At 39.9% G+C, this 60,948-nt stretch overlaps 1 protein-coding gene across 1 annotated transcript; it reads left to right on the top strand.

Annotated features, from left to right (window-relative positions):
- Nucleotides 1-4,837: 4,837 nt before the first annotated feature.
- RAP2A (RAP2A, member of RAS oncogene family) lies at nt 4,838-39,677 on the top strand. The gene is made up of 2 exons (XM_035003157.1): nt 4,838-5,223; nt 35,783-39,677. Exons 1-2 carry the CDS (start codon nt 4,910-4,912, stop codon nt 36,018-36,020), a joined length of 552 nt encoding a protein of 183 aa, XP_034859048.1. The 5' UTR covers nt 4,838-4,909; the 3' UTR covers nt 36,021-39,677.
- The last annotated feature ends 21,271 nt before the right edge of the window (nt 39,678-60,948 follow it).

Genomic DNA, 60,948 nt, shown 5'->3' with positions numbered 1-60,948 from the left:
GCCATCTGAAGCTCGCTGGTTTGCAACCTCAGCCATAAGGCATCACAGCCCAAAGATGGTGGCCACATTCTCTTATTTCAATGTGCAAAGCAGGAAGCAAGGGGAATGGCACCAAAACAATGGGGATATCTACTCCTTCTTGTCAGACTCCAGGGAATCCCCCAGTCCGCGTGGCTTCTTCCAGTTCCAATAATGAGAACTGAGTCATGTGCCTACTGTTGGACTAACTGGGCAAAGACGAGAGGACTGCCATTAATGATCAATCCTGATTCATCCCTATATTTTTCACCTAGAAGAAAGGTGGGCTGCTTTCTTCTGCTAGGAATGCAGCAACACTGTGTTTACTCTTCAGCCGTGTTAAACAAACCATACTGGAGCTCTATTTTCCTCTGAACATTCAAGCTTTTAAGTTTCCTTAGGCTTTTTTCTTTTTATTTCCTGTATCTTAATCATTAAGCCTTTTCCTTCAATAACATTTACTTTTTTGACCAGAAGGTTTCTTTCGTTGACTTGTTTACATACTCACTTCATTTCTGCATTTTTTTCTTTTCAAAAGTGCTGAGACATATTGCATTTTCAAAAAAGAAACAAGTATATTCTGTCCCTTCCTTTCCACTGTTTATATATACTTCCATTTCTCAACTATATTAGGAGCCTCAGAGGCCAAGAAAATGTCTTCTGCTCTAAATGTACTTGACTTGCCCTTCCCCTTTATGGCTAATCACACACATGCAGGCTTTTTTTTTTTTTTTTAAGATTTTATTTATTTATTTGACAGAGAGAGAGGGAATACAAGCAGGGGGAGTGGGAGGGAGAGAAGCAGGCTTCCCGCAGAGCAGGGAGCCCGATGCGGGGCTCAATCCCAGGACTCTGGGCTCACGACCTGAGCCGAAGGCAGACGCTTAATGACTGAGCCACCCAGGCGCCCCCACATGTAGGCTTTAATAGGAAGCAATAGGAATCAGGGTTTCATAGACAAGTAGCACTGCTAATATTACAGACATCCTCTTCTAACTAGTTTATATTAAGTTCTTCACATACTTGCCTTTTGCTCTAGTCAGAAAGTCCCCAAACACAGTGTATTTCCCACTTCATCCCACCTTTTCCAACATCTTTCACAGAAGCAAAGGAGCTGGGTTTCCATAGTAACAAAAGTGTGACAGTTGAGGGTATCTGGGTATAGATGAGATAACTCTCAGATTTAGTGGGGAGAGGAGAAATGAAGTGTTTTTCTTTTTTTTTTTTTCTTCCAGTAATACCCTTCTGAAGCTAAAGAAACCCTAAAGTATCAGTGCACAGTGTTAAGTTTTCACTATCATACAAATTTATAGCTCTTAGAGAAAATTCAATTTCATTTTATCTCATTTTTATTTTGTCTTTCCCACAAACAAATGGAGACATAAGTTTTTATTTCTAAAATCACTCTCAGAATAGATAGTTCATGCTGGCATAAAAATGAACATGATTAAGGAATCAGGAGACAGACACCCATCTCCCAACCAAATCTTCAAAATTCTCTACACGTTCTGACATCCTTTCTTATGGAAGCTAATCCTTCAACCAGTATTTCACATAAAGGCTCAAATTAGGTAAGTATCATCATATAATACAGAAGACGAAAGAAAATATGACCTGCTTATCATGTTTCTTTTGCTTATTAGTGGTTAAAAATCTACCCTTATGGCAACATTGAGAATGAACATTGAGAATGAATATCAAATGAATATGAATTCATTGAGAATGAATATCAAATAGCAAGATGAGAAATATAAATGAGGTGCAACTACCCTAAGGGCGGCCGTCTGTATACTTCTCCTTATCAAGAAAAGTCAGCAGTAATGAAAGGTCAGAGAAAACAGCCTGGAAAATGTCAAAAAGCTCCCCTATTCTTTATTATGCTAAGTGGTGTGACTAGGGAGCCCACTCACTATTTTTTGTGTGACAACTTCTATCAGATGCACTGCAATCCAGAGCTTCTCAACTTCTGGGGACCTAGGAAATGAAAGTTGCTTAAGGTTACATTGTGGATTCACAATCCCAATGCAAATTTCCAAAAAAACCCAAACAAAACAAAACAAAAAGCAAAAACAAAAAGCCACTGGACCTTTATTTGCTTCCAAAATAAATGATTTTTCTGCTCCATTGCAATGCAACGTACTACACAGATTGTAATGATCTATACAAAGAGAGAAAGTTTGATTCTTCTCAAAAAGCCTAGGAATTTTATCACCATGATGCACTATTTGGATCTTAAAGAGACAGTCTGTCTTTCTTCTGAAAAGAAGTGTGACTGTTACAAAGCTAAAGTAACCTCAAATCAGCATACAAGTTTCACACAAAATATGAGACTTGTAAAAAGCTAGGTGAACACTGCACTCATCTACAACATCTTCTTGAAATATCCCTGCCAAAAAAGTTCAGATGTGATTTCTTTTAATTTTAATTCACTTTTTCACATTACTAATCTAGAATCAGATATCAGATCCTCTATGGTTTCCATGATCTTAAAAGATTCTTCTGATTCGAATTTTTTTGCAATCTGCCTTCACTGCTGATTCCAGAGGCTCAGATATTACCTCTCATACTTTGACAACATTTAATCAAGAAATGAAGACTGAGTTATATTTATTACACATTTTGACATGACACTTGCCCTCAATTATTTTAAGCAAAAACTTGGTATGTGCTATACTATAGCAAGATAATGCAAATATAAATTCTCCATTCTAATATAATGGACTAACAGAGCAATAGAACACTGCTGAATCCAAGTACACCTTTGTAGTAGTTTGACAATTGACAGAAAAGATGGTAAAGGAACACCTGGTTTTTCCAGGAACTCAGACCAACATCCTCTCTACATGATGACCTTGTGGGGAAAGAGAAAGGGCGAAGAGGTATGCCATGATCAAACGTTAGAACTGCAGAAACTTATTATTCCCAAGAAATGTGATTTAGTAACAGATGAGTGTAGACTAGTCTGAGAAGGACAGAGTTTAAGTAAGGTAAATCCAATAACCAGTTATTACAAAATATAATCCAGGAATACTTGGAAATACAACTTCTAAATTTGACGTTGCGGGTATGAAAGTGCAACTAACATATGCTACAGAGACCGAACGGTAAGTTTAAAAAACTAAGTAGTTAAAAAAAAAAAATGTTTCAGGAGGCACGCATGGAAGACCCGTGCCAACTGCTGCAGTATGTCTCCTTAAGTACCGGAAAATTTCTCACCCTAAAGACAAAAGTCCCTGTTTTCTCGATTCATCCCACGATTCAGCCCACATTCCCTCAGCACCATTTCCATGCCCATCATTTAGGCAGCATGCCAAGGAGACGACGTTAAACGCAGAATTCATCACTCTCGCCCGCAAAACACCTTGCTCCTTGCCAGCATAGGGCACAGCGACCGACCCCTCCCGGACCCCACCAGCCTCCCTGTCTCCATACCACCGGCCCTAGGTGGCAAGGGAATCGCGAGTCCTGGTTGGCTCACATCGAACCTCCGTCATTCGCCAGCTCACCTACGATTGGTTGGCAGAGGTGCGCAGGAGCAAACGCCCAGCCTGGCCAGGCAAAGGGAGGTGAGTTGGTTGATCCTGCGACTAGAGTTTCCCCCATTGGCTGACGGGTGGGTGTCACGTGGCATGAAGTGGCTCTCGATTGGCCGAGAAAGATACCATGGGGTACAGAAACGTGATCTGGTTGGTTGGACTGAATCCCAGCTTCCTACTAGGTGCCCCAGCTAGCTGTTGCTATGAGGTGTCCCTGGGCCTTCTGTTGCGGGTGGGAGCTCCGTTCTCCCGGTTTTCCAAGCGCCCGTAGCTGAGAGGGCGTGGGAAGAGCTCGACACCAGGCCGGCGCTGGAGCAGGGCGGGGCTGGGGGCGTTGGGCGGGACCCCCAGCAACGTCACCGGGCGTGCGCCTGGCTTCCGCGGACTCGCCTTCGCCACCTCGGGCAGTGGGCAGAAGGGGCCCTGCAACCCCTCCCTCAGCGTTCTGAGTCTTAAAAGAAAGCTTCGCTCCGTTGTATTTATGTTCGTTCCCTCAAAAAGGCTTCTCGTTACGTTGATGCAGGATAAAAACCCAAACTCTCAGTACTGAGAGACTGGGTGGTGTCAAGCAAAATCCCTCACCAACACCTCCTTTTGAGCCTTGCCCGTTTCTTCTTTTCACTCTCCGCCTCACGTTAAAGCCTGCAGATTGCTCCGGCCCCGCTAACATCTTGTCTCCCCCAAACGCCGAGCGTGGGATTCTCCAGTTGACCAGGTTCCCGGCTCAGGCAAGCGAACTGCGCATGCTCAGGACGCAGGCCCTGGGGTTCGCCGGGGCGTGCGGGGTAGGGTGGTGTTGGGCGGCAGAGGAGGTTGTTTATCTAACCGCGAGCGGAGGCTTCCGCACGGCGCAGTCTCCCGGGAGCGCGCGCGGCCGGTCGCCTAGGCGACGGGGAGCAGGGGCGGGGCTGCGCCGCGGAGCCCCGCCTCGTGTCGCCGAGCCCCGCCCCCGGCAGCGCTGCGGCTCCCGCTCGGGCGCGCGCTCCGGCCGCCGAGGAAGCTGCGGTGGCGGCGGCGGCAGCGGGCGGGGAGCTGGGCGTGGAGGCGCGAGGGGCGGGGCGGGCGGGTGGCACTGCGGGCCCGCGGCTTGGGCGGCTCCGGTGGCTCCGGCGGCTCTCGCTGGCTGCTCGTGCTCAGTGCCTGCCGGCGCCCGCGGGCCGCGTTGCCGCCCGGCTCGGCCCATGCCCAGGGCTGCTGCTCCCTCCGCCGGCGCCCGGGGGGTCGCGGCGGCCGTGAGGTGGGGGCGGCCGCGGGAGGCGGCGGGGCCGGCCGCCGGCGCAGGGTCCGGGGGCGCAGCGCGGCGGCCGTAGGTCTATGTCGCGGGCGGCGGCGGCGGCGGCGGCCGCGGAGGGACGATGCGCGAGTACAAAGTGGTGGTGCTGGGCTCGGGCGGGGTCGGCAAATCCGCCCTGACCGTGCAGTTCGTGACCGGCACCTTCATCGAGAAATACGACCCCACCATCGAGGACTTCTACCGCAAAGAGATCGAGGTGGACTCGTCGCCGTCGGTGCTGGAGATCCTGGACACGGCGGGCACCGAGCAGTTCGCGTCCATGCGGGACCTGTACATCAAGAACGGCCAGGGCTTCATCCTCGTCTACAGCCTCGTCAACCAGCAGAGCTTCCAGGACATCAAGCCCATGCGGGACCAGATCATCCGAGTGAAGCGGTGAGGGGGCCGGGGGGAGCGGGCAGGGGGCTTCGCGGTGCTGCCGGCAGCCGACGTCCCGGGGCCAGAACTCCCCCGTGCTCTGGGTGGCCGTGGACAGGGGGAGCTGTCTGCGGAGATGGCTCTGGGGGTCTCATGCTCTATAATAATTTTTTTTTTTTTTTGCCAGCATCACCACCACCATCATCTTGAATCTCAAATTTGAGTGCTTTGTTTCACAACTCAAATTTGGCATCCCGTGAACCTACAGCACAGCTCTTTGTCTCTTGGATATTATTAGTAGCACTTGTGCAGAACCCCAAAGGAAACAAAGTTTAAAACTTGCAGTGGGAGAAAGGGTTGGGTAGGTTTGTGTTGGGAAAGAGGGGAGCTCTGCAGGCATAGTGGAGACATTTTCAGATTGAACAACAACAAAAAAATCTACCTTGGCAATATTTGACAGCAAAATTGCTCACACATATATGGTAAAAATGTCAAGTCCAGAGGAAAGACACCTTTCTCCTCTCTTAAAAGATTGAGTGGTGCCAAGGCGTTTTACAAAAATGAACTGTGCAATTAAGACGAAACTTTAAAGGCATTAAATTATTTGAAGACGTCCTAACAGTTCAGTGAGGTTGAGAGAGTTATTAGCATATAGGAGCCCAGATATGCCATTTACGTTAAAGAATGCGGCTTAACTTTTTTTTTAATCCAACTGCCTTATCCCCTCAAAAAAAAAAAAAAGAAAGAAAGAAAGAAAGGGAAAAAAGCATTCCTGGAAACAAAACTGAAGTTTCTTCAAAGGTGTAACTCAAGTATTAGCTAATTTAAAGTTAATGCAAACAAGCTCTTTCCTGATATAAACTCTTTTTTTTTTTACAGTGTGCATTTTGAAAATATGGCTTGTAGCTTAAATGGCTTAAAATACTTGTTTTCTCTTAAATATGAGTATATATTTTCCTATAATTTCAAGCATCAAAAATGTAATAATATCTCAGTTCAAAGTTTTAGCAAATTTTTCTAATTACTGGTTGCACATTATTGTTCTGTGTGATTCTTATTAGTTAATAATTGTTAATAATTTTGATATAGTGTAATTTTTTTTCTACCTAACTCTAGCTTTAGCCCTAAATTTGAAGACATTTACTGAAAGATAGTTGTAAGTGAACTGTAGACACAATCACGTTGTAAGTCAGAGTCACTTATTTTGAAAGAGCAAAGACCAAGTCATGTGTACTCAGTAGGTACTCAAAAATTCATTACAAGAGGTGGATTTTTAAATCAACATATGATCAAAGGGGATGCCCTGTCCCCATCCCCCTTTAACTCATTGCGCATACACTTTAATAGCTCAAACAAAATTTTGTATATTATTTCTTGCTAAAACTCAAACTAGAATAAAATGAATATTTTCATGGTCTCTGTTGCCGTTCTAAGATCTGTAAATCTGATAGTTTTTTACTTCTCCAGTCTCATTTTCTTAAAGTTAATTGCTGTAGATAACAAACGAGTAGTTTTGGTGCTAAATTTAATAAGTGTATACTTAAGGGGCTACATTGCAGTGACTGAAATCCTTAATTAGTACGCCACCCCCCATACTACTAAAAAAAAAATACAGAACAGGGCAGTCTAATACATTGTCACGTGTCAATCTTAAGCCATATACATACATCAGATAATAAAGTGAATGCCCCATCTGCTCCAAACTTCACATTTAAGTGTAGACATATAATTCAAACATTGATAAAAGGGCAAACTTCTTGACAGAAGCCTAGGGGTCAGAATATGGCAAAATATCCTCAGATAGTTTAGTCCACATGATTTTGTAGTTTCTTATGATTTAGTGGAGATTACTAATAGTGGGCTAATCTAAACCTGGTATGGTGAAACTATTTATTTGTCTGCACCACAACCAAGGTGCAAAAAAAAAAAGTAAAATTCTACTTGCCTAGGTGTCATTTTACTCACTAGTCTCAGTTCTTGATGTAAAAAAACCATGGGTCAGCTGACGTCAAGTTCATAAACTCTTTTCACTGGAATTCATCCATCATATCCGTAAGGACCCCTTGGGCCCTTCTGTGTTCTGACATTCTATACCTCACCCTAATTTTATCATCTGGCCTCCCAGCCTATAACATATTATAAATAACTTACATAGAAAGAGAGGATCTGTGTATATTATGTATATTAGAAGATAATAGATAATGCCTATATGATGCTAAAGTAAGCATTAAATGTGCTAGTAATTTAACTCCTCCCACTTGAGAATAAAACATGATTTTCGGGGCACCTGGGTGGCTCAGTCGTTAAGTGTCTGCCTTCGGCTCAGGTCATGATCCCAGGGTCCTGGGATCGAGCCCCGCATCGGGCTCCCTGCTCAGCGGGAAGCCTGCTTCTCTCTCTCTCACTCCCCCTGCCTGTGTTCCCTCTCTCGCTGTGTCTCTCTCTGTCAAATAAATAAATAAAATCTTTAAAACAAAACAAAACAAAAAAACATGATTTTCAAATAAGTAAATTTTCTGTTCTTTTTGGGAATCAGTTTTTAAATTAAGCAGTTGCTATAGGAAGTATTCAGTAATTATTCCCTCCTCTCTGCCCACTAGCTGCTTTACATATTACAACAGTTGTTTGGGGGTATTTAATATCACCATAATGCCAGTGACAAAAGTGAAGTGCAGAGAGATTCGGTATTTTACCCAAGACCAGTCACTGATGGAAGGATTTAAACCAAGATCTGTTACAATCCATGTACTCTTCTTCTATACCAGGCTGGCTTTGAACTTGTTATTTACTGGCAAATTCAATACCCAGCTTTTGGTCTGGGGTGGCATTGTTCCATACAAGTATAATGTGAGCCACATATGTAATTTAAAAATTTCTAGTAGCTTATTTTTTTAAATTATAGCAGATAAAGTTAATAAGACATTTTTTAATGTACTATTTGCCAATTTAATGTGTAACCAATATTCAAAAATTGAGATATCTTACTTTCCTTTTTATTCTAAATTTTCCAAAATCTGGTGTGTAATTTACACTCACAGCACATTTTAATTCAGATATATTTCAGGTGCTCAGAAGTCACGTGTGGCTGCAGGCTACCATATTGGGCAGTACAGGTCTAAGGTGTATATATTGCAGGGAAGCAGTAAGCCTCAGTTTCCTTATCTGTGAATGAGATGCACCCTTCAAAGTCTTTATTAGGATTAAATGAGATAATTTATTTTAAGGTGTCCAACACAATACCTTGAACACAGAAATTGCTCCAAAATTCCAGCTATTCTTTTATTAATAACCTTGTCACCCTATCTTCTTTAAATTTTATCCTTGATATAAATGTAATTTTAGAGGAAATAAAGTTGTGACTGCCTTTTGAAATTCATCGCCTGATGTAGACAAGATGAGAATAAAAAGCAACTGGGATTAAAACAACCCTTGGAAAAATTTTGCTCATATATTCTCAAAATATTTTCCCTTATTAAAGGCCTTATGGGAAAGGGGAGGAGACTGAAGATTTAACTTCAAGAATAGCACCAATTCATGGCCAGGGACAGTGAAATGGAGCTTTTTATTGGATTGTTCTTGTATGGAATGTTGTGCTCTTAGAAAATGTAGAACAAGCCCATACTCCCTCAAGTGTTTACAGGTGCAGAGGCATTCATCTACTTACACTACCTCCTGTCCAAGCCAAGTGGCCCAACTAAAAAGGCTGTATTTGTTAATTCACATACTTTCCTTTTTCAGCTTGACTTCAGATGAGAACACACACTCAAGGAAGTGTGATAGGGATATAGAATATGTTTCAGTTGAAATAAAACTAGAATTTTTTCTGATTTCATAATTGCTTCTCCCATTCCTCCCCGGGTAGGCCATGATCCTGACTTAAAGTGTCTTGGAACATGCCGTTCAAGGCCTGTTGTTCTCAGAATAAAGCCCAGAAATCTTCTACATGACCTTCCGAGGCGCAGCATGCTCCTGCCCGTGTCTGCCTTTCCGGCCTCACCTTTTCAATCTCCTCGTCCCTTAGGTTCCAGCACCCACACCTGCTTTTAGTTCCTTGAAAGTACCTGTCTGGGCTTTCCTTGTACATGTAGCATTTACCTTTTGCAGTTAATTCCTACTCATTTTCACCCCTACTTAAAAGATTTCCTCCTCAGGGAAGCCTTCTTTCCCTTCCCAAGCTGAGTTAACTCCTTCCTGTGTTCCCACACTGGATGAAATGTCATGCCTCACGCCTTCCCTGAATCATGCATACCTCAGACCTCTCTGCTACCCTGAACTTCCCTCTTCTTGTAGCACTCACCGAAGTTGAACTATTTGTGTGATGATAGACGTGCAGTCGGTCTTTCTCATTAAACTCTAGTCCTGTGTGGCTAGCACAAGCTCCTGGCAGAGAGGAAACGCTCAAGAAAAAAGTGTTGAAAGAAAACCAGTGTTTGGAAAGAAAATTATTTTTATTGTCCTTTAGCCTTGGTATCCCTGAACATTTTAATTTTATAGGTGGGAGAGACGATTCTTAAAAGTCCGTTTTGCGCGTGGAGTAGGTGGTATCCCTTCAGCTCTTAACATTCTCTCACAGTACTTGTACCTACTTGGGGTGACAAGGGAAGGGGTGAAGTTTAATAAGAATCTCGAAGCATCAGGAGCTCCAAAGCCTTCCAGATGGAGGAAGTGGCATGGAAAACTCATACAGTATTTGTTGGCTGTTAAATAGACCAGATTGGCTAAACTAGGAATTCATATACAAGTGTGAAAGGAGGGAGGTAAGGCTAAAAAATGTAAAGCTAAGTTACAGAAGGTTAAACAGTTTGGACTTGATCTTGTAGTAAAGGACCGTGATCAAAATTGGTATAGAAATGATAACATGGAGATGATGTGATAGAAGGTTTGGTGACAATAGACCAGAGTTAGGGGGAATGATCCTGCAATATTGTGATCATCTATCCTAGTTTTTGTGTGAAGTAGAAAGATTCTGAATTAGCATGATATCTGCAGGAACAGAAAGGAAAGAAGGGATGCGAATAATACTGTAAAGAATGAATTAAACTTAGTTGGGGGGGAGGGTCAAATGTAACCTTGGACACTTTGAACATGAGTGAACGGGATTACAGAGGAATAGTGGGGGGACATTATTTCTGTGTTGGAGATGGTAATCATCCATATAGATGCACCTAATAAGTAATTAGAATATTTGAATAAAGCCTGAAAGATCACTTTACATATGAATGTAAGGACTCAGGATCCTCCCTGTAGTTCAGATGTGGAGAGTAGATGAGACCTCCTGGGTAGAATAGAGAGAGAGAGAAATGAATGGATATGGCCAGAAATAGAATTGTAAATGAATATGGCCAAGGATAGCACTTGAGAGTTAAGATATATAGAGGAGGCTTCACACGTTACTATATAGGCTAGAAGGCATGGGGGGAATTTTAAGATTGGGAAAAAGAGAACGGGAAGAGACAGCTGATTTGCACTACCCAAAGTGAAATTCGTTACTATTTTTTTTTTTTACTAATATTTCTATATCATTTAAGCGATCACTTTTAAGTGACCAAACTGATCGTTTGCACTTTTTCTCCTCACAATAAGTATCCATAAAAACCTTCTCTAAAATAGAGGCAGATGGCCAATTGCTACACATAGATCTTGACCCATGACAGATTGGTGCTGTGGAGCCAAAACCAGGGAATACATCAAATGTTTGTCCCAAGTAAGTGGAATATCTAGAGTCTCCCACCACTCCTTCCTCCACAAACACCTTCTTCCCCAGTTTGATACCTCTAGTAACCAAAATTGTCATTGGAAGCTGGGCCTCCAAAGTACAGAGCACCTAGAAGTCATGAGTCACTTTTTATAGCCCCAAGTATTGTCTTGCTGAAGGGGAAACTTGTATTTGCCACATTATGAAATTAGAACATTACAATATCGTGCCTTTCTCTTTGCTATCCCGAGATTGGAATTGTTTAAGTTCACTTTGCAGATGGAGCAGATGATCTCCCTTCGGCTCTAACATGCTGTTGGTACTTCTCTCTAGTGGGCGCCATGAGGGAAGAGGTAGGGTTCAATATGAGCCTTAACGAATGAGCAACCTGTGACCCGCAAATCTTGTCTAGTTAAGATTTGGTGATAATTGTGTCAATGAAATCTATAATCAGAGGGATCATTCCTATAATTTTTTTTTTAAAGGGAAAGGGGGCAAAAGTAATTTAAGTAGCCAACCGTTCTACTACTGCACACAGACAAAATACATCGCCTGTCCCTGCATATTGACATAACTCCTCCGGCAGGAACAAATGGATGATTTGAAGGTGACCTCACTGACCACCCAATGAGAAATATTTGGGTCACCAGGCAAGTGGATGATGTTGACTCTCTAGCACTCTTTAGGAAAAGGTGGAGTAATGAATAGGTAAACACTAAGGAGAAGGTGGAGGAACTGATAAAATGTCTCTAGATGACTCAGCCAACAGGAAGACCCAACTAAGTTGGAATCCTGTTATTTGTTAAAGTTTTCCAGTTAGTAATACATTTGAGTGTTTTCTCTGGGTCCTCTTCCACTAAATTATATGTCACACTAAAATGCATAGATTATACATTTATGTATATTTCTAAGCAATAAACTTTACATAAAAGCATGTACACCATACTTAATTCGTGAGGTGTTGTTTTGTTTTTTTTTTTTTTTTATCAAGGGTAATTTTGGTTACACAGTTTTTTCCTTAGCCATTGTCTTTAAACCTAAGCCCCTGGGGAAGGATGTGTGATTCTACTCTAGGGTTTTTGTTTTTTGCTTCTGTTTTCACTTTTCCTTGTTATCTGTTTCTCTCTCTCTCTCTGTTCTTACCCACTATTTTCTTATGTACTTATATTTTTCTGGCTTACGGAATAAAAAGAATTGTAATACTCTACAGTTTTTTTGGAAAAATATCTGGGTTTGGATATGAGTAGCCTCTAATATGAGGTAAAACTGATGGAGACAGAATAATTACAAAAGTATAAATGTAGAGATATTATTTCCATAGGAAATGCATCATGAAATTTTAAGAGTGTACAGAAATAGTTTTTATTTCTTACCTTCACAGTTGTGGTTAATTATATTAAAAATTATTCTCAGCCTGGCAGAGAAAAGTTAAGTTTCTTAAACATACCGTTATGCTTTACCAGATCAAACTGTGCCCTTCAGTAGAATAATACCAGTAATGGTAATGCGATGATCTTAGACATCTACATTTCCATAAAGTGTGTAAGTAAAATGTAGATATGTTGGTAAAGTTTAAGGTTATCAAAATATCTAAAAATAGCATATCTCTAGTTGTTAACATGGTATATACCGAATACTATTGAAAGCAATAGATTTAACTTTATACTTCCAAAAGATTGAAATCTCTTTAGAACTATTGGGCCCAATATTCCAACTATTTCACCTTTTATTCTTGTAGGAAAACCCTAATAAAACACCTACATTAGCCTGATTTTTAATGCATTTCAGTTTATATTAAAGGTCACAACTGTGAAAAAAAATTTTTTTAGGCCTGTGAGTCAAAATAAAATTATTGGGTATCTGAATCAAATATCAGCAGCATATTGTATTGAAATCATGGTTTGGTAAGTCCAGTAACAAAGCAACATTGGGAGTCTTCGAATCTGATTCATTTTATTACTTAATGTTGAAGATACTGCATATTGCTGAAAACTCTTATCTGAATAAGCTATTTAAAATAGATGACAGTGTGTAAATTAAGTACACTTGTGAAGTATACATTCTTTTTACTCAAAATGCTCAAATATATTCACTGTCAGAATTGGATAGATTATTGTTTTCGCTTTGTTCTGTTTTTTACTTTCTCTAATAATCTTTCTTTTAATATGTTTAAGGTTTGAAAACATACCAAAATTGATATTTTAAGGGCAAATATAATCTATAATTTTTGTGTTTTTAAAATTTATTTTTATTGAGATATAATTGACATACAACGTATTTAGTTTTTTTTCCACTTAGTAGAATTATGCAAGAGAAACATTGTAAAGTTTATTTAAAACATTTAGAAGAGTCACTCCCCATAAAACATGATAATTTGATATGTGTATACATTGCAAAATGATCACTACAGTAGGTTAGTTAACATCCATCACCATTCATCGTTGCAGTTTTGTGTGTGTGTGTGTGTGTGTGTGTGATGACAATTTTTACAATTTTCTCTTACCAGGTTTCAGATATACACTACAATATTGTAACTGTAGTCACCATGCTGTACATTAAACCTCCAGGACTTACTTATCTTGTAACTGGAAATCTGTACTTTTTTACTACCTTCACCCTTTTCTCTCTCTCTCTCTTTCACACACACACACAAACACACATGCACGCGTGCACGTGTTCACATACACACCCACCCATCCTGCCAACCACTTATCTGTTCTCTGTGAGTTCAGGTTTTTCTTTTCTTTTGTTTTAAGATTCCACGTGTACATGAGCTCATACAGTATTTGTCTTTCTCTGACTTATTTCACTTAGCATAATGTCCTCGGGGTCTATCCATTTTGTCTCAAATGGCAGGATTTCCTTCTTTTTTATGGCTGAATAATATTCTTTTTGTGTGTCTGTGTGGATATATGTGTATACAGACAGACAGACATACCACATTTTCTTTATCCATTCATCCATCAATGGACACTTAGGTGGTTTCCATGTCTTGGCCACTGTAAGTAATGCTTCGGTGAACATGGGGTGCAGATATCTCTTCGAGATAATGATTTTGTTTGAATAAATACCCAGAGGTAGAATTGCTAGGTCATATGTAGTTCCACTTCTAACTTTTTGAGGAACCTCCATACTGTTTTGCATGGTGGCTGCACCAGTTTGCATTCGCACCAGCAATGCACAAGAATTCCTTTTCTCCACATCCTTGTCAACACTTGTTGTTTCTTGCCATTTTGATAATTACCATTCTGATAGGTGTGAGGTGCTATCTCATTGTGGTTTTGAGACGCATTTCCTTGATGATTAAATTACCATTTCATGTATTTGTTGGCCATCCATATGTCCTCTTTGGAAAAATGGCTTTTCAGATCCTCTGCCGATTTTTTAATTGGGTTGTTTGTTGTTTCGTTTCTGTTGAGTTGTATGAGTTCTTTATATACTTTGGATACTAATCAGATCTATGTTTGAAAATATTTCCTCCCATTTCATAGATTGCCTTTGCATTTTGTTGATGGTTTCCTTTGCTTTGTAAAAGCTTTTTAGTTTGATATAGTCCCACTTACTTATTTTTGCTTTTGTTACCTTTGTTTTGGTATCACATCCAGAAAATCATTGCCAAGACCAGTGTCAGGGAGTTTACCCCCTATATTTTCTTCAGAGTTTTGTGGTTTCCGATCTTATGTTCAAGTCTTTAATCCATTTGAGTCGATTTTTGTGTATGGTGGAGATATTGATCCAGGGTCATTCTTCTGCATGTAGCTGTCCAGTTTTTCCAGTACTATTTACTGGAGAGATTATCCTTTCCCTATTGCATAGTCTTGCCTTTGTTGTTGTGAATTTGTTGACCATGTATGCATAAGTTTATTTCTGGGTGTTCTAGTCTGTTCCATTGATCTGTGTGTCTATTTTTATGTCAGTGCCATACTGTTTTGGTTGCTGTAGCTTTGTAATATAGTTTGAAATCAGAAGTGTGATGCCTCCAGCTTGGTTCTTCTTTCTCAGAGTTGCTTTGGCTATTCAGGGTCTTTTGTGGTTCCACACAAATTTTAGATTTGTTCTATTTCTGTGAAAAATGCCCTTGGGATTTTGATAGGGATTACATTGAATCTGTAGATTGCTTTGAGTGGTATGGATATTTTAACAGTATTCTTTCAATTCACGAGCACAGAATATCTTTTTATTTATTTGTGTCTTTTTCAGTTTCTTTCATCCGTATCTCACATTTTTTTTAAATTGTTATTTCTGTCAAAAAACAAAGTATTGAAAAAATAACACATCTCCCTGTCTACTTCTGTGTATTCTCTCAGCAGTGGCTTTCACATTTTCTTAATCATGGCCCTCAGTAAGAAATACATTTTACATTGTGACGGTACACACAGCATAAATACAAGTTTCATGAAATAATAGTTAAATTTGTTATGTTCCTTGTATTATATTTTCTATTTTATTCTTATAATTTTATTTCATTGTTTTTAAATGTTCCTCTTGATCCACTAAATTGATCTCATCACTCACAATTTGACAACTGCTATCCTAGAATATTTGTACTCTAAGGAAAATAAATAGAACTATCTCTGTAATTGTTGGAAACAGCATTTATCTTTTCCTGCTTTTCCAGTTTCCAACAACCCTATATAAATGCTACAAAAATGAAGTGCTTCCTAACATGAGTTAGTAAATGCACTCTCCATTACAAAGAAAGATAACATTTAGTCACTAAACAAAAAGACATGTAAAGTCTATCTTTGAAGAAGCATTTATTTCTGTTGGTTGTGCATATTAGAAATATGGGGACCTCTTTCTCATTTGTCGTGGAATTTTACTCATTCTGGTAAGGCAGGAGAGGTCCTGCCTTGTGAAGACTTTAAACAGAAAGAGATGTAGTAGGATTCAGCCCGGGATGTGTGCTTATTACAAGGATTATCCATCACTACAACAGGTTGCTGAGGAGGTTTGGGAAAGTGATCTTTATTAGAGCTTTGGTGCATCTGTCCAGGATGACATTGATTCAGCTCTCCCTTTAACAGTAAAAATAGATGAAGATGACCATAATTATATATATCTTAATATCACTTAGTAGAATTACCCAAGAGAAAGGTTATAAACCTTTACTTAAAGCATTTAGGAGTGTTATTTCTCATTCTATTCTAGGAGCAACCCTTAAAAATTAATAATTCAGATGTGGAAATACTACATCATATTAATAATTCAGTACATATTAGTATTTTCTGCTTTATTAGGTATCTTTACAGCTTTCTGTCAATGAAATCTTAGAGAGTGTTTTTCTCTATTCTGGGATGGAGAATTTTGTTGTTTTATTCTGAGTTCTAAATTCATCCATCGTTAGGTTTCCAGTGATAATAACATACTGCATATATGATAATTGCTCTAACTTATTATTTTATTTTACCACGCATACTGATCTTATTTATGAAGATAATGTTAATCCGGTTAAAGCTGATTCGCGGTACTTATTAGTCACATGATTTGGGGCAAGTTAACATTATCTGCACCTCAACTTCTGTAATATGGATATAATACTAACGAGATAATGAATGTAGTGTTTCTTTACATAGTAACCCTAAAATATCCGTAGTAAAGTTTCCCCAAAAATCACACACATAGGAATGCAACTCCAGCATTTATCTGACTTTATAAAACAGTGTACTGCCACATGATTTCTTAAGAATTAGACTCAATTGCGATTGCCTTACCATATCTAGATAAACTATATAGCCAATCTGGTAGTGTTTTTCCATTTTTTTTCCCATTGCTTTCTCATCTGTGTCTGAAGTTGCTAGTACGGTATGTTACAGAAATTTAGCATAGACCCTGAGTGTTTTGTCTTTGCCTTCCCGTAGAGACTCTGTTGGCTATAAATGGTGACAGTATGTTTTTGTGACTCACAAAGAATTGTGATGATTTTTAGTACATGTATTTTAAGCATAAGGAGTACTTTATAAAAAGTGATGAGACATATAGGGCGCCTGGGTGGCTCAGTTGGTTAAGCGACTGCCTTCGGCTCAGGTCATGATCCTGGAGTCCCGGGATCGAGTCCTGCATCGGGCTCCCTGTTCAGCAGGGAGTCTGCTTCTCCCTCTGACCCTCCCCCGTCTTGTGCTCTCTCTCTCTCTCTCAAATAAATAAATAAAATCTTAAAAAAAAAAGTGATGAGACATATAATAAGTATTTGTTAAATAACACGTCTTTAAGTTGATAATGATAATAGACCTTTTTATGAATACCAAAAACTATACAGGGGGTGAAGACAATTTTAACACTCTATATGGCCAGTTTAGATAGGTAGACAGAAGACAGATGGCTAGTGTAGAGAGAGAAATATGTTGACAGCTTTTTAATAATTTGATTGCAGAAGTCTTATCTGTCTTTGTATAAAAGTCATCACTGTCAACATTAAATACTATAGTTTAACCCACTTCATTTGCATAACATTGCTCTGGGCGTTATGCAAAATCAGTACAAGGTAGTATCTGTCCTTCTGGTATGCCAAAATGTTCTGTAAGTGAATATATATTTGACAGTGTTGAGTTGATGGTATATAGAGAGAGGGACAAAATGCATTCTCTAAAACAATTTGATTTCTAAGTTTCAAAATATTTTTCCGCCAGAAAACATTGCTTTTACTAGGCCACCTTTTCTAAGGACTTTTTCATGCATTGTAACTTGTAGAAATGAAAAATTTGTCTATAAGAGTAGTGCCCACAATGATACATTCACTTTGTTATGTTTAGTATATTTCGATCCTCCCTGGAAATGAAATCTTAGTTCCTGTTTGTATTTGGTTATAGAATGGTTTGAGCAGAATTATTTTAGAAAGCATTAGAACAGAAAACTGATTTGTGGAAAATTGAGAAAAAAACAATAGCTAGTCGTCAGGGAAGATAGCTGGGAGCCTAGCTAAAGATAAAAGTTGATTATCAAGGATAATCTAATATAGATTAAGAAACAAAAAATAAGCTTTATCTTTATATCATTTTTTGTTTTTGCATTTAGCAAAGTAAGTATCCAACTACAGCGTATATAAAATTATACTGTCCAAAATATCATTCCCCCCCTCACCCAAATGATCCACATACACTCAAGACTATTCTTTATCTGCTTTGGAACCAACACTTCAAACAAACTTTGGCCACCGGTGATGTTGGTACAGTGAAGGGCTGGATGCCCGTGGTAAGACAAATAGTTAAATACATTTATGCACACATACATGAAACCTAACTGGAAATTAAGATAAGTTTTTTTAGTTTATTTTGAAGAGCAAGGGATGAGAAAAGAATTTCTCCGTGGTTAATTCAGTTCGTGCATACTGACTAATATAATACTACTAATGAGACAGAACTTTTTTTTCCAGTGGTCTTGCATTGAGGAGCAGTAATGTTTGCATAAAAAAAAATGTCTGTTCTTGCTCTCAGATGGCCATTAACCAGTTTCAGCGTGCTGGGTCCTTAGTGAGGAAGGCTCTAAACAGAGTGTTCATCTCAGTGATGGAGCTGCCCTGCAGAGTGCTGGGTGGGAAGGACCCTCCAGCAGCGTGCGGGCTCAGCAGGGTGAATGCTGTGCCTACCAGCCTCAGTTACCCTGAGGGAAGCAGCCAGTGTGGCCTGTTCCCATCCGTGCCTAACATGTCAGCGCCCTGATTATGAGAGCATACCTCCCAGAGGTACATACATTTGAAAGGCTGCCCTTGATGACAGACAGTGTTTATTCCTAAGGCCTTTCTGAACAGATCATCTCTTTTGATTGAGGGAAACACTTGGACATTCATGGAAGGAAAGGGTTGTTTGGGGGAAGGAGATTTGGTCCATGGCTCTCATCAACACATCCTATTAAAATAACAAGTCTGGAAGCTTTTCTTTTTGGCCATACTGATTGGCTCCAAACAATCCCATGCATCTTTTCCTTTGATTAAGTATCACTGCTTTGATCTCGTCCCTTTTTTCCAGTGGTGACCCTGTGTCTCTGTTTACCTGGGGCAGTTCAGGTGTCTGTTGCTGTGGCACATTTTTGTACAGTGCCCATTTCCATCTCAAGAGTATCCCTGGGCAATAGATTATATGGTCATTCTAGACTCTTACCTCAAATTCCCTGTTTTTAGAATCTATCAGCATTTAAATCCCATTTTTACATATATTTTTGTGATATCTAGTCTATATAGAGTCTGTTTTTTTGACCAACATCCTTTTGTATTGCATTTGTTGATGTGGGTCAACAAATCCTGATAAACTGGGACTTTTATTCCGTTTTTAAAGATGACATTTTTTCCTAAACACGCTGGATTAAAGATGGCTACAGAGTCTTTACACAACTCCCATCGAGAGGAGGCTCTGTCTCCCCTCCCCTTGAGTCTGGGCTGGCTGGTGACTACTTTGACCAACAGAGGATGGCCGAAGTGATGCCAAGCAAGTTTTGGGCCTAGTCACTAAGAGGACTAAGCAGCTTCCACTGTGGTCTTTTGGAACCCTGAGCTGCCATGAAAGAAGTCCAGCCAACGTGCTGGAGATCCCATAAAGAGGGCTGAGACTACGATGGAGAGTAGCCAGCCCACCAGCATTCCAGGCCTGTGGTGAGGGCCATCTTCGACCCTCTGTTCAGCCCAGCCGTAACTGAACACCACTGACTGTGCCCAGTCAGTGCCACGGGGAACAGCAGAATTGCCCAGCTGAGCTCTGCCTAAATCCCTGACCCATACCATCATAAAATACAGTAAAATGAGGGTGGCTGGGAGGCTCAGTCGATTGAGCGTCTGCCTTCGGCTCAGGTCATGATCCCAGGCTCCTGGGATCGAGCCCTACGTCGGGCTCCTTGCTTAGCGGGGAGCATGCTTCTCCCTCTCCCACTCCTCCTGCTTGTGCTCTCTCTCTCTCTCTCTAATAAATAAATAAAATCTTAAAAAAAAAAAAGAAAAATAGTAAAATGATTATGTTAAGCCATTAAGTTTGGGGGGGGGTTTTATGCAGCAGTAGTTATCTGAAACAACAAAACATTTATAGGTACACATGTTATTTTAGAAGTTATTTTGATAAAAGAGTACTATTGATCTTTTGGATTTCTCTGTGAAGATCTTTAAAAAATATTAACGATAAATGATAAGTGAATCAATGAGTTGATGTATCTTAACTCTTAAGAGGTGGCAAATTGATGTAAGCACCTACCACCTGCCCTCACATTTACCCAGATAAACAGGGCCCTCACAATTTATCTGCCCTGTGTCATTTTACTCTCCCCACCCACACATAATTAACTTTGAAGATCACATTTGATTTTATTGAGAATGTAACATATTAGGGGCGCCTGGGTGGCTCAGTCGGTTAAGCTTCTGACTCTTGATTTCGTCTCAGGTCCTGATCTCAGGGTTGTGAGATCCAGCCCCACGTCAGGCTCTGCACTGGGAGTGGAGCCTCCTTGGGATTCTCTCTCTCTCTCTCTTTCTCCCTCTCTCTCTGCCCCTCCCCCACCAACCTCTCCTCCTCCTCCTCTAAAAAAAAAGAAAAGAAAAGAATATAACATATTAAAGTTTAGTTTCAGCAGAAAATCTTAAGTATATTTGACATATACTGCCATCTAATTTAACAAAAAAAATTTCCTTCCATGTATTTATTTGGTGGTAGACTGCTTTGATTTTGATTATCAGGCATCTGGCACATAGAAAGTTGTTGAATTAATGAATATAGGTCCCTTCAGGTCATTACATTCTGCATTTTGGCCATTTTCCTCCCAAATATCTGGAGACACCCTCCCCCTCCCCCCACCACGAATCAGATGAAGCATTTCAGTATCTAATGCAAGGTATAATAAAGAATAAAAAATAAAATATTCTGGATAGTGTTCATCCAAAAATGCTTTTCTCAGACTGGTGACCAGGGATATTGTTTCTGTGACATTTCCACTGTGGTCTATACGCAAAAACTGTTGTATTTGAAGATCTTCATTTTATGTACTCCTCTGTTTGCATATTTATAAAAGAATTGATTGCAGCATTGCGATAGAGGTACGTAGATAGAAAACATTCCTAGCCCTTGTTTTCCTGAGGGCCCAGATCTGACTGCAAAGGGAGCACGGCTGGTGTAAAGCAGACGCCAGACTTTATCCCAGAGCTCCTAACTCTCTTCGGAGTTTTGTTTTGTGTTGTTCTCTGTTTTCTTTCATTATCTCACTAGGGCTGAGCCATGGCTCATATCTAATGACTTAGCAGTGTTTGGAGTGAGAAGATGACTAGAATAAGAAAAGGTAACTTCTGTTTGGAGAAGATGGGAAATTGTCAGCCTTTGATAGTAGAAGGAATCACATTTACCCTGTTTTTTTCTCAAATCGAATGGTCTTCGATAGACGGTTAGATTGACTCATCCTTGCCAGACCAACCGGAGCCAGAGATAGAGGAGAGAAGATTTTATGTAACATTTTTTGTACGTTTTTTACAGATCTATCACCACAATTAAGATTCTAGAACTGACTTAACTAACAGATGGTTTGAGCGAATTTCGAAAAGAATAATTAGCATTTCTGTAGTATTTTACAGTATCCATAATACTTTCATGGCTAATTCATGTAAACTGCCTAGTGGTGTCTGGCACCTAAGCCATCTACAGATGCCAGCTATTATTAGGAAAATCACCACCGTCGTGCTCCTCAACATAATGCCTGAGTATCATTAATATTTCTGTGTCACAAATAAGGAACCTGCGGCTCAGAAAGGTCACCTGACATCCAAGGGAGCAGAGCTGGGCTTTTTCTAGGTCCCCTAAATCCCAATGCAGTTCTCTCTCCCTTAAAATAATGCACTCCATCAGGATTTTAGCCAGGGGCCAAATTGTGGTTGACCTTGACTCTTAGCCTAGGGATAAGCTTTATCTAGTCATTGCAAAGCCAACACATTTTTTTTTCCTGAGGTAGCGGGTTCAGGGGGATGGGGAGAAAACTGTGTGCAATGTTTTAAGATAAATATCGTGTCAGTGGCATAAAGGATAGAATACAGAGGTGAGGAGTTGGAGGTGGGATCAGCTAGGAGACTATTGCATAGTTCAAGGGTTTCTGTAGCAGGAATGAAAATGAAGGGACAGATTTTCTCACATCCAGTAATCCTTGCTCTCCCCATCCTCTGTAGTCACTGTACTAGACCTGTTACAGCCCCTCATCCCAAACCTGATTACTATTAAAGGCTACTGAAGACTTTTTGCTTACCAGCCATTCTTCCTTGCTGGCTCCCACAGAGACTTTTTACAACTATTTCTAATTTCTTTTACTTCGGTGTTGGTTTGAATCATTGTCTGTAGCTCATCCTTCTCCTTTGGCTGCTGGTGAGCACCCTAACCTCTGCCAATAGTGGTAGTTTACAGCTCTTTCATTGTGCATTTGTTTGGTTTTGCATTTTCCATCTGTCACCTGTTATTCTCCTGGTTCAAAAAAACCCCCAAAAAACCCTTTTTAATAGATATCACCAGTTGGTCTTACGCTGGTTGAACCAACCAATTATAGCATCATGTGTAACTGATGTGTTCTTCCCCCAAGGTCTTTATTGCTGGAGAGAAGAAATCCTAATTCTCTTGTCTAGAAACCAAGCTTTCTAGACATCCGATGTGTTGGGTTTTGAGGTTAGCTTTTTCTTTCAGTTTTATTTGGTGCTGTTTGTATTGTAACCTGGAAAGTACGAAATATTTTGATATCCTTTGGTGCTGTTTGTATTGTAACTTGGAAAGTAGAAATGTTTTGATATCCTACTACAATCGTAGAACAATCTCCCAGGACAAATACTGCTCTATTCACCATTTAAAAGTTCCTAAAAAGTTTAGCTCTTCATAGCTTTGCTGCATCTTTTTTTTTTTTTAAAGATTTTATTTATTTATTTGAGAGAGAATGGGAGCGAGCACATGAGAGGGGGGAGGGTCAGAGGGAGAAGCAGGCTACCTGCCGAGCAGGGAGCCCGATGCGGGACTCGATCCAGGGACTCCAGGATCATGACCTGAGCCGAAGGCAGTTGCTTAACCAACTGAGCCACCCAGGCGCCCGCTTTGCTGCATCTTTAAATCTTCTTCATTCAAAAGTAGCTTTTAAACAGTATTTGTAATTGATCTTTAACTGTGTACCAGAGACATGGGAGTTTTCATTCGTAAACATTTTTGTCAGAAATTCTGAAATGAAGAGGTGCCAAGAAGATGTATTCTGTAACTTAACCTGGTAAAAATGTACGTAACAGTTCAGAAAACTTGCTGTTCCTGAGCACTTGACTCAGTGTAGTCTCTTCAAGTACAATAGTTAGACCTGTTTTTAAATGCACAGGTTTCAGATTGCAACTCTCACTGAAGGTAAAACGCATGTTTTATGTCTGAACACATTTATTCCTTTGATAGATGAAAGCTGTGTGTTCTTCATATATGCATCCAAGCTTGAGTTTTCCCTGCTATTTAAATTATGTAGGAAGACCCGTACTTTGCTGACAGATTTTTAAAATGATATATTTTGATTTGGTGACTGAATATATATTAAAATACAGATTGAAATTTAGCTACACATTAAAGTATCAAAGATAGACCAATCACTGCTTTTTTCTACCTTATTTTGGGTATCGTGAATATTGCGCTTTAAAAAAAAAAGAATCAACTGGTTTATTCAGATAATTTTTTGCATTTGGTTTTTAAGTGACAAGATTTTAGGCCTCTAATTGTAAACACTTCCTTACAAATAACACATTATTGGGGTAGAAAATCTCCATTTCTAATAAATAAAAAGCCAAATTAAATGTGTAGTCATCTCTGTATTTTTTCTTTTTAATAGAGGTATTTGAAGTGCTGTGGTTATCTTGATAAGCCTGAAAAGAACTGTGCTCAGATGAATCCAATTTATAGATCGGAGAGTGAAGAAAATGTTCAAAATTATTATCATTTGTATTTCCAATGACATGTACTTCAGTATTAGTATTCCTTACGCTTTCAGTCTTCAGCCAGTTTCGAATATAAATTAAACAGCATAGAACCTGGATGAAATTTAAAATTGATTAGCAGCGTTCAGCTGAGTAATAAACTTAACTATCAACTGAATCATGCGCTTTATGTGCCTTAAACCCCGTAGCCAACATGCATGCTCACTCAGTTTGTCTTGAAGGTTATTTTCTGTTCCTATTTTAATGAGGAAATCATTTAGATAATTATCTTATTTATTGATTTTCTTTTTGCAGTTTCAATTTATTTTTTTTATTGAGGTATCACTTCTGTGCTGTAACGTGCATCCATCTTAGGGGTCCAGCTGGACAAATCCCAGATGAAGAGGCAGGACAGACATTTCAAGGAACAGCAGTTTCCCTCATGTTCCGTCCCTGTCACTTCCATACTGAGAGACCAACACAGATGAGTTGTGTCTACTCCCGAGCTGCTGACTTCTGTCCTTCAGCATCCTCTTTGTGAGAGTCATCCATGTTACAGATAGCAGCAGGTAATTCCTCCCTGAGCTGCAGTAGTCCCCTTGTATGTATACACCATGGTTTCATTCTCTCTCCTACGCATGGGCATTTGGGTAGTTTCTAGATGGGGGCTATTTTGATTAATGCCTCTTTGAAGATTCTGCATACATGGACACTTTCTCTTGGTGTATACCTAGGAGTGGAATTATTGGGTTGTAGATGCATACGTTCAGCAGTAGTAAATACTGCCAAGTGATTTTCCAAAGTAGCTGTACCAATTTCCTCTTCCACGGATCCTATCAGTCTTTTTAATTTTAGCTAATCTGGTAAGATTCTAGTGGTACCTCATTGTGGTTTTAGTTTTTGTTTTCCTGGTGTGTGATGATGTTGAGCACCTTTTCACATACTTAATGATCATGGGTGTCGTCTTAAAAGAAATACCTGCAAGTGTTTTGTCCATTTAAAAACTGTATTGTTGTTTTCTCTTGTAGAAATTCTGTATACATTCTGGATAGAAGTCCTTTGTTAGATACGTGTGTTGGAAATACCTTTTCCCAATTTTTGGCTTACCTTTTCACTTGCTTAATAGTTTCTTTTAATGACCATAAATTCTTAATTTTAATGAAGTCTAGTTCATTAACCTTTCCTTTTATGGTGAGTTCTTTTTTGTGTCCTATTTAATATATTTTTCTAAGACTCTTAAAGACTTTAATAAAATAATAATTTAGAAAGAGCTAAAAAATGTACATTTATAGTGTTGCGTAATTATCATTCACAAACTTTCAGAATTAAAATGTCCAAGTGTTTGGTAAGATTTGAAAGCTAAAATATCATTCTCTTTTTATTAATAATTTGAGAATATATAGGAAGACCTTCGAAGACCAATTTGAGTGGCAAATGATTTTTATCTTAAACAGTAGAAGAAAAGTTTGTCTCTGGAGACAACATACATCTTTAAAGAAACTCACAGGTATAGTCAGTAAATGATAGGTGGAAATCCAGAAAATATTAAGGTAAACATGAAGTGAATAACCTGAGTAGGATATTTTAAAAATAAAACTTTCATAGGAAAAAGAAGTAGCTAATTCTACAGGAAAATAATCATTTTGTAAACTTGAAGCCAAGAGGAGGTGATCTTTAATGCTTATTAAGAACTCCATGATAAACCAAAATCTTCTTAGTAAGCAGTAGTGATTTGATAACCAAGATCATTTTAAACATGGTCACAGTGAAAGTGTATTAGAAACAGGGTAATAGGCATATGGTAGTTCCCTTTGGGGTCCTATGTTCTTAGTCGTGAGATAAAACTATACTTGTAAAAACAATAGCTTACCTATGAATCATTTCTGATTTCTCTTTGCCAAAACCCCACTGCCTGCTCTGTGTCTTTCAACCAGTCTATTAGTATATCTTGTTGGTACAAACTCCAAATGTATTTTATATCTTCTTTCTTTCCATTGTCATTGCCATCATGCCAGTTCAAGTGCTTGTTGTCTCATGCCCAGAACACTGCAGGTGTCTCCTGTCTCCCTGCTCCTGTTGTGCCCCCCGGATCCATTCTCTGCCTATTAGCCACACTGATCTTAACACACACGCTTTGTAACTTCCCTGCTGAATGGCCTTCAGTGGTTTTCTCCTGTTCTTGTAATAGTGGCCATCGGTCCTTTTGATCCCTCCTACTCTCTCCTCTTGCTCTTTATGACGTAACCATGCCAGTCTCCTTTTTGTTCCTGAATAAGCCTGCTTCCTTCCTACTGCCTTTTATATTTTCTTCTGTCTAAAATGTTTAATTCCAGGTTTTTCCCATGGTTCATTCAACTTCCTATCTTCAAGCTTGTGCTTCAATTTCATCTTCCCCGCAATGCCTTCTTTAATCGCCCGGTGTAATTAATAGTGGCTTGCCCAAGTTAACTGTATAATAATCGCCATCGGTTTTCTTCGTAACAGCCATCACGATCTTTATATTGTCTGTTTTATAGTGGTTCCTCCAACTTGAATGTAAACTTCAGGGACCTCTCATTTGTCTTATATCCCTAGTCCCTCACACAATGCCTAGTGGATACTCAAGAGATACGTTAATGAAAGTCTGTGCACCCCAAATTCTTAATGGTGTAAAATGTAAATGAGAGTTCAGACAAATGAGCTAATTCATTACAAAAGTAAGGGAAGGTATTTATTAAAAGAGATGAAATTTGAGTGGTAGTTAGAATTTGATTGGTGGGAAGTGATGAACTGCTGAATTCTGCACCGGAAACTAGTATTGCCCTGTATTTTAACTAACTGGAACTTAAATAAAAACTTGAAAAAAATCAAAAGATAATAAAAATAACAATTTGATTGGTGAGGGCCACTACGGTCAAATGACCGCCGTGAACAAGGAAACAGAATTTAGAGCAGAAGATTCTCTTTGGAAAGTTGTAGGAAGTAAGGTTGAATTAGATATGAAGGGCAAGAGTTTGGCTAGCTGAAGAACTAAACAGAAAGGTTTAGGTGTGATATGGTTAACAGTGGAAGCTAATGTCAGCCCCTGAGGAGGGGCTATGATTTTTCTCTGTGACGTGCTTTAACTGTATCCCACAAGTTTTGGTGTGTTATAGTTTCATTTTCTTTCTCTTAAATCTTTTCTAGTTTTCCTTGTGATGTCTTCTTTGACCCATGGGTTATTTAGAAGTGTATGGTTTCCAAATATTTGTAGATTTTCTAATATCTTTCTCTTACTGATTTTAATTTAATTCCGTTATGGTCTGAGAACATATCTTGTATCATTTCAGCTCTTTGACATTTGTTACAGTTTTTATTAGCTCAAATATGGTCTATCCTAGTGACTGTTCCCCACACTTCAGGAGGAATGTATTCTGCTTTTAGTGAGTGGAGTATTCTATCAATGTTATTAGATAAAGTTGGCCAATAGCCTTTTGCACTGCCACACAGTTCTCACAGTTGTGGTCATCTTCCTGGTAAAGTGGGCAAAGAGAAAAGAGAAGGAAAAACCGAGATTTCCCATATAACCCCTGGACCCCACACATGCGTAGGCTCCCCCATTATCAACAATCCCCACCAGAGTGGTACATTTGTTAGAATTGATGAACCTACATTGATACATCATAATCACCCAAAGTCCATAGTGTTTACTCTTACCTTAGAGTTTACTCTGTGTTATACATTCTGTGGATTTAGACAGATGTTTAATAACTTGTATCCATCACTATGGTATCCTACAGAGTATTTTCACTGCCCTAAAAATACTCTGTGTTCCACCTATTTATCCCTTCCCTTCCCCATCCCAATTCCTGGCAACCACTGATCTTTTAACTGTCTCTATAGTTTTGCATTTTCCAGAATGTCATATAGTTGAAATCATACAGTATGTAGCCTTTTCAGATTGGTTTCTTTCACTTAGTAATGTGCATTTAGTATTCCTCCCTTTCTTTTCATGGCTTGATACCTCATTTCTTTTTCATGCCAAATGAAATCCCATTGTCTGGATAGACCACAATTTATTTATCCATTCATCTACTGAAGGACATTTTGGTTGCTTCCAAGTTTTGGCGGTTATGAATAAAGTTGCTATAAACATCCATGTGCAGGTTTTTGTGTGGACATAAGTTTTCAGCTTTTTTGGGTAAATACTAAGGATTGCTGGATTGTATGGTAAGAGTATGTGTAGTTTTGTAGGAAACCACCAAAGTGGTTTTAACATTTTACATTTCCACCAGAAATGAGAGTTCCTGTTGCTTCATATTCTCACCAGCATATTTGGTGGTGTCGGTGTTCTGGATTTTGGCCACTCTAGTCGGTGTGTAGTAATATTTCATTGTTTTAATTTGCATTTCCCTGATGATGTATGAGGGTGGAACATCTTTTTATACGCTTATTTGCCATCTGTATATCTTCTTTGATGAGGTGTCTGTTAAGGTCTTTGGCTTGTTTTTTTATTGGGTTGTTTTCTTGTTGTAGTTTCAAGACTTCTTTGTATATTTTGGATTATAATCCTTTATCAGATGTGTCTTTGTCAGATGTAAAAATATTTTCTCCCTCAAGTGCCTATTTAATACATTTAAAATGCCTGAGTAGCTTTGTCATGATCAATTGGTCCCTCACAAACTATTAGGAATCCATTCTTCTGATACAGTGTCAGCTCTTAATTTCTTGGAAAGCAGATTATCTTTATTAACCTTGGTATGGAGTATCCCTGATAACTTTGAATATCTTTTTAGTGTCATTACTCTCCTTGCTTAATTTTTATATTACATTTACAAATTTCTCTCTGTTCTTCTTCAGTATGCATTCTGTAACCAAGAGAAAGTCAGAGTGGAGGATTGTGGTTTCCTTTCATTATTCAAACTAAATTACTAGAAATGCCCTTTTAAGATGAATATTCAGTCACTTCAAAACAAGTCAGTCTAGAGGAAGAGAGCAGCCTTACTTAGCTCATGTTTTCCATCCTTACAAGAAGTATTGATGTTTCATGCTAGCAAGCTGTGCTAGGAGCCGTCACCTCCTAGCCAAAAACAATCCTTTTTCTTCAATACTTTATTGAAAGATTAAAAATATCAACCCCAAGGGTGGGGAAACAGGCACTCTTAATTTAAGCACTGTTGGTTGAAATATATATTTTGGGGGGCACTGGGTGGCTCAGTCGGTTAAGCGACTGCCTTCGGCTCAGGTCATGATCCTGGAGTCCCGGGATCGAGTCCCGCATCGGGCTCCCTGCTCGGCGGGGAGTCTGCTTCTCCCTCTGACCCTCCTCCCTCTCATGCTGTCTCTCATTGTCTCTCTCACAAATAAATAAATAAAATCTTAAAAAAAAAAATTTAAAAAAAAGAAATATATATTTTGGGATGTCAGTTAAGTCTATGTGTGTGTACCCAACAATCTGATGCACTCACTTAGAAATATGATTTTTCTGGTTCAAGGGTTATGTTGTACACACACAGACACACATGTATACCGTTGAGACGGAAATCACACTTCTAGGTGTAGTTCATCAGATTGCTGTTTATGTTAGTAAAAAAAAAATGGGATGGGAGCCCTTCATATGTACTAATAGGGAAGGAATAATTAAATTATGGTACAGTAGTGTAGGACCTATAAAATGTAATACTCCTTAGCCCTTAAAATGTATATCATTTATTGAAATAGAAATTTCCATGATACCAAGTGAACATTGAAGCTACTGAATATGATTGGTATAATCGCCTTTTACAAGAATTTATATCTATGTTTATATAGATTCACATGGGAAAATAGTCTGGAAGGCTATATACCAAAATAGTTAGATTGTTCTCACGGAGATGCGACTAAAAACATTTTTCATTTTCCTCTTTACCCATTTAAATATTGCTGGGGATTTTTATCATTATGTATTACGGTTGACCCTTAAACAACACAGGTTTGAACTGTGCGGGTCCACTTACATGCAGATTTTTTTCAGTAAGTACAGTATAGTACTATAAATGTATTTTTTATGATTTTCTTAACATTTTCTTTTCTCTAGCTTACTCTATTGTAAGAATACAGTATGTAATACATATAACATACAAAATACATGTTAAACAACTGTTTATGTTATCGGTAAGGCTTCCAGTAATAGTAGGCTACTACCAGCTGTTTTGGAGGAGTCAGAAGTTATATGCGAAAAAAAAAATTATATGAGGTCAGCGGCCCACTTCCGCATTGTTTGGGGTCAAGTGTACTTACTTAATCTGACCAGGGAGAGGGGAAAGAAAACCTATTTTCATTTTGGAGAAAAGAAAAGATTTCTATATTCAAAGGGGTAAAAGAACTAGAACCTCTGGGAAGGGCCAAGATGTTACAAATGACAGCTCATGAGATCGGGATAAAGTTTTTAACATTGACTTTTTAACACTAATGTTTCACAGAACTGACAGAAAGGACAGAACGGGTTGTTTGAGATAGGAGTTCCGCATCACTAATGAGGTTCAAATATAACCATTTGGTAAGGTTGTCATGGAAGTGATTGGAGCATCGAGTGGTTTGACATTTTGCCTTGAGACTCTCTCGGTAGATGAGATTTTTAACACGGGTAGAAGGTTGAATAAGGGGACCTATAAAAATCTTTCTGATGTTCATTCCTGAATTCCGAGAGAATTGTAGTTTAACCTGCTTGTGAAAAAGTGACTTAAGAAGAAAGCAGCATGATAAAATTTACGCGAAACATGGCCTTTTTTAAATATGCTACAATGTAACACCTTCCAAAGGGAGTTAAAGGGGCTGACAGTAGGGGTTTCTGTCTACAACTTATCACTGGTGAATAAATGAAGGGAAGGAGGAATTGATTCTGGACTTGCCACAGTGGAAAACCAAGAACTATATAAATATGATATTATTTGGGGTCACGAAGTAGTAGATGAGGCCAGTGATTTCTAAGCCCTGCTGAACCTCACAATTAGTCTTCAGAGCTTACACATATAGATACATATTTTAATAGGCTCTTTGTGGGTCCTGACCCCACAGATTCAGATTCAGTAGCTCTGGAGTAGGGCCTGGGGATCAGTATGTTTTAATTCTCAAGTAATTTTGCCGGTCGGCCAAGTTTAGACATAACCACAAATAAGATATACATACATACACATACACACGTATCAGGACAGTTACCAAAAAAGGAGAAAACAACATAAAGACCATTGGAAAGCATCAAATGTTTTGAACTCTACAAAGCTGCCTCACGGCGAAGCCTATCCACATTCTCCCTCTGGGTGATGCTGGAGCCGTATTGCTGATGTTCCATTCAGTGCATTAAGCAGACCTACTTAAAAGAACGAGTTTTATTTATCAATACATTATGTAATCATGCTCGTGAATACACGATAAGCAATCTGAAAATGCATGTTGATAAAACATGTGTTTGTCTGCAGACTCTAAACTGATTTGAGCTACATAACCATAACCCTGGGCATGCCCTTAAAGGAAATGTCAAGGAAGATACGCTGAAGTTGAAGAGAAACCAGCTGATGTTTAAGACGTGGACAAGGTGGTATCCTGCTCGTGATCAGGTTAACAGTAATATGTCGACTGAATATTTTTTGGAATTTTGCATCTTCAGTTTCACTCCCAAATGATGTTAGTTAGGGGGGAATTGAAGGCAACTGGTAAAACTATTAACAGATCTAGAACATAAAAGGAACTGCCATCACCTACTATCCAAGTGCCTAGGCTTCCTAAATAATAGAGTTGACCCTGTCATAACTGTCACATTTGTCTTCTGAGGTCACTTCTGCCACCCAGATTCCCAAGTTCTCTTTAGCCTCCAGTGAGCTAGTTCCCTGCACCAGAGGGTTTCAGGCCGCAGGAGCTGTGGGAGGTGATACAGATGGACCCCGCAGGCCATGGGCTATTCCCTGAACCACCGCACGCGCCCCCCCCCCCCCCCCCGGCTTCCACATTGTCTGCTCCAGGTCCTGCTGGAATGCTCTTTCCCAGGCACCCACTCGGCAGACTCCCTACTCCTGTCATATCTTTTTGCTCACACACCACCTTCCCGAGGCCTACCCTGATCATCTAATTTAAAATTGCACCTGTCCCCCAGTCCCCGCCCAGACCTACATTTTCTTTTCTCCAGTGCACTTAACCCCTGTCAGTAATTATTTACTCGTGTTTATTGTCAGATGTCTGTCTCCTCTGCTAGATTGTCATCACTGTGAGGGCAAAGATCTGTGTTGCGTTCATCGATGTATCTTAAGTGTCTTGACTAGCATCTGACACACAGTAGGCTCTTATCAAATAATCGCGTGTTGCGTGGGTGCGTAGATATATGACGCCTTGGTTGGTTATCGCTAATTCTTTATGCTGCTGCAGGCTGCTTTCAGTAGAGCCTCCCGTACTCCCGCAGCTGCAGCCGTCCCTCAGCCGAGGTCCCGAGTCCAGCTCCCGGGCAGGAGCCGCTCCACGGGTAGAGTAGGAAGCCTCTACTGCTTGGTGTCTGGTCCCCACGAGATGTGGGGTTTCCCTACATTTTGGCCTTAGTTGTGCTGTATACTTTCACATCCCTTGTAGACATCAGCCTGTTGGGGTTGTGCTGAGATCAGCGCTCAGCAATCACTCGGTAAATGACACGGATTGATTATGGGAGTGGCCCACTATGTTCTGATTTTTAGCTCAAGAGTGCCTTAGAAATGGTCTAGTCCAGCTCGTGTTATAGTTCAAGAACCAAGAGATAGTTAATTTTCCAAATTCACAGAACTAGCTGGAAGCAGTTCTGGGACTGGAGTCCTGGTCTGGTGTTGTTTGCTGGTTTTTAAGGACACCGTTTTGCTACAGCGGGGAGGAAGGTTCCCCCAGGCCCTTCTCTGTTCCGTCTACACAAGGCTTTGCTTCGTTCCCTTTGCCTTCGTTCCGTGACTCCGGGTCAGTCTGTCCTGCCCGTCTGTCCTCAGGAGCTCCTCGCCTCCATCAGCATCTCTTGCATCTGACACTCGGGAGAGGCAGTGGGCGGGAGGGGAGAGAAGCGCCGCCCTGCTTTGATCGAGTCCTCGGGGGTTTCTAGGTTATCTCGTGAGCTTTACAGCAGCCCCGTGTGGTAAGTGGGAGCAGACACTCTTACTCCTTCCTTTACTGACGAGGAAGTGAAATACAGGTGAATCGAGTAAATGGTTTGCTCAGTCTCGCAGTCTCCGTGGCGGCGCTGGATGCTGAGCCTCCAAATCCTAGTTTAGAATCTTTTCTACTGTGTCATATTTTAATGTTAACAGAAAGAGACAAAAATTTCTCACCGTCTGCTATTCTGAAATGTACATAATACCTTTTTTTTCCTGAAGACCTTAGTCAGTCTTTGAAAGTCTTCTGAGGATATCAGTCTGGATTTCTCTAGCATTTTTAGCGTGTTGGTCTTAGAAAAGACCACTGACAATTCGAATAGCGATATAATGGACAGGCTCCCTGATAACTATCTAAATTGTCGTCTTCATTTGACAGTCATTAAATGCTGTTACATACGGACCTATGTTCGCGGTGTTCTGGTTGCCCTTTTGAGACTCTCTTGGTAACATTTATTCAGATTCTTGATTCAAACAGTGTATCCTACAACTGTTAGTGATTTGATATTTTTACAAGTTTTGAAAACCCACATATATGTGCTTTTTATTTAGGAGTGTAAGAAATATTGCTTTACATATAAAACACGATATATTACTGTATTTAAACTCAAAAATATTCTCTAAAATATGTCATGCTTAACTCCTACTAGAAAGTGACGTCTTGTCGCTGTCCTTGTCGTTAAGTCTTGTAAACAGATCAAAATTAATTTTTAACCTAATTAAATTCAACCAATCCAGTGACTGAATTGTATTAGTGTTTATGTTACCCTCACTGCCAAACAAAGTGTTTTCAAACGCGCTGTGGCGTATATACTCTCATAAGAAAAATGAAGCGCATTATATGTTTGCGAGTCGCCTAAGGAAGGGGCATCGTCCCGACGTGACTGGCACCGGTAGCCCCTGCCAGGCTTCTTTGCACAGGTCAGGAGGGTTGCATGCAGAGCACCCGATACACAGTGTCTGTAATGCGCCGTCATCTTGCGGCCGTTTGTCCTTCCCGAGGCCCCGGGCTACACAGAGTTGTTGGTGGGTGAGGGTCCTGGAAGGTACGAAAGGCCCTCGGGTCCTGTGTTGAGAGTTCTCGGTAGGATGGGGCCAGAAGGCGTAAGGCTCGCTTGAGGTACAGTGAATTCATGCCAAGTCCCCGGTAGAAGTTGGAGTTGTCTGAATCCGTTTCCTGCCGAAACGATACCCAAGTTCTAGACTGACCGGTGATATTGTTACCCCTACACATTTTTAAGTGGCTTTCACGTTTCAGACCGCCACGTGGCACGCTGCCTGGAATGTGCCCTCTGTTGAAATTGCTCTCCATTTGGTCTCGTGCCAGAGAAAAAAGCGAGCCTCTGCCGAGAATATAGTTTGCCTTACAGGTTAGAGTGCGGGGAGAACCCCGTCGTACCAGGATGATGGGATCGTGGAAGTATTCTCGCTAATCGTAGCCATCGGCCCTCACTCAGTTTCCTGAAGGATAGAAACTCTGTACGAGCCCCGCCCCGGTGAAGTCTCCGCCCCGTGACAGTTTTCTGGCAGATGAGCTGTGTCCAGTCACGTTGTTATTGCTTGTGTGCCATTTTGCAGTTTGCTTTGTTTATAAATGAGAGAGGCATTCTGCTCAGGGGACAGTACAAACACACACATGCATTGATTTATACTATGAAATCACAAGAAGCTTTTAAAATGGTGTTTAGAGTAAAAATGAGAGCCTTATGAAAATATATGAGCAACATTTCCTACAACAAACATAAAAATAGTAAATAAACATGCAGAGTAACACCATGTATTTTTACACAGGGAGTAAACATTGTAAAGAAAATCATCTTTAGGTACCAAAATGACATAGGGCCTTTCTTCTTTCTTCCCTTCGTATCATTTGTTATCTTTACTAGTCGAGCCTTTTCCTAATGTCATAACTCACAGTCACCTGGTGTTATTCTGTCTGGCTCTATAACAAAAATACCATAGACCGTGTGGCTTAAACAACAGGAATTCATTTCTCACAGTTCTGGAGGCTAGAAGTCCGAGATCAAGCCTCTGGCAGATTCCAGGTCTGATGAGGGCCTGCTTCCCTAGTTCATAGACTCATCTTTATGTTGTGTCCTCACACAGCGGTAGGGGCGAGGGAGTACTCACCTATCCCCTTCATATACAGAAGGGCACCAGTCCCATTCATGACCTGTTCACCTCCCAGAGGCCCGACCTCTTAAATACAATCCCAGTGGGCCTTAGGTTTCAACGTCTGACAGGGAGGAAGGACACTATGACACACCTGTTCTGTTTAGGAAGGAAAAGAAGAGACAACATCAAATAAAGCTAATGATTGAAAGGTTTAATCCATGCCAGGCTGAAAAGAACCATGATTGTCTTTCAACTGGCCAATCTCGAGCAGTTTTATAAAGGGATAGAGTGTAGTTTTATTTGATAGTTTCCCTCCTAATGATCTCTCCTCTCTTTTTTCATATTCAGGAACTATTCGCACATGACCAGTGTGTGTATTTATGGAAAGAGTAAAAATGCTGACAATTACAAATTGTTTGTTTTTTCAGCAGAGCTATTACCTCATCAACTGATATTTTGAGTAAGCATCTCTTAAAATGAAAAAAAATTTAAATTAATCCACCTAACAAGATTTATTCTGAGATTCTGAGAATAATTTTCCAAGTATATCTGGAAAGGTAAATTGATTTTCAAAGATGTATAATTGATGAATTAACCTCATTTTCAAAAATTTACGATCCACTATGGGAGCAGCTTCTGAATGCCCTCAGGTAGGCATCAAGCCAAGTGGAGCAAATAATTTCTCACGCAACTGAAGACAATATTTGTAGTAGAATAGAAGGACAAAAGAGAAAATGCGTTTTAGCCGTTGAATTTTGTGCTAACTTCTACAATTCATGTGTGTCGTGTACTCTCTTGTAGATATGAGAAAGTGCCAGTCATCTTGGTTGGGAACAAAGTGGACCTGGAAAGTGAGAGAGAGGTGTCCTCCAATGAAGGCAGAGCCCTTGCGGAAGAGTGGGGCTGCCCCTTTATGGAGACTTCCGCTAAGAGCAAAACCATGGTGGACGAACTCTTTGCAGAAATCGTGAGGCAGATGAACTATGCCGCGCAGCCCGACAAAGACGACCCATGCTGTTCTGCATGTAACATACAATAGCATTCAAGTGCGGCTGTCCTGGACGGGACCCGCCCGCCACCGTAGGCGACACACCTCGTCCGCCCGGCTGCGGAGCTTGCAGGATGTGTGGTGTGAATCTGCAGCGAAATAGCAGCCCTTATTCAGCATCGAGCAGTGATTGTCAGTTGCTATCTCTGAGTAACATTTGGGTTCAGTAACTCCAGTTTCCGCCACGGTCCTCGGTCTCCTGTGTGCACCTGCAGTTTGAAGGCCTAGCCAGTCGGTCTACAGGGTGATCTCCTCCGAAAGCTACAATGGCCTTGTCTCTGGGTTGACAGAAGCACCTACTGTATACATTAAAAATAACCATGAGAGAGAAACCAGAAGAATCCCTATGACCACTTACAGTTAAAATATTTTGTCTTCTTTAAAAAATAAATAAATAAATAAGTAAAGGAGAAATATTTTCCTAGGAGAGTACTGAATTTCAGGACTTGAGATAGTGCTTCTAACCATTGTATCCCGTCGAGTAAGATAACAGCAACTGACCTGCCGACAGCATTACAGGGAGCGAATCTTTCCTCAGCTGACGTGTTCCTGTTTCTCAAAATTGATGCCTAATTGTAGTTGTTATCCCAGTCTGTGACGCGGAACTCACTCGTGCATCGGTCCTTGATAGAGCAGAGGTCAGGACAGGTTGTGGTAGGAATACAGTCTGGCTTTAGAATGTGTTAAAATCACCTGCTTTGCCACAGAAGATGGAGGCTCTCACAAGGGTTTGATCCGCATTAAAACCCCAAGCCCACCCTCTGTTAACAAAGCAGGGATGGTCTTAATTACTTTACTGAACAAGAAGGAAGCAACTGTAACGGGAACATTGCCTAGCCTTACTCACAAGACGCGTTCTGGTAGATTAACTAGTACCATCGTGTAAGGAAAATGAAGCCATGCTGTATCCACATGTTCCCATTCGCAGGAACCTCACAGGACAGCACAGATACCTTGCATCTTTATGCTCGTTAAAGCAGCAAATTCCTTCTCGCCGTTAAGGGCTATGGTTGTGGTGTGATTCTTGGCTAACCTGCTTTCGAAATCAAGTTTGCTATAGCAGAGCTTTATTGCAGGCATCTAAAAATTGAATAACCACGTGAAATAATTTGGGCTTAAAAGTAGAACATAAATTATAGAGTGGAAGGCAAGGGACAAAAAAAAAAAAGCCCACAAAACCACAAAACCTTTTATCTTTAATTTTCCTGGGGAATTATATAAAGATTTTCTTATAACAATTTTGCTCTGATTACTGAAGGGCAAAGCTAGAGTGAATATTTTGTTTTGAAAAGGTGCTCAAGCTCTGACATTTTTGGTTTTCATAGCCGTGAAGTATTTATCATTTGCATGACTAATGGCACAGGAAAAAACCTATTCATAAGTTTTTACAATCAAGCGTAGAAGGGTTTTCAACCAACTTCAGAGTCATAGATGCTGAAGAGAGTCTCTTGAGCTAATCCTCTGGAGATAAATCTGGCCTTCAGAACTGCACTGTCACCGAGCCTGCGATCTGCGTGCTCGCCTCACACTTTGCTGGCTTCACACACTTGTGCCAGTAACCTCTGGTCTTGCGTGTGTCCCTGAGAGAAGAGTGTGTGTTTGTGTGTGCATGTGTGTTTATTGTTCCTAAGAATTTGGCACAAGTCAGAGATAATTGCCTCTACTGAGAATCCGTACTGCAGAACATCGTGTATCAAAAGCCTTTTTTTTCCCTTTTAAATTGTTTGCGTGGGCTTTTTTTACACATTATGGAAATCATTGCTGGCCCCCGAATGCTTAGTAAGCTGGCATTGAGCTTAGAGGATAGCAGAAAGGTGGCTAGTACTTTTCACAGATGAGAAAACAGACATGTGGGTACAGGTCGTGATTGTGAAAAATCTTGGAATTGTGAGTATTTGCATTCTTCAACATAGTTTTTTCTTACAGCCCCCAATTGGGAAGCACCTTGTTTACAGGACAGAAAGTTCCAACCCGTTTTCTTGAAACCAATTTCGGTATGTCACAGTTGAGTCAACTGAAAACATTTAGAGAAGCCAGAGATTCAAGAAGTATGATTTGTCTACAGAAATAGAAATACTTGCTAGTGAATCGGCCGAGATTCGAAGCCTCTAACTTCTCAGAATGATGGTTTTTGGTTTTGTTTTTAGAATTCCGTGTTTAACAGCAATTTATGACAACTAAGATTACATATTAAAAACATCTGTAAAGACTCCAAGTTTTACACTATGGATTGCTATGCAGACCAGAAAAAGAAGTTAAATAATACGAAAGGTATGGCAAAAACGTAAGGTGGAGAAGATTCTCATCTAACCATTCGGATTTCCGTCGGGAAGTGTCTGTGTCAGACAAGAAGGCGGGCTTTTGCTGTACAGACGTTGCCAAGAACCGATCTGGCTGCCTGATCAGTGTTCGCACATCTCCCTCCGTGATTAGTGACAAAGCATCAAAGATCCCCAGCAACGTGGGAACCCTCTTGTGCCCTTCCTGTTGGTGTTTCATCCGGTAGGAATATAACTGGGTTCGAACGAACGGGTTGGTGGAGACGTTACTAACAAGCTGAAGAACAGGATGAAATGACACGACGTCACAGTGGCTACAAGAGAAAAGTCGGCGACCTTGCGTCGCTGTTGGTTTTATGCCCTGATCAGACTAGCAACTAGTTAAGTGAAAGTTTTTCTAACATGCCTTAAAAAATGTTATGGTTTGATCCAAAGACCCACTTTTTCTTTAGCTGTTTGTGATAAGCTTTTCTTTTGTTTTCATTTTGCCTCATTTTACTTTCAACAAAGGCGGCTTTTTTTTAGGGGTTTTTTTTTTTTTTCTTTTTTGTTGCAGCTTTTTTTGGGGAGGGCAGGGTTGTTTTTTAAGCTGTGATAGTGATGGTAACTGATGCCTTTCGTTTTGTTCAATTTACACCAAACAAGCCAGCATCTGATCAAAAGCATTACATAAAATCTTCCTTAAACTATCGAAAGGTGCTTCGATGATTTTCTCCTTTGGTTTGTAGAATTAGAGCTGAACTTTTGACTAAGCGCTTAGAGTTGCCATCACTTTTCTGTGGTAAAACTACTGATACTTGCTTTTTCTTTATAAGGAAATGTTGCCTAAGGATGTCTGCTGTTTGTTTTCAGGAGTTTTCCAGTGGGAATGTTGTCTGCGTATGTCTGAATGTGAAAAGTGCGTATTTTGTTTGTTGCCGTTGGTTTTTTTGTTGGTTTGTTTTGTTTTTTAGTTGTTGTTCTTCTCACTAGTCTTGTGTTCACACTGGTAAGCTTTACTTGTCTCCTTTGCCAATCAAATGTTAAAGACTATGGGGGTCTTTCTATTTTATTTTTTTTAAATAACGTGTCATTGTGCATCTATTAAATCTTGATCAGGGTTTCAAGAATGACTGCAGTGGGTTTTGGAAACAGACTTATCATTATTGATTTGGGGTTTCCCAGAGATATAGTTCACAGTTAATTGTTGAGCTCTAATACAACTGACCATTTAAAATTGAACAACAGTTTATTGTTTTGTAACAATGTCAGTTGTTAAACCTTGACATTTCGATTAAAACATGAATTGTAGTTATAACTCAATGCAAATTCAACAGTTGTATTTGGAGTTAAATTATTTTAACAAATAAATTTATTTAATGAAACTTCCTCTGGATTTGTTTGGTTCGGTGTGGTTTTGTACATGTTCGTGAGGGAAATGTGTTCAAAATGTAGGAAAACAACTAAAAATTGCCATAGAACAAGTTTAATACACTTGATACAGAAATATTCAAGCTGAATTAAATCGAGAATGCATCAGATAAAAAGGGAGGTTAATCGACCATGTTCATATCCCTTAAAAATAGTAACACGAGAGACTTTAAAATCAGTAATTATAAATATAACCATCTCTCTGTAAATAGTATTTTATATGTTTTTATGATAGTTAGCTAATTTGAAGTCTCAGTGCTAATGAGAACAGAATTGTTCTAGATCATTAACATTAATTAGCAGTTGCTCTGTGGTCCTGCTCGTATCACTAAAATGTATCAGTGTCCTTCTAGTGATGGGTTGGGGCTGTCTTTTTGTTGAGGTCTGGTGGATTTTAAGGTGCCAGAAGCTGGAGGTTGCTGAGCTGCAGGGCTGCAGGGCCTGCCTGTTCTATACGGGGCCCTGTGAATGTTGACAGATGCTGTTAATTATGTGCAGCCTTCAGCTGCTCTGATAAGGAGCCCATTCATTCCGTAAGCCAATTTAAACTATGCCTTTTGGTTATGTCGCCTTCAAACTCTGTTGAAATTCTCTGGCAACATTCCACCGGTTTAGAGGCTTCATTGTTTTAGAATATAAGAATAATTTGAATGAATATAACAGAGGCACTGTAGATAGAATCTCAGATATTTAAAGGAAAATGTGCCTAAACTTTAGTGTAATAAATATCTGCTGGTTGGCTTCATAATCTCATTTGAAGCATTTATGAAGTATTTAAACCTATTGAATTCTAATTTCAATTGGGAGAATTTCTTTATGGCTGAAAAGTGGTATTTTGAGCAAGTACTTGGGAGAAAGTGGCCTTTTATTGATAGTTAGAGGTCCGTGAATGGAAATATAGGTAGCTGGAGGAATAAAGGGCCACCCAGTTTGGAACCCATCTGATCCCGCAGGACCTGCGAAGCAGAGAAAATGGTCACAAACTCCCTAAAAAAGCTGCTAACTTATTTCCTAATTTTCAAAATGTAGGTTACATGTAAATACTAATAAAACAGGGGCTCCTGGGTGGCTCAGTCAGTTAAGGGTCCGACTCTTGATTTCAGCCCAGGTCATGATCTCAGGGTGGGGAGATCAAGCCCCACGTCAGACTCCGTTCTGAGTGTGCAATCTGCTTACGATTCTCTCTCCCTCTCTCTCTCTGCCCTTCCCTCCACGCCCCTCCCCCCGTGTGTGCCACATGTGCTCTATCTAAAAAAACAAAACAAAACAAAACAAAAAAACTAATAAAACATAGGGACACTTCATTTGTTAAATAGATAAACTAGTTTCACATTGTTTAATCTTAACTTTTTTCCTGGTTTTGGTGTTTGTTTGTTTTTCCTTTGCAGTATTAGGTTTTTGAAAGATTTGCTGCTCTTCCAGGTCAGGTGATGTGTTATTTCTTTTGGTATTTTCTTAGAATAGTCGTCTTCATGTTACCGTCTACAGATTCCTCCAAGTCTTACTAGTAAAGAAAAAGGTAGAAGACTACGTGCTTGAAAGATTAAATACAAAGATCTATTTAGTACACACAAATTAGGAAGAAAGAAAACTGAAGGAATGATTATTTGGTTTGGCTTATGGGAATTTGTTTTTTTTTTTTCTACAAAATCTTTCCATTTCAAAGACTCCGAAGTATGAAAGGTTTCATTGTTTTATCATATGATTGCAAGTTTACATGGACAGTATTTAGGGTATGGTTTACATTTTTATCTTTAAAAAATCAGATATTAGTAAAAAATACAAAGAAGAAAGGGAAAAGCCACCCAATTTCCAAATCTCCAAAACAACCACGTTGACATTTGGTGTGTCTTTATATGCATACGTACATGTGCGTGCACACACACACACACACACACGTAGAGGGATAAGTGATTCCATGTTACTTTGAGAAACTGGCTCTAAGTACTAAAAATGAATCACCCAAGGTTATGCTAATAAAGTGGCAGAGTTGAGGTGCAGACCCAAGTTCTAACTTTAGATCCTTTTTTTCCCCACTGTTCATTCCTTCTCTTGAATGGTGTCCACTCATTTCAAGTTCACTCAGCTATATATTTTTTTAAGATTTTATTTATTTATTTGCGAGAGAACGAACAGGAGAAGGGGCAGAGGGAGAAGCAGACTTCCCACCAAGCAGGGAGCCTGATGTGGGGCTCGATCCCAGGACCCTGGGATCATGACCTGAGCCGAAGGCAGACGCTTAACCGACTGAGCCACCCAGGCGCCCAGCTCACTCAGCCATTACTCATCAGGCCTGGTGCAGCAATACACAGACAGGCATAGACATCTAATCCCCGATATCCAAGACATCGTAAATGTCTAACCCCATTCAGGCTGCTATAACAAAATGTCATAAACGGGGTAGCTAGTACAACAAACGTTCATTCCTCCCAGTTCCGGCGGCTGGGGAATCCAAGATCGAGAGGGGTAGGTTTGGTGTCTGGCGAGGGCCGGCTTCCAGCTGACTGCTGATTCCTCACTGTGGCCTCCCAGGGCAGAAGGGAGAAGGTGGCTCACTCAGGTCTCTTTCGTAAGGGCACTAATCCCATTCGTGAGGGCTCCACCCTCATGCCCTCATCCCCTCCGGTAGGCCTCACCTCCTAATACTCTTTGGGGATTAGGTTTCAACATAGGAATTTTGCAGGGACACAAACATTCAGTCTACTGTACCAGTCTTGTCTTCTGGCCTTTCCCTTTCCATCAAGGCAGATACAGATTAGGTCCCTGGCAAGAAATAATTTATTTCCGTACTTTTACATACCGGAACTCCAGTAACCCAGGCCATGCCAAAGTCCTGGGCACAGCCCACAGAGTCCATAGCTGGCTCCTTTCTTCCCAAGGCCTGTGGGACCAGCCCAAATTATTCCCTCCTGGGAACTTTGAGGAGTCTGTGTGATGGATGAGGGTGGATGACTGTAGGCAGGGCTCCAGGGCTCTGCTGTTACACAGCGTGTCTACTTCCTAAGGAAGCACTCAGGCTAACAATAGGATCTGCAAGGGGCTGGATCCTTGATGGTGGGCACTGGGGGGCACTGTGCTAGTTTGGGGACACCAGCAAAGCTGAGAGGGGCAGAGGGAGCTGTATTTCAGATACTACATTGAAAAATGCTGACTCACCAGTGTCCTGGACCTTGGCCCATCTCAGGAAATGATGAGTTAGGGGTGTCATTGAGAGAACACTGTCCAAAATATCCAGGAATCCCTGAATCCTGTCTGTAGTCCTCACCACGTCATCCCTGAGGGAGGTATAAGTTCATGTGAAACCACCCTCCCACAGTGACACATGCACACAAATGCACACATGTATGTGTGCACACACACCCACCCTAAATCACCAGGGTGACGGAATGACAATTACTTGCTGGAGCTTTCCTTTTAAAGCCTAAGTGCAGAACTCTGGTACACTGTGTGGACCCCAACAGACTCAGGTCTGCTAGAGGAGCCTAGAAGGAGAAGCAGACCAAAGGCCTCTGTCTACATCTATCTTGAAGCCTGAATCCAAATCCTGAATCTTGCCTCTGCAATGCAATGGCGAGAACACCTCTGCTAGCGAGAAGAAAAGAAAGAAACCAAACTAAAAGCAAGTTCAGTCCTGCACCTAGCACGGAGCTCCCCTGGGCCATCCTCCCCAGGGCCTGACTGGGAGAAGGGAAGGCAGCTCACAGGAGGATGACACCCCAGGAGGAGCTGCCTCCAGACTCATTTCACTTCACAGGGGAGAAGAGGGAAGAGCAGGGAGGCCCTGGCCTTTATCCTGGAGGTGCCACCTGGGCAGCCTGCTACACGGCTAAAGGGAGCTTGATCTGACTGCCCTCCAGCAGCCATCCTCCTTTTGAGAGTGGAACAGAGATGGAGGTGAAAACCAACGGGGGCAGCTTTTTCTCCACCAGAGACCAGTAACACCTTTCTTGTAAGTAGAGTTTGAATATGTTTTCCCTCAACTTATTTCATTTGCTTCATTATTCACTACCTTTCAGTTCATTTACACTCTGTATCAGTTACCTATCACTGTGTAACAAATGACCCCAAAACTTAGCGGCTTACAACAACAAACATTTATAATCTCACAGTGTCTGTGGGGTGGGAGTCTAGGCATGGCTTTGGTCACTCACAAGCCTGCAATCAAGCTGTGGGCTGGGCATTCAGTCATCTGAAGGTGTCACTCAAGGTAGATCAACCACTAAGATCCTTCAGTGGTTGTTGGCAGGGTTCAGTTTCTGTAGGGCCATTACCATGAGGCCCTTACTTCCTATTGGCTGTCAGCTGGAGGCTGCCCATATGGGCCTCGCCATTGGTCAGCTTACAACATGGCGGCTGGCCTTCTCCTAACCAGCAGGTGAGAGCAAGAGAGGCATATGAGCAAAACAGAATCACACAGTCTTGTGTGTTTATCTCGGAAGGTATACCTCACCACTTTTGCCCTATTCGCTTAGTTAAAAGCAAGTCACTGTGTTCAGCCCACACTCAAGAAAAGGACATCACACAAGAGTCTCAGGATGGTTGAGGCCCCTGGGTGGCTCAGTCGTTAAGCATCTGCCTTCGGCTCAGGTCATGATCCCAGGGTCCTGGGATGAAGCCCCGCATCGGGTTCCCTGCTCCGCGGGAAGCCTGCTTCTCAACCTCACCCACTCCCCCTGTTTGTGTTCTCTCTTTTGCTGTGTCTCTCTCTGTCAAATAAATAAATAAAATCTTAAAAAAGAGTCTCAGGATGGTTAATTTTATGTGTCACAGTGACTGGGCCATGGGGTGCCCAGATATTTGGCAAAACATTCTGGGTATTTCTGTGAGGGTGTCTTTGGATGAGATTAACGTTTAAGTTGGTACACTGAGTAAAGCAAGATTGTCCTCCTTAATGGGGGTGGGCTTCTTCCAATCCACTGAAGACCTGAAGAGTACAAAAAGGCTGACCTTGCTCCATATAAAAGTGAATTCTTCCTGCCTAACAGCCTTTGCACTAGAATATTGACTTTTTCCTGCATTTAAACTCCAACTGAAACATTGGCTCTTCCTAGGCCTCGAGTCTGCCAGCCTTCAGACTGGGATCATACCATTGGCTTTCTTGGTTCTCGGGCCTTCAGATTCAGACTGGCACTGCATTATTGATTGGCTCTGCTGGGTCTCCAGCTTGCTGACTCAACTGCAGGTCTTGGGACTTACCAGTCTCCATAATCTCATGAACCAATTCCATCCATGTAATCAATCTCTATATAAATAGGTCATACATACATACATACATACACACACATACATACATACATACATCCTATTGGTCTGTTTCTTTGGAGAACAACGACTAACACAGGTGTGAATATCAGGAGGCAAGGATCATTGGGTGCCACCTTAGAAGGCCACCTACCACATAGTATTATGAATTTTATTCCATATTATTGCCCTACTTAGAGAATTAGGTCCCACAATCCTAAGGATTTCAGTGTGTGCTCTTTTTTCCCATTTATCTTGATTTCAATTCCTCCCTTACCATCATGTATACCTCTATATCTAGAAAAAATGTCCAGTGCACGACAGACATATAGGAAGTCCTTATCAACTATAATGCTAACTAGAAGGGCAGGAGCCAATTATGTTTAAGTATGGAATATTACATAGGGATGAGTTAAATTTAGCTTTCCCCATTCAAGTAAAATAATTTCCCAAATACCTATTTGGGATAATTCCCAAATTGTATTCCCAAATCAATTCCCAAATACATTTCTCAAGTGTACCAGAACAGTTTTCAAAGGAAATTGATTGGCCTTCATTAAGTGATAAACTAGCATTTCGACAGAGTAGTCTTCCATTGGTGGACTTTAGAAGCAATTCTGCTATTTGCAGTGAGGGGATGGGAGGGTTGAGTTTTAACTTGTTACCTTTAACCTTTAACCTCTCTTACTCAAGACTGACCAGACAAATTAATAAAATTAATTTTAAGAACTATAAATATCTGATTTCTTTTTTTTTTTCTTTGTAAATTTGGTTCATAATTGTCAGTAACAACGCAGGTTAAGTCTCTGGTGACAGTTGATTTAACTGTCAATTCATTGCATTTACCCAGTTGCAGATTAACTGGCTTGGTTTATGGACTATCCTAACAGGCCCATGAAATGAGATTATTTTCCTCCCTACAGAGATTCTCTTTCAGAGAGCCTTGGTAATTAAGAAGCAGCTGATAAGATCTCGTGGTAGATATCTGAGTGGGAGGAACTGTTCTGATTAAATCAGGAGCATGAGACCTGGGGGGGTCCCTCTCTTCCCCCACTAGACCACAAGCCCCAAAGTTTGTTTTTTTCTGCTGCAGAGGAGCTAGGCAATGCACTAATCAGGACTACTTCATTACCAACCCCACTCCCACCCCCACTATTTCCAGGAGATGACAATATCACAGGTCACCGTGGGACCTTAACCAAACCAGATAGTCTACAAAACAGTTTCTGCAATTGGCTAATAAAGAATTTACTATAGTTTGAGGTGTGCTTGTTTTTTAACTGACCCATAACCTACCTACAGTAAAATGCCCCAAACTTGTGCATATACCTCCATGGACTTTTACATATGTAACCACCAACCACATCAAGACTTAGAACATTTCTGTCACTCCAGAGGGCTTCTTTGTGCCCCTCTCAGTCAATACCTACAGCCCAGAGGTAAATGCTGTTCTGACTTCTTTCACCTTTGGCTATTTTTGCCTTCTTCAACTTTGTATAAATTAAATTATACAGTATGTATTCTTCTGTGTCTAGATTCTTTTGCTCAGCATTGTGTCTGTGAGAGTCAATCTTGCTGCTCATGTAGCGGTAGTCTGTCCTTTCTTAGCATTGTATAGTGTTCTTGTTTATGAACACATTTTATTGATACAATCTGCAGTTAATGGACATTTGCTTTTTTCCTAGTTTGGGTCTATTATGAATAAAGCTGCTATGAACATTCTTATATGTAATTTTGGTGGACAGGCACAGTGCTTATGTCTCCCAGGTAAATATCTAGGAGTGGAACTTCTGGATCCCAGGTAGGCTCGTTATTTGGCTTGGGTAGACAGTTTTCTCAAGTGGTTGTACCAATTTACACATTAACAAGCAATGGGTGACAACTTCAGTTGCACATGTCACAGGATGGGCTCCCTGGGATGCACGTTCTGCGACAGAGCTTAGGGTGCAGGGTCTTTTTTACAAAGTGCCACTGGGATCTCTCACTTCTGTGGGAGAAAGTAAGATTGGACAAAGAGGCTGAGCTGCCATGCAGGGCTAACAACAACCTGGGAGAAGGGCGGGGAATTAGAATGGCCCCTCAGAATTGTCCCAGGTTGGGTCAAGTTGGCTAATCATTTATGCCCTCCATCCACCAGACACAGTGACCTTGGGTGAGATGCAGCCTAGACAGTCTCTGAAGGACCGGAGATGGAGGCCTTCAGCCATGTCAGCAGCTGGGGCAACAATCGCCTTATTGAAAGGAGAACCAGGCGATGCCTCACAGCATCTACCAACTCCGCACACCCACACACATACCTATTGCTGTCAGTGTTTTTCATTTGAGTCATTCCGGTGGGTGTGTAGTGGTATGTCATTGTGGCTTTTACTTTGCTTTTCTCAAAGGCTGATAATATTCATATGCTTATTGGCCATCGGTTATCCTTTTCTGTGAAGTACCTGTTCAGGTCTTTTGCCCATCATTTAAATGTGCTGTTTGTCTTTTCCTTGTATATTTGTAGTTCTTTATATTTCCTGGATATGTATTTGCAGATATACCATCCTCGTCTGAAGCTTTCCTTTTCACACTCTTGTTGGAGTCTCTTGACGGAAGTCCTTAATTTGAATGAAGTCAATATATCAATCTTTTCTTTTATAGTTATTTTTATTCTTTTGAAGACATCTTTCTTTACTTTGGGGTTGTTCTTGACCTCAGTTTCCTCAATGGTATGCTAAGTTGACCTTATGCACAGAGTCATTGTAGAATAATTACTTTTTTTTTTTTAAATAGGCTCCACACCCAGCATAAAACCCAACATGGGGCTTGAACTCATGACCCTGAGATCAAGACCTGAGCTGAGATCAAGAGTCGGACACCATCCAGGTGTCCCTAGAATAATTACTTTAATCATACAGAATTTGTTGAATAAAGATGGAATTGCCATCATTAATTAGTCTTTGTTTCATATTACTGATGAAATATTGAAACATTTAATTGGCAGGTTTGGCTCTTGGCCAGTGTATCCCCAAATGTATTTTACCAAGTTTGTGTTACTAAGTCTGTATTAAATAGGAAAAAGAATTTAATGATCAAATTAGTTTGAGAAACACCTGGTTAAACAAAGTTAAGCAGGTTTTCTACTATAGAACTCCTTGGAGTCTTCAATATCCTAATATACATTATATAACTTCAAGAGAGATGTTAGATTCATTCTGTCTCTAAATTATTTGACCATTGAATGCTTTTTTTCCTCAGAACATTCCACAGGACTAGTGTTTCTCAGGTCACTAGATTGGTAGGTATATCTAAGACAAGTGGTATGATATCCAACAAAAAAGAGGTCAAAAAAACTGAATCCAAGAATCCATAGTGATATACTAAAATGTCACTAAAAATGAGGGGGAGTAGCCATTCTTTTAATAGGAGGATCTAGTTAGTAAATATAGAAAGACATAGAATCAAGAAGTCATCATTTTACAATTTTTCACATAAAAGTGGAATCAGGCAAGGATCAACAATGTTAAGACCATTGGGTAAAACTGTTATAGGGAAATGGGACTTTCACATGGTCTCAATGTATTATTCCACAAAGCACTTCTTAATTGTTAAGAGAAAGAGTTAGCTTTTCAATGGAAAGATCTAGCTGACATGAACTGAACCAAGAGATCAAACTTCGCACCCCCTACAGTGGGATGAAACCCACCATGGGCCCTTGCTGTGAGGCAATGGGGGAAGTACCCCATGTCACCTGTATGGTGTTCTTGCCACAAACATCCTGAACCTAATCATGGGAAAGTAATCAGACAAATCTGCATTGTGAGACATCCCACAAGAATAGGTCTGGATATTTCAAAAACATTTGTCTCAAAAGACAAAAATAGTAGAGTGAGGATGAGGTGCTGTTCTACATTTAAGGAGACTAGAGAGATATTTTTAAGAAGAAAAGAATGGAAACAATGCCTCAACATCTTCCCTGCCTCCTTGTTCTTCACAGGTACAATGTGGTCCCATTAGCAAAAATTGATTGCATATAGGAAGCCTCAAAAAAAAAAAAAAAAAAGGAATACGGGGCTCCACCCCCAAGGGAATGCATCAAAATCTATGTGTGGGTATGTGTAGAAAAAGCTGGTCTTTCCCCTGATCTGGAAATTCAGAAATCTTCTTCCATTGCAGATTGTACTCTACCCCTTTCCTGCTGAGAATCACTGAATTAGGTTGGAGCTTTTCCTTTAACGTAAGTGATGCTCATAACACTCACTGCTCAAATTGTTCAACTTTCACCACCCTTATGGCTGACCAATACAAACTAAATATGGCCCGGGGTACTGCTGCCCAGTGGTAAAAGAGAGAGCAAATACGGAATTATGGAGTTTACCCTGTGAACCCCAATGAAAGATTTAAGATAGACATCAAATGTCCTCTTAAACCAACTCAAAATTTCATTATTCTTCCTCCCTCCCTCCCCTCCCTCCTTCCCTTCTTCCCTCCCCCACTTCCTTTTGTCTCATTTGCCACTGATGTGGGAAACAAAGGCAGAAGAAAAATTATTAAATGTCCTTACTACCTACAGCCCATTGACAAGTCCTTGAAACAGGCAGAGTGACCTTCCTCTAGGGACTCAACTGCCTGAATGTTAATACTTTGCTAAGGGCAAAAGGCAATCCTAGCCTGAGCCCGCACCCCCCGCCCAGGATCCTGTAAGTCTACTTTAACATATAAAAATTCCTTTGGAAACTTCCTTTATCTCTAAACCCCCCAAGATACATGTTGGCAACATCCCCAAGCATATGACCCCCCGATATACATCTGAGTTTCTACTAAACAGTAATAAATGAACTTTCCTAACAACAGCTAGCCCCCTCAGGATCCTGGAAACCTTGTTTCCAAAATACCTGGAAGGCTTACACTATCCCCAACCCCCTCCCGACTTGAAAGTATATAATGGGCCACTCCTCATGGACCCCACTGCAGCTCTTCCTGCCCATGGGTCCTGTCCCCATGCTTTAATAAAGTCACCTTTTTGCACCAAAGACATCTCAGGAATTCTTTCTTGGCCGACGGCTTCGAACCCTAATGTCTTTCCTACATCACCACCAGTATCTTCCATGGACCCACGCAGCTGGATTTGCTCCACATCCTAAATCCAGATAATTGCTATTTAAGTCATTAACAGTATTTCCTTTTGAGAATGATTTTGGGCCGGTGGTTGCTCTGGTGGTTTTTTCTAGTAATAAATTAGTTCACTTTAGCATCTCCAGGAGTTTTCATTCACCACTCAGGGACATGTGATTTACAACTAAAACAAAACAAACTAAAAATTTTCTACACTCCTTTCATTCACTCACACAGCTAGTATTTCATTGTATAATTGTGTTAAGTGACAAACCTTTTGTTGTTGTTGTTGTCGCAAATATCACGGGCAACAAAACCAATTTCTTGTCATTAACTTTAAACCAGGACCAGTAATTAATGTTTATCCTGGTGTCTGTCAGGACTTCTCTGTCTGTGTCTCCTGAAGCTGTCATGTCATGGTCTGGGGGCAGGTAGGAAAGAAGTCCACATCCCACAGGCAGGATTGGCTCGGATGCTAGAACCTGGCTGGGGAACCAGGGCAGATGCTTCTTGGGATTCAAGGGTGGGGCTTTAGATGATAAGGCCTGGTAGGAGTGCTCGATACGAAATGACATACTAAGAAGTGGGAAACCCTAACAGAGTGGCCAGCCTTCTCATCACTCCTGGAAGGCACTCCGAAGAGTAGAGAAAGAATACATCTTTTCTTCTTGTTTTATTGTATCTGCAGAATTCCTAATGCTCCTCCAAGATGACTGTGTCCTCTTTTCTTTCTTCCTACAATGACTTATCAGCCGTGGTCCTGAACAAATACCGTCTGACATTTTAGCACATCAGTGGCTTAGAAAAATATAATTAAAGGTAAAATGTACTAGAATCGAACAATATAGATAGCCTCGTTACTCACTTTTAATTACATTTGGATGGATCCTCCGTTGCCATGGAAACTCTCTCCTTGGGAAATTTTGGAGGCAGGGATCTGCTCCACGTTTCACAGTTCTGGATCTTAAAGAAATTTCTTGTTCTATTTAGAAGTTTAGAAGCTATGCTGCCACCTTCCACTGTGGTATCATGCAAAGTTAGCTGTTGTAGTTGCTCAAAACAGTTAATATAAAAGGCATTGTTTGTTTTTCACTGTTACAAGTTGTTACGAATTCTTTCTATATGGAACTGTTTTCTTTATTGTGTATAGGTTAGTAGATTCATTAAACTTCTATGTCCAATATGGCAGCCATTAGCCACACCTGCATGTAGCTATTTAAATTTATGTTAATTAAAATTAAATAAAGTTAAAGTACAATTCTTTAAAGTACAAGTAGAACTACTTGAATTTCAAGTCACGTTGGCCACATTTTAAGTACTCAATAGTCATGGGTAGTCAATGGCTATGTATTAGGCCGGATAGATAGAGACCATTTCCATCATAGCGGAAAGTTCTATTCAACGACCCTACATTACAATAACAATCGTTTGTACCAGACCTGTTCAGTTTTCTTTGCTCAGAAACAGTAAGAGTCTAAGAACACATATGCAAGGCTCATTTCATGGGCTTGCAATCTGTGTAGTCATAAAGGGACCTGCACTTAAGAAGGACTCCATGCTTGGTTTAACGCTCTGTTGCCACGATCTTGCAACTCTTAATACTTTTGAACAAGGGACTCAGCACTTACCCATCAGGCTTCTCAACTATGTAGCCAGTCCTGCATATATGAGATGGAGCTTGGATGTTGAATTGTTTCCCTTCCCTGGAGATTGGTTCATTTTCAGCCTCCTCCCCTATAGTCCTTAGAGAGTGAGGGGGATCAGCTGACCCATCAGGTAAAATTCAGGTGCCTGCAAACGTTTAAGGCATCTCATCAGAGACCCTAATAGGGGATTCAGCTTTTTTTTTTTTTAAGATTTTATTTTTAAGTTATCTCTATACGCAACATGGGACTTGAACTCGCAATCCCAAGATCAAGAGTTGCACGCAGTACTGACTGAGCCAACCAGGTGCCCCTGGGATTCAGCGTTAAATATATCCCTTCACAGGAATGCTAGAAGCCTAAAGCTGTGTCCCAGCACCTCCAACATTAAGAGAAAGCTGGGTTCTCTTTTGAACAGGTGTTTTCTAATATGGATTCTGAGTTGCCCACAGTGGAATTTCCTTCCCTTCAACAGCCTTGCCAATGCTCCTGTTAAAGCTTGAGCCTGGTTACTTTCACTCCTCAGCCACTCATTCCTTTATTCTCACAATCATTCATTCAACAACTATGAAGCATCTATTATATATGAGACACTGTTACAGATCTGAATAAAAAATTATAGGACACAGACCTACTGTTGCCATCTGGTAAATTATGTGCTGCAATTAACCCAACACTAACAGCAGATACCGGACGACAGTAAAATCATATGCAGCCTGAGTATCATCAAAGATTTATTAGCTGCTTTCCATGTTTCCATGGTCACATTAAAACAAAAACAGTAAAAACAGGATGAATGTAGCAACATTCTGACTGATTCATGTACTGTGTTATGAAGTTTTCCTCCAGACGAAATCTTGGTTGGATTTTTTTTTCTCAAAAATACATACCTACCAGAAAAAGAAAGAATAGCACAGGTAATAATAGTGTTAGTAATCATACAGTAAATACCCCAAGTCATTTTCACTTGCTTCTGGAATTCACTGCATGACATGCTTTTCTGAAAACTTTGATTCCTAATTATGCTTGAGTTAAACTAACATTGCACTGCTGTTGCATTTGGGAGCTTATATGATCCAGGTATGTACCAGAAGGCAGAGGGAAGACAGTATATAATTAAACTGGCCAAAAAAAATTTGCAAAGCCAGAGACATTCATGCTGAGAATTTAAGTGTCATTTTAAAAAGTATTATACTCTCCTTTGATATCTTGGGGGGCTTGCAAGAATTCATACCACATAAATTGACTAGGAAATAAGAGCAAAGGGAATATAAAATTTAAAAAAATTAGAAAACAACAAGGGTATACTTACTATTCATAATGCGTGCCAGATGGTCCTATGTTTCTAAAAGCTGAGCTTTTCTTCATACTTGATTCTGAGTTCCCTGAAAGCCAAAGTCAAGAGGAAAACAAAACTATAGGATTTGAAATGTCCTTGAGTTGAAAAATAACCAGCTCTGGAGATTTGTTCCAGATATTTCTGTGGATCCCCATACAGGGCACACTGTATGATGTAGCAAATGATACCATCGACCACATAGTGAGGACTATTCTGTTGTTAGTCTTGTGATCCCCGCCACTCATTTATTCTTTTCGATAATTTTCTGGGTTTTCAGTAAAGGGGCAGATTTTGAAATAATCCTATTTAGAGTATTACAGAAAGATGAGGGTTTGTGTTACTTTCAGGCATAGCAGTATTACCAATTGATGGCAAATGAACTGTTTAAAATGAGATGCATGAAGAAAGGACCGTCGTGATGTGCCTCAGAATGTAGAGGTCAGGCTATTTAATAGAAAGACCCTTCTCAGATCTCTCATTATAAGGAAAATGTGTGTGCTGAAAGTGCAGGAATAGAAGAAACAGGAGAGAAAGCAAGACAGATGAGGGAGCAGAGAATTGTCCTGAGGAATTAACCCTGCTGGATTCAGAATCCTACACCATGACACGGAGGATGTCCCTTAGAAGATGCTAGACATTCAATGGAGGCAGAGCTGGAGTCCATGGGCTCTCTGGGCATGGCATCGGGGTAGTGTTTGGGGTTATTAAGTCTATACAGACTATGTGTGTGTTTGCTTTCTTTATTATTTCAATATAATTGACATATAACATTATATGTTTCATACATTCTGGTAAGAGACATAATTTTTAGAGCAGTTTTAGGTTCACAGAAAAAATGAGCAGAAGTATAGAGAGTTCCCATATACTCCTTGCCCCCGACACATGCACGGCCTCCCCCAGTATCAACATCCCCCACCAGAGTGGTGCATTTTTTACAATCAATGAACCTATGTTAACATGTCATTATCACCTAGAACCCATAGTTTACAATAGGGTTCACCCTTGATATTGTACATCCTGTGGTTTTGATAAATGTATAATGACATGTATGCACCACTATAAGCCCATATTTTTTTAATTGAGGTATAATTGGCATCTAACAGTCTATTAGTCTCAGGTGTATAACAATGATTCACTATTTGCATCTATTGCAAAGGGATCATCACAATAACTCTAGTTCACATTTGTCACCGTACAGAGCTACAAATTTTTTTTTCTTGTGGTGAGAACTTTCAAAATCGACTCTCTTGGTAACATTCAAATATGTAATATAGTGTCATTAACCACAATCAAATGCCATACATTACATCCCTGACTTATTTATTTTATAACTGAGAGTTTGTATCTTTCAGCCGCCTTCACCCATTTCATCCACCCCCACCCCTGGTCTCTATCTGGCAACTGACAATCTGTTCTCTGTATTTATCAGCTTTTTTTTTTAAGACTCCACATATAAGTGATAGCATATGGTATTTGTCTTTCTCTGACTGATCTCACTTAGTATAATGCGCCCTCAAAGTCCATCCGTGTTGTCACAGATGGCAAGATTTCATTCTTTTTATGGCTGAATAATATCCCATTATATATATTCCATATATATAAATATTCCATAAATAGGTATATATATATTACACACACACACACATATATACACACGCATATACCTACATCACATTTTCTTTATCCATTCATCCATTGATAGACAAGCCTATATATTTTTATCTTCAGAAAATCACAGTTCCTGGGACACCTGGGTGGCTCAGTCTGTTAAACGTCTGCCTTTGACTCAGGTCATGATCTCAGGATCCTGGGATGGAGCCCCACATCAGGCTCCCCTGTTCAGCGGGGAGTCTGCTTCTCCTTCTCCCTACTTGTGCTCTCTCTCTCTCTCTGGCAAATAAAATCTTTTTTAAAAATTTTAAAAAATATATATATATAAGAAAATCACAGTTCCTTATAGTCATGTGGCTAGACTTGACCATGATGTCATCAAGAGCTCCAGATACAAGAACAGCCAGAACCAAGTCCTCTTGCTGTGCAGCAGAAATCTGTGGGTTCTAAGGCACTGGAGTGAGATAGATGGTGGGCTTTCAGTTCAAGAGATTTTTCCTGATTAACTCCAAGTTTGACTTTCTCTAGTCCGGGTCTGGAAAACTACACATTCTAGTGGGAGGTGAAAATAGCATGTATAATGAAAAATAATGGAGTGTGGGATAAATTTAATTAGGAAAAGCCAATTATAATTTTACCTCAGAAGACTGAGATGCTTAAGGAAGTGAATTGAATCTTAAAGTTAATTAGGCAATAATATATTGTACCATTTGTTAAAAATCTTTCTAAAATTTATGTGTTCAATTTCAGAGTTACAATAGCAATAAGTTTTTAGGTCCATATACCTGTTTCCAATTCCTCATTAAATTGGCCATGAAAATACTGAAAACTAAAAACTGACAAAGTGCCAAAGTCAAATAAATAAAATTAAAAATTAAAAAAAATAAATAAAAGTGCCAAAGTCAAGGTGGGATTTCTACTAACTGCATTATCCCCATATTTTACCACAATTTAACACACACACACACACACTCACCCCCACATTAACCTGAAGGCAAGATACTAGAAATAATTCCATGACAGTAAAGGAAAAAAAAAAAAAAGATGTTTCTTATAACTATTGTCTCATCAATATTTAACACTGTTCTAGAAGTTTTATTCAATGACATAGAAAAAGATAGATAAAAAACAGAAATTAGGAGCGGCACCTGGGCGGCTCTATTGGTTAAGCCTTTGACTCTTGATTTCAGCTCAGGTCATGATCTCAGGGTCGTGAGATCGAGCCCCATGACCAGCTCTGCACTCAGCTTGGAGGCTGCTTGAAATTCTCTCTCCCTCGCCCTCTGCCCCTCCCTCCTCAAAATAAATAAATTTTAAAAATCCTAAAAAAAAAATAATAGAAACTAGAAGAAAAAAATGTCACAGGTACACAATTGTCTATTTGGAAAACCTTAGCAAATGAGTTAGAAAACTATTATAATTATTATAATAAAAAGGAACACAAATATACACAATTCAATGTTAACTATAGTCAATCAAAATATAATAAAGAGAAGAGCCCATTCATTAAAAAAAAAAGCAGGCGGGGCACCTGGGTGGCTCAGTCGTTAAGAGTCTGCCTTCGGCTCAGATCATGATCCCATGGTCCTGGGATCAAGCCCTGCATCGGGCTCCCTGCTCCGCGGGAAGCCTGCTTCTCCCTCTCCCACTCCCCCTGCTTGTGTTCCTGCTCTTGCTCTGTCTCTCTCTGTCGATAAATAAATAAAATCTTAAAAAAAAAAAAGAAAAGCAAGCAAACCAAAGCACCTAAACAGGGGAGGTGATGAAGCTATGCTGAAGGAAACCACAAAGCTAAATGAAGTACCTGAGAAAAGTCTTGCTGTGACGTTGCTGAAAAATCCAGTACTGTGAATACATTACATTTCTTAAATGCAGTGTATACCCTTAATGCAACATCAGTCAAAATGCCAATTTTGAGGGAATTGATAAAATGATTATATAGCTCATCTGGAAAACAAATGGAAAGGAAGAGATCGGAACCTTTTAACAATGTAGAGAAATGTTGAGGGACAGCGAATCTTGGGTGCCTGATCTTGAAGTATCTGCTGAAAAATAAATAAATAAAATGTTATTTGTTTTGGACTCAGACCTGGTTGAAACTGTACTGACTACTAGTTGGGTTATCTTGGGTGAGTGGCTAAACTTCTCTGAGATAATTTTTTTCATCTTGAAAATTATTATATAGATATATATGTAAACAAAGAGTGGTTAGAATTAAGGGGTCATTTTATTTCTTAGCACAATAGCTACCACATGTTCTCTGTTATTACCTTAGACAACAGAACCTTTAGGGACACATATTCCATGAACCAAAAGAGAATCACTTTTCAAACTTGATAAAGCAAATCATTTACAATGAAGCCGTACTGTGACTCTTCACAGGCTACGATAATACCCATTGCCGGTAATGGTGTGGAGAGGTAGATCCTGGAGTGAAAACTGGTGCAACATTACTGGAGAGTAATTTAAAAATACCTCTCAGGAACCTCAAAAATGTTTCTGTCTTTGACTCGATAATTCTACTCCTAAGAATCTAACCTAGAAAAAAAAAAAAAAAGATAGGAATGAATAACTTGTTATGTTATATATATAACAACTCAAATATTCAAAAAAGAAACTATTAAGTAAAATATACCCACATGAGGATTTTTAGGCTATCTATATTCATGCAAGTAAAGAATTACAAATGACTTGATAAAATAATCACAGTAGAATAAAGAATATATATACTGTATAATCTCAATTTTGTAAGTTAAAATCATGTAGATACCTATATCTATTTACGACAGGAAGAAATATAAAAGTATCTCTGGTTTGTCGAATTTCTGTTTTTCTATGTTCTCTAAATATTCTACAATAAATAATTATTTGTTTACAATAGAAAATATGTTATTTAAAGTAACATATCTGAGAACAATTAGGCCTCTATAAATCAAGAAATTAAAGAAAAGCATGAAATCTAAACAGTCTTTAAATGAAATAGAGAAGACTACTTCCCTGTATTAGTATTATTTAGTTTAATTAATGTTTTGGCATTGATTTGAATTATTTAAAAGGCTTGAGATTATCTCCAAAAATATTAATCATTCTATAATATTTATAAATATTAGAGAATAGAATGTTAGACCTAATATGTTTCAGGGGAATGACAGAATATTCCCTGGAACTGTATATACACATGGTTATGTTTTAATTGCTATTAATAAAGTTACCACTCCTGTAATTTTTCTGTCTCTCTTAAAAAAGAAATTCAATTAAAAAAATAATTGCGAGTCACAGTTATCTGGATTCTTGTTAATGAAAGTTCTATCAAATGAAAATTAGAGAGTACCTGTATATAATAATTTCCTATACTACTGAGGCACTGAGCATGACCCTCAGTACATATCAGATCTTGGTGAAAATTCCAATTTACTCGCTTGCTAACTGTAGATCTCGACTTTGTCCACATTATTTCACCTCTACCAACCTCGGTTATCTCAGCTAAACAATGGAGACAATTGTTAAGTGTTGTTTTGAGTAATTCCTGGCATACCTGCGGCTAACACTAGAAAACCCAGGCTTTGCCCCCAGAGAACTTAATTTTGGGGACAAAGTTTTAATGGAAAGATAGCACTGTGCAATTTAAAGAAGTGTCGTATTTAGAAGATAAAATATACTCTCACAGTAGCACAGAAAAAGTTAGGTTTATGACAGAGTTCGTGAAAAAACAAATGGCTAAAATTGGAATTAGCAGACCAGAGGGTTTGTTCAAAGCTTGACTTGTTAGTTTGGCTTCTTTGGAGTTTTCCTGCCCACCCCCACCTGCCCCTCCGCATTCCTCCTTTCTCCCCAGCAGAGTGAGGAATTGAGTTTTCTGGTAAACTCATTATTCTGATTCACCAATATTACCATATTCCAAAGACTGTGGACACATTCCCAAATAACTCAAATCTGTTAATAAAATGTTCCTTATCTGAAAGTGCTCCAAACATAATCTTAGATTGTGAATCACAGATTGTATCTGAATCTCTGTAGATTCGAACAGTAGCTCAAGATCTTACAGGGTCTCAGGTTGTCCATTTGAACATTGCTGGCATTAAACAGTAAATGAAACCCTGGTCGTTTTCATTTTATGGCTCTCTGTGTCCTTTTGGAGTAAGAGTTTGTGACAACAAATGTTATAATGACAGCTATTGAAAAAAGAGGGGCGCCTGGGTGGCTCGGTCAGTTGGGCGGTTGCCTTCAGCTCAGGTCACGATCCCGGGGTCCTGGGATCGAGACCCACATTGGGCTCCCTGCTCAGCGAGGAGCCTGCTTCTCCCTCTCCCTCTGCCTGCCGCTCCCCCTGCTTGTGCTCTCTTTCTCTCTCTGTCAAATAAATAAATATAAATCTTTAAAAAACAAAAAAACAAATTAAAATACTTCGGGAATCTTCTGTACTGGTCAAAAACAAATTGGGGCAGATTCTGCTGGGCACGGTGACTATGTGAATATACATAGAGGACTTAGATATTTTAAATGACCCTGTTTTGGACAGTTGCCTCAAAAAATGAATAAAAATCAAATACTGTGGTATTTTTATTTGGGGTATTTGTGTTGTAAATGTACACACTGACCTTTAGAAAGTCAGAAATCTCCAGGACTTGGGCAAATAAATAGGACATAGCAGAACAAATCTTAAATCCACGCCCCTTGTCTTTACAGTGTTAGAGAAGATAGAAAGTAGTTAGGGAACTCAAGAGGAAGAAAAAAAGGAGACAATACAAATAAAATATTCAGAAGTCTGTAAAGAAATTAATTTTAAGAAGGAGAATCAATATGAAAAGCTCAGTGTTATTTGGCACTGATCTTTCTGACTTTTTTTAGCTCTGGGCAGAGGGACAATGTTGATAGAAGAGGAGCTAAAGCATTCACTGCTGGCATCTAGATGTATATTTTGGTCCAAGATTGTGGGAGTTAATCGTCCAGGGGGAGAAAAAAGATAGCATTTGGTTTTGGCAGAGAGAGCTGTAGAGTTTGCAAAGTGGTGGGCCTGGACAATGGAAACATTGGCTCAAAGGTGGAAGGTAGAAACTAAAACCAAAGAATCCAAGGGTTGAAAGAGATTTGAGAGATCTTGTTGATCTGTAAGAGGTAAATGGGTTAATCAACCCACCAGGCCTGCACTAGTTGAAAAATTTCTCGTTAGTCATTCCCAATCTCTCTTAGAATCCAGCTACAGATATTAAAAGAATAACGTCCAGCTAAGTTTTGCAATATGTTGGACGAGAATCTCAAGAACAGTCTGCTAAAGATAGATCAATTTATTCACTTTAATTTAAGCATAAATGGCACACATCATTTTGTAGAGTGGAAGAAGGCATCAGAAAACTAGATATTTTAATAAATCAACACACAGTTGTCTCCTCGCTGATGACTTAGCATTCCCACATTTTATTTATTTATTTATTTTTTTAAAAAGATTTTATTTATTTATTTGAGAGAAAGAATGAGATAGAGAGAGAGAGCATGAGGGGGGAAGGTCAGAGGGAGAAGCAGACTCCCTGCTGACAGCAGGGAGCCCGATGCGGGACTCAATCCTGGGACTCCAGGATCATGACCTGAGCCGAAGGCAGTCGCTTAACCAACTGAGCCACCCAGGCGCCCCCCACATTTTATTTTTTTTAAGTAGGCTCCACACTGGTTGTGGAGCCCAATGCAGGACTTGAACTCATGACCCTGAGATCAAGACCTGAGCTGAGATCAAGAGTCTCACGCTTAACTGACTGAGCCACCCAGGCACCTTGAGCATTCCCATATTTTAAACTATTGTTAGACCTTGGTAAATTCTAGTCAGCTTCATCCTTAATCATTATACTTAGTATCACAGAACTTGAAGGTAACCTGGAGATCACCTAGTCCAAACCCTCAGTTTTATCCATGAGCCCAGAAGTTTATAATTGCCCAAGACTCATAGATGTTCCCCTGAGCCACAAATGCTTTATGTCCTAAACAGAGCTCACTTTGGTACAGAAAATGTGTTCCTTTTCTTATATCCTTTATTGCAAATAATAGTGAAAGCATTCTCCTAGTTGTCTTAACTCCTTTCCTTAATCCCAAATTTTTTAAATGAAAATTAAACAAATTTTGAGCTTTTTCTCTAAATTCCTGTAACATATTGCATACATCAGTGTCTTTCGGATTTTTATTATTGAAGTATAGTTGAGAAACATTGTTATATTAGTTTCAGATGTTCAACATAGTCATTTGACAATTCTCTACATTACTCAATGTTCACCATAATAAGTGTAGTCACCTTATAACATTATTATAATATTATTGAC

The sequence above is a fragment of the Mirounga leonina genome, unplaced genomic scaffold, assembly GCF_011800145.1.
Source record: "Mirounga leonina isolate KUSES-001 unplaced genomic scaffold, KU_Mleo_1.0 Mir_127, whole genome shotgun sequence".
Taxonomy (NCBI): domain Eukaryota; kingdom Metazoa; phylum Chordata; class Mammalia; order Carnivora; family Phocidae; genus Mirounga; species Mirounga leonina.
The sequence above is the reverse complement of the archived record's forward strand: the minus strand, read 5'-3'. Positions and strand labels throughout refer to the sequence as shown.

What these genes read in the sequence shown, in the direction of transcription:
- RAP2A (XM_035003157.1), top strand. Translation starts at nt 4,910, where the DNA reads ATGCGCGAGTACAAAGTGGTGGTGCTGGGCTCGGGCGGGGTCGGCAAA. An exon ending in CAGATCATCCGAGTGAAGCG is followed by an intron (nt 5,224 to 35,782) that starts GTGAGGGGGCCG and finishes ACTCTCTTGTAG; the next exon opens with ATATGAGAAAGTGCCAGTCA.